This window comes from Hordeum vulgare, chromosome 5H (genome assembly GCF_904849725.1).
Source record: "Hordeum vulgare subsp. vulgare chromosome 5H, MorexV3_pseudomolecules_assembly, whole genome shotgun sequence".
In the NCBI taxonomy this organism is placed as follows: Eukaryota; Viridiplantae; Streptophyta; class Magnoliopsida; order Poales; family Poaceae; genus Hordeum; species Hordeum vulgare.
Genome location: NC_058522.1, coordinates 485,191,842 through 485,262,354, shown reverse-complemented (window position 1 = coordinate 485,262,354; position 70,513 = coordinate 485,191,842). Strand labels below are relative to the sequence as shown.

Below are 70,513 nucleotides of genomic sequence, written 5' to 3'. Positions count from 1 at the left end.
TTTGTTGTAGACCCTGTAGGCGTGAGAGTTTGATCCATAGCCAACAAAAATCCCCTCAGTTGTTTTGGATTGAAATTTTCCTAACCGTTCCCGTTTGTTAAGGATGAAGCATTTGCATCCAAACACACAAAAGTACTTAACATTCGTCTTGTTCCCAGTTAGGAGCTCATATGGAGTTTTCTCCAATATTGATCGGAGGAAGAGCCGGTTTGATGCATGACATGTTGTGTTGACGGCCTCAGCCCAAAAACTATGTGGTGACTTGTATTCATCTAGCATGGACCTTGCCATTTCCACAAGTGTCCGGTTCTTCCTTTCTGCCACACCATTTTGTTGGGGAGTGTAGGGTGCGGAGTACTGATGTTCAATCCCCTCATCACTCAGAAATTCTTCTAGGGTGTAGTTCTTGAACTCAGAGCCATTATCACTTCTTACTGCCTTGATGTCCTTGTCAAACTTTCGCTGGGCTTGTTTGGCAAAATCAATGAAGGTGACCTTTGTCTCATCCTTGGACTTAAGAAAGAACACCCATGTATATCTTGAGTAATCATCAACAATGACTAGGCCATACTTTTTCCCTCCAAGACTTGCCCATGAAGGAGGCCCGAATAGATCCACATGAAGGAGCTCTAACGGCCTCGAAGTGGATACAACGTTCTTGGGTGGATGTCTTGATTGATGTTGCTTCCCAGCTATGCATGCACTGCACACACGATCTTTATTAAAAGATACATTTGTTAGTCCAAGGATGTGATTGTCGTTTAAGAGATTTTGAAGATTTTTCATGCCTACATGGGCGAGACGGCGATGCCACAACCATCCCATGTCGGCCTTGGCCATTAGACAAGTTGTATGGAAGGTGCTCTTTTTTGAGAAATCAACCGTGTAAAGGTTGCCATCCAACTCTCCAACAAAAGCCACTTCAAGAGCATCTCTCTTAAAGACTTTCACATCCGTTAGTCCAAATAGTGTGTCATAACCGACGGAAGCCAATTGGCGAACTGAAAGTAAATGATATTGAAGAGATTGAACAAGCATGACATTTGCAATAGACATGTCGTTAGTGATTGCCACCTTGCCCAATCCAATTACCTGACCTTTCGACCCTCCACCAAATACAATGCTCATGTACGGTCGAATGGCTTGCATGAAGTCATAGAGCAAGTTACTATCTCCGGTCATATGATTGGTGCATCCACTGTCGATCACCCATTTTGCTCCACCGGAGAAAATAGCCTGTAAAGAATTAAGACTTGGTTTGAGGTACCCATTTTGTCATGGGGCCTTTCACATTAGTTACAAGAGTCTTAGGGACCCAAATAGCATAGAATCGAAATGCATTACGGGGACCAACGAATTTAGCATAGACCTCTCCTTCCTTTGATTTGCGTAGTACATAGGATGGCGGCATGAATTCGGTTGTCTTGTTGTGAGCAGATGGACCCCTAGTGACCGATCCACTCACAACCTTACCTTTCTCCGTGTGTCCCTCTGGTACAAATATTTCCTTAAGAGGAGTGGTACACTTCAGAGGAGATGCACTTTTCTTGGCAGTACTTGGGTTGAACCCTAGCCCTTCCTTTGCGACACCTCCATTGTGTCGACTTAAGATCTCATTGAGAGTCTTTTGTCCTTGTGCACATGTCATGAGACCTCTGTCTAGCTGTGACCTTAATGGACAGTTTTCCTCACGGATAGATGCCAGTTCACTACTAGTGTTAGTAGTGTAGGTATAAACATTGATAACAGGTGAGGAGTAGGCCTTAGCTAGGGTGTCAAGATAAGTGACCTTAAGTGCCTCAAAGCTCTTTGTAAGAACAGTGAGTTTCTCTTCTTTGTCTTTGAGAGACAAGGATAGACGCTCACAGTCCTTAGAAAGAGAAGCATGAGAGTTCACAAGTCGGTCTTTATCATTTAGTAGTTCTCTGCACACATCTTCAGCCTTTTTCAAGGAGGCAAGATCATTAGCATGGTTATCAAGGTTTTCACCTACTTTTGAACATAATGCATCATTTTGTGCTTCCTCGTAAAGGACTTTCTGCTCAAGGAGTTCATTTCTCTCCTTCTCCTCGGTGACGAGGGTTTCGAGTTCCTTGATGGTATTGGTGTGCTTACTCACCATTTCCATAAGTATGCGAAACATAGTGAGCTTCTTTCCTTTGAGAGAGCCCATAAATTTGTTCATTTTAGCAAACATGGGATGATCTAAATCGTTATCCTCATAATGATCTTCCGCATCAAGATACTCATCAGAAGGGGTAGAAACTAGACTGAAGAGGTTTAGTCGTGGGGTTACCTTAACCTTATCATGGGAGCTTTGGTCTTCCCCATCTTCCATGGCAGTCTTTGCCATCAGACACTTGTGAGCGTTGCCCTTGTAGTCCTTCATATAGTTGTAGTGAACAACATCACCACTTTTGTTGACTAGCCTCAAGGTACTCTGTGTATCTTGAGCTACTCCGGCAACTCCACCAACATCTTCTGGATCTGATTCTTCTCGAGCAACCATTGCTCTTCCATCTGTCCTTTTGGACTTGGAGTTCATAGGGTTTGGTAACTTCTTCTTTACGAAGGTCTTTTGAAACCTTGGTTTGTCTTCTCTCTTCTCATAAGGGCAATCGTTGGAGAAGTGGTTGGTTTCCTCGCAGTTATAGCATTTCCTTACCTTCTTCTTTGGAAATCTTCCCTTGAACTTCCCTGCACTGAACTTCTTCACAAAAAGGGCAATGTCTTCAAAGGATGGGCTTTCATCAGAGTCAACATCATCACCATCTTGGCAGTCATCATCACCTTCTTCTTCTTCACTTTCTTCTTCATCATACTCATGTCTGGCTTTCAAAGCAAGGTTGATCTTTGATGTTGAAGTGCCATGCATGGCTAGGTGCTTTGTTGCATTTGCCTTTGACTCTTCAAATAGTTGGAAGGTGGATATGATGTCATCCGGAGTCATTTCTTTGAAGGCATGATGTTGTCTCATGTCCCATGCCATTTGATGGTGATATGGAGCAAGTGCGTGAAGTAACTTGTCCACAAGAAATCTCTTGGTCAAGTTGAAACCATCTTAAGTCTTGTCACAGTCACATGACTCAATGTCTGCGGCGAGAGTCATGAGCCGTTCTAGTAGTTGCTTGGGAGATTCACCCTTTTCCATACAGAAATTCTGTAATTGCCCCTTGGCAATTTCAGATTGAGCAAGCCGAAGAGTGGAGGTACCGGTCTTGGTCCTTATGATGCTGTCCCACAATTCCTTGGCACTTGTGATGTGAATGTAAGGTCTTCGTTGCTTGTCATTCATCCCCTTTCTTATGCACATGATTGCAGTGTCATTGAGATGCTTGTCATAAGTTTCTCTGGGCGTGAGGCATCTTGGATCAACAGGATTGTACCGATGCTCGAGGATGTCCAGCATCTCATCATTGGCGTACCTAAGATGATCCTGCATACCAACTCTCCACAAAGCAAAATCGGAATTGTCATCAAGCAAGGGAGGCTTTCCTCCAGGATTGTACTTAGGTTTCTCAATTTGAGATTTAGCATAAAGCCATGGAACACTGGTTTGGTTCCTCTTCGGAGGAGGCTGGCCAAATGAAGTACCGTACACGTGGGGCCCTGAGGCCCTCGGGGACGTGGTTGTCCCGGTGGTTAGTGCAGCTAGTCTCATTTGAATTATGGACTCAAGAGAAGCATCATGCTCCTCTTTTTGCTTGGCAAGGGCTAGTTCCAGGTCCTCAGAGGTGAAAGACTTGACTTCCGTGGAAGTACCGTCCCTCTGCACTGGAGCTGCTGCAGCTGAATCTACGTCCATCTCGCTCTAGGGCGGTTAAGCCACACAAATAGAGCACAAGGCTTTGATACCAATTGAAAAAGATCGAGATGGACCTAGAGGGGGGGTGAATAGGTACAAATCCAAATTTTAACAGTTACTTAGCAATTTTAGGCTAAAGTGCGGAATATAAGTGTAAGCCTAATAATTGCTATGACAAAGAGTAAGCTATGAGGAGTGAAGCAAGGCAAGCGATAAGCAATAAGCAAATACAAGTATGTAATAAGGATTAACACAAGTAGAGAGTTAGGGTTAGGAATAACCGAAACTCCGAGAGAGACAAGGATGTATCCCGATGTTCACTTCCTTGGAGGGAAGCTACGTCACCGTTAGAGGGGCGGATGTTACCACGAAGGCACACCAACGCCACGAAGGCTCACCCTATTCTCCCTTTGAGATAACTCCACGAAGGCGTTTCTCAACCACTAGTGGTAAGCCTTGAGGTGGCTTCCGAACCTTCACAAACTTTTCGGGGGATATCACAATGGTTTGATTCCTCTCCGAAGACTCCTACCGCCTAGGAGTCTCCAACCTCCAAGAGTAACAAGATCACGGGGGTTGCTCAAAACTTGCTCAAATCACAAATCACTTTGGTGGAAAGGAGGAGAGGGAGACGATCTTTCTTTTGATTGGAACAACACTCTAAATGACTCACAAATGCTCTTGGGATCTAGGATTTGGTGTAGACAAGAGTGAGTGAGAGGAAAGGTGTTCTTGGGTGTGTCTTAGCTGTGTTGAACACTCTATCTCGAGGTGGGAGAAGAGTATATATAGTGTGGGATGAAATCCAGCCGTTGGTGGTGCAATAAGTCACACACGGTCCGGACGTCCGGCACTTGTCGGAAGTCCGGGCGTCCGTGAGGGACCGGACGTCCGGAGGACGTCGGACGTCCGAGACCTGTAGGCCTGACTAGAGCCCAACTGAATTCATCAGTGTCCGGACGTCCGGCGGGGGTCTGACGTCCGAAGCCTGTAGATGATCCTGAACTCATTCGAAATATATCAGCAGCCGGACGTCCGGAGGTGGCCCGGAAGTCCGTATTATACAACACAATTTCTTTTGGTGGTCGGACGTCCGGAGGTCGGACGTCCGGAGGTCGGACGTCCAGAGGAGGCCGGAAGTCCGAGATATAGTGCACACAAACTACTGGTGTTGGCCTCTGGGTTTCCGGAGCCTGGCCGGATGTCCGGCCCTCGGACGTCCGGAGGGAGCCGGATTTCCGAGTTATAGTGTTGACAACCTACTGGTGTTGGCCTCCGGATTTCCGGAGCCTGGCCGGATGTCCGGCCCTCGGACGTCCGGAGGGAGCCGGATTTCCGAGTTATAGGACATAAGTTGAATTGTAGAGAGTGGATATTGTGTGACGTTTGATATGAATGTGGAGATGTGGTATGAGCAAGTTTCTCGCAAAGCCTGTGATCCCCTCTTAATAGTGCGGGATCCCTATACTCAATATCAATAAACTTCAATGGACTATTCTACAACATCTCTTCTTAATCCCGAGTCTTCTCGAAATATAACTCACCAATCTTTTCAGACATCCTTTGGCACAGAAATCTTAATCTACTAAAGTACTTGCCGTCCTGAGATACACTCAACAAATACGATTAGTTTCCTATGTATGTGTTGTCATTAACACCAAAAGACAATTAGGGGCATAGCATGCACTTTCACATGTGTCGTCGCCGCCATCTTCCACTGGTCCATCTTTAGATCGGATTGAGGTATCAGCCTTGGCAGGTGCCTCCGCCATCGACGCCATCATGATGCCAAACGACGACCTCCACCTACGCGAGTCCATCTCCAAGCAGGACGGAGATCCATGCTAGGATAGGGTCGCACCACCGCCGTCGCCCACCACCCACAAGCGCCACCCAGCCCCAAGGTTCCAAAGCGGGGCCGACGCCTCCAAGGAGGGGAACGGCCCCCTCAGGCGTCGCCGTCGACGCGGCCGACCATGGCCGACCAGGGATTTCGCCCGAACTAGATCCCCACCACTATCAGCACCTCCTGTACAAAACCGACACTCCAAGGAAGCGCGGCCCGACCAGGCTGGCCCGCACGCCGAACAGGGAAGGAGGGGAGGCGCTAGATCGCGCGCACCGGCCACTGCAAAAGCCGTCGCCGGATGCCAGCGACCACCGGATCCCGCCGCCCGCGCGGCCGAGACGCCGGATCCACCTCCCACACGGCTGCTAACCTGCCGTGCCTCGCCAATGGAGCCGCCGCTCCAGATCCGGGACTCCGCATGCAGAGGCAGGGCAGCCTAGGCCCCGCCGCCACCATCCTTGACGCCCCGGGCTTGCCCGGCGGTTGCCTCAGGCGGCGGCGAGGAAGGGAGGGGGAGGGGGAGGGGGAGGCGGCTAGGGTTGGGAGGGAGGGAGGGAGGAAGACGTGCGTCAGAGAGGAATCAAGTGGTGTTTGTCCCAAGACGAATAGATATGTAGACTAAGCTCCATAGCAAAGGAATTTCGGTAGTACATGCAATGTTTGTGCTCACTGTTGAATAGTCTGCATATAACTAATTATGCGATACTTGAACCACAGGAGCAATTAGTTCTGTATATTTTGCTGGGGATTGTGGCTTGCAGTCAATTTATAAAAGGGTAAGATGTATCACAATATCTTTGACTTGCATTCTCTGTGATGTCAAGTAAGAAAATAGAATATATATAATCTTTAAATTATCTTTTCTTTTTTTTATATCTCTGTCTTATTCTTCATGTGTATGTGTTCGCTGTGTTTACCTGCATCCGATGAAAATTTGCATTTCAACTTTAACATAGATGTTAAGTAAAATCATATAAAAAAATGGTGCACAATGATACATGAATCAGTTTTTTTTTTTTACCGGATGCAACGCACGGGCATTTGTGCTGGTAAAAAGAAAAAGGGAAAAAACGTCTCCTGGCGCTGGCGGGCCCATGCGAGAGTTTCTCAGGGTTTGGTCTCTTTGTCAGCAGGGGCAGGAGGAGAGTCCCGGGGTCACACAATCGCTGGAGTCCCGCATGCGATATCGGGGCCTCCTCCTATATCGCTGGAGTCAAATCCGATCGGGTTTCCAACTCATCAATCAGAAATAAGAGGAAAAAAAAAAAGAAATCACGAACGACCTAGATGCAAATAAATCCCAATAAATAGAGGACTCGAGAGTCAGAGGAGGCATAGCGGAAAAGAGGGGACTTTCCTTTCCGTCTCGACCCATGGGGCTGCTATCGCTCCGCCGTCTTATGATGTCGCCGAAGCAGGATCCTCGTCGCCGACGTAAGTGGCTGCTTCTTCGTCTCTGTTATTTTATCTTCATATGCCCTGGCTTCCCAAATTCATTCAGGCTACTAATGCAACAGATCTGCTTATGTTTCTAAGTTCTGCAGCAACATTTATGTTCCCGTTGTTCATACAAAAAAAAATATAGACTTGGTAGGGAGGCGTGCAAATCCAGTTTGCCCAAGCGTATCCCTCTCAGATCTCACTGTATTGTGTGTGTCGCTGTCATTTTCTATTGGAAATTTTACAAGAAAGCTTTTCCTTCTTAAAATTGCAACTAGTTTTTTCTTTCTTACAATCGCATTGGTGTTCTTGCACAACAGGTCATAATTGTAAAGGCAGTCTACTCCAATGCCTTATGCTGCTTATGTGTGTTGATGTGTTTGTTGTCTTCTTTCGTTCGTTTGCCGTGTCTACTTGCAATAACGATGACCTGCTGCAGATGTATCGGTTGGTCCGTTTGCTAAACGAAAGCGCTCGGAACTGGATGTTTCTCAAGCTGGCAAAGGAATAGGATATTCAGGCACACGCCTTACGGAGGTATGTCAAGAAACCCTGATAACGGAATACTATAACGATAATAGATTTATCACGACACTACCTCAATGTATGAGTGGACTGCAATCGGCTACAATCCTTGGTAGCTGCGACTCTGTTCCAACTTATAAAAGGCTGCTGCGCTTTTAATTCTCCAGCACAAACCTTTGTAAAACTATTTTTCCTGGAACCAGCAGCATCTAGTGTCTCATTTACTCTTATTACTACGGTCGAAATCACCTTTGAAGCCATTGCAGCTACTCGCACACCCAAGGAAAGTGATTTGAACCTGGGTTGCTTGGTACCACGCCCATGTGTTCTACTCCCTCTGTAAACAAATATAAGACGTTTTAGATCACTTACCATTAAGCTATTCCCACAGCTACTAAATATAATATAATTTATATAATGTGTGTGTGTATTTGTGTAGTACATATAATATATTTTTTATATGTTTGTGCTAACTGAAACAAGAAACTCGTCCTATGCTCTGATATTACCAATTTATCATATTTCTGCATCAAAAAAGGTGGGTAATGTTTATACTCGGATGAGCTAGCAGACAATGCTCCACATGAATCATGTAATAAACTTCAATCTAGGATAAGCATCTGAACGTCGCTGGAACGCAGCAACTAGTTCTACAATCCTAGTCTTCTGCAGCGTCTACGACTTCGCTTTGAAGATGCCGACCGATAGGATCTGTCACATTTAGGACACTGCGGTCCCAATCTCAGATATCTTATGCAAGTGTGCTTTAACCATGCGTTGTACTTGCATATGAGTTGCACATTTCCTCCACTTTCTGTAGTTTTATTTTTATAGATATCTATAATGTCCCTGTGACTCCACAAAGGCCTCGTCTGTAGATCATTTGCTGCCACCTGCTAAAACAATAAATGGAGATGGCAAAGGGCCGGGCCAAGGAGATTTTGTCTTTTCTTGTATCTCCTCTCCACCTTTTTCTCCCAAGCACCCTCTTCTCCCATGCATTCAGGATGTAGAGGGAGGTAACTGGAGGAATCAGAGGTCTGAGACAGGAAATCTCAAGCACCTTCAGACCTTTCCTGTGCACAAAATATCTGGTTTTCATCAGAAGGGGCGTTGCGCCTGCGATGACTGTGATTTGCCTGAACGTTTAGTTTGTGTGTTCCACCGAGCAAGGCCATGGGTTTCCTCATGATACGTTTTCATGCTAGATGACATGCTCCTACCCTGTTCCAGCCTTGTCTGAAGCAAAAAATGTTCTTCTTATGTGGAAATGTTTAGCCATGACCTGCACAGTTGCACACCATGCCCGCTGCTGTGTCTCACAGTGCAGAAAGGTTTTGGTCTTATTACCTTTTACTTCGTTTCAAAGTATCTGAGGTTTTTCTTTGTTCCAAGTCAAACATTTTTAAGTTTGACCAAGTTTATTGAAAAATATACCAACATCTACAACACCAAATTAGTTTCATATAAAATATTTGACATATTTGATGTAGTAAAATATTAATATATTTTTCTGTATACATGATCAAATTTAATGAAGTTCGAGTTATGACAGTTCTAGAACTTAAAGTATTTTTCTGTATACATGATCAAATTTAATGAAGTTCGAGTTATGACAGTTCTAGAACTTAAAGTATTTTTGAACCGATAGAGTACTAATAATACTTTTCGCCTCTGCAACTCAAAATGTGAACTTCTGTACTTGTGCATGCAGGATATCTGGTGTCATATATGCTCCTTTTTGCCAATGAAAGATGCTGCGCGTGCTGCGAGTGTGTCTCACTCCTTTAAACGTTTGTGGAGGTGCCGGCCCAACCTCACCTTCAGTAAGAAAACAATGGGCTGCAAGAAAAATGCACATAAACCGAGAAAAACAAGAAGAGATTACAACAGCAGAGTTGACCATATTCTGAAAAACCACTTAGGCACTGGTGTGAAGACACTCAGGCTTGAGTTTTATGGTCCTTACAATATCAACACCAGGAATTCTCTTGAGAGTTGGCTCCAGGTTGCTGTTACACGAGGCATTGAAAAACTCAACCTCATACTTTTACAAAGTGACCATTTATATGACAAGGCACTCTACAACTTTCCATGCTCACTTTTATCTAATGGCAGTGGACACACCATTCGTAAGCTTGACCTTCTAGGTTGCGCCTTCCGCCCCACGGTAGGAATCGGTTGCATGAGAAGCCTGACGAGTCTATGTCTGTATTATGTGAATATTGAGAGTGATGAGTTGGGGTTCCTTCTGTCCAATTCTCTTGCTTTGGAGCGATTGGAACTCGTGGAATGCAGTGAGATAATTTCCATAAAGATACCTTCACTGCTGCAGCGCTTCAGCTACCTGAAGGTGTCCTCCTGTTCCATTCTGCAAGTGATTGAAAGCGAGGCTCCAAATATCTCCGGTTTCTACCTTTTTCATGATGAAGAAGTAGATCAACAAGTACAGCTATTTTTTGGAGAATCACTGCAGATGAAGAAATTTTTCATATCACATTCCTGCGTTCTTCATTATGCTCTCGCCATCCTCCCATCCAGTATGCCGAATCTCAAAACTCTTACTATGCATTCGTATTACGAGGTACATACTCTAAAACTTGAGGTGTCTATGGACATATGCGTATATCTGTGGTTATTATATAGCAAGGGGATTGATGTTTGACATTTTTATGCAGATGGTCAGCATGCCAACGGTAGTAAGCAAATTCCTCCACCTCAAACGTTTGGATATTTCTTTATGGGGATGGAAGTTCCCCACGACATTTCTGCATGGGGACCATGATCTTTTCTTGCTGATTTCTTGTCTCGACGCGTCTCCTTGCTTGGAGACTTTCAACCTAGGTGTAAGTAACTGTTTGCCTGCTGTGAGATATTTCTTATATAGTGACTGCTGTATTGTTTATAGAGCAATAATAAATTCAGGTATGTTGGTTATTCATTCATGTGCAGGCACCAATGAGACGCGGGGAGCATGACTCAATTTTCGAAGACCCCTGCTCACAATTGGGGCGAATTCCAGGACAAAGCTATGCCAATCTTAGGCGTGTGAAGATCACTAAATTCTGCTCCATGAAGCTAGTGGTTAAGCTCACATGTCATATTCTTGACAGCACGCCATCGCTCGAGTGTCTCACACTGGACATAACTGATGGCGGGCCGACTTGTTCCAAGATTGCCAGATGCTTTGTGGACAAAGATACTTTTATGGAAGCCCCTAAAGCGCTTGAGGCAATCCGGACTTACATCGAGGGAAGGGTTCCTTCCACGGCTAAGTTGAATGTCGTGGAGCCTTGCAGCCAATGCCCCCCCCCCCCCCCCCCCCCCCCCCCTTGACTTACGAGGGAGCTAACTTGGATGAAGAATCCGGCGATGAGTGACAAGATCCAGGGCCTAGCTCCCTTGTAAAGGGTGGGTGTCCTTGGAGTAGTAGTATAAGGTTGTGTTGAGAGAGCTAGTAGTTTTACTTAGCCGTGGTGTAGTGGTAGTAGTATGACGCTGAGATATATATATATATATGGTAGTTTTCCCCCTTGCATAAGGTTGTAGTATAAGGTACCGATGACGCTGAGATATTATATATATGCTAGTTTTCCCCCTTGCGTTGGTGTCTTGTTATGGATGTTGAACATGTCTGGTATGGTTTCGTTTTAAATCCCCCGTTGATCGAAAAAAAGAACACATGCTTTTTTTTTCGAACAACAATAGATAGATTTTATTCCATCAACAACGTTTTACAGAGACTAGTGTGAAAGGTCTCGCACTTGACATGACGACAACATCTCTCGCAATGCTAGGTCTTGTGTCTAAGAGAGACATCGGAGTGCTACAGGCCTATTTTTAAGTTTTATCGCTAACTTTGCTTAATGATGCGCTTTAATATCAAGATATGTAATACTCTGGTGTGGATAAAAGATGATGATGCCTGAATAGAAGCAAGAATGGGCCTTATGTTCTAGTGACCCATGCCTATGGATATGGAACTCGCGTGCTGCTGCTGATGCAAGTACGAGACAATCAGTGTAGTATTGTGGTTTCAGGATGTGAAGAGTATCTGCTATATAAGTATTATTTGGCAACTGAAGCTGCTGCTGATGCAAGTACGAGACAGTCAGTGTAGTATTGTGGTTTCAGGATGTGAAGAGTATCTGCTATATAAGTATTATTGGCAACTGAAGTTGGAGCACAGCACAGAGGCTAAAGGCTGCTTGCTGGCTCAACATAATTCCAGTGGTTACTAGAAAGACTTAATCATGCGGGAGGGTTTTAGTGGTTTAATTTTCATTTTTATAGTGTTCACGTACGAGCATGTTTTAACAACGATATATATACTTCTACTTATCAAAATATAAGATGTTTTTTGGCACTATAACAATATCAGAAAACGACTTATATTTTGATAAGGATGAAGTATATATATACTAGTCTATGATGTCCAGCGCGGCCGGGCAACGCAGAAACAAAACCTAAACAGTAGCATCGTCCCCTTTACAAGCTGAACAAGCAAAGCTAATCAACCGATCACATGGTAAGCTAAGCTCCACTTCTCCACGCAAGTTTAGGAGCCGCTCGGGAAAGCTCACCATATGAACAGCTTATAAAAGGCAAAAGTAGAGTTGGTAGAACTAAGAAAATGCACTACATCACTCTAAAACTCCATGATGTCTTTCATATATGTAGTAGTAGTACTATAAACACAACGAAACACGCACACTCCAGTCCCATTGACCACTATCATTACAAAATGATCATCACAACAAAACCTTGGAAATTCCTGTCTTTTCCCTTCTTTTTTCCTTCAGGACATGCAGCAGTAATAAATACGAATGAAACGGCCCTTCTTATTTTCCGCACTGAATAACAAGGGCCACGAATTTTCGGAGAACTCAGCACAAAAACACACCAGTTCACACACCTTATCAAGCTGCCAGTGCCAGCGCCGACGCCACGGCCACGGCGGCGGTCACCCACCCGGCGACCGCGGACGGCGCGGCGCCGTCCTTGTCTGCGGTGGCGTCGTCGGACGAGGAGTCGTCGTCGGGCGAGTCCGCGGCGGAGTCATCGTCGTCGTCGTCCGATGGCGAGGCGGCCGCGGAGGGCTTCTTCTTGGTGGTCTTCTTCTTCTTGGGCCCCTCGGGCGCCGGCGCTGGGGCGAGGTCCTTGTCCTTGGCGACCTTGTACAGCTCCTTGGGCTGCAGGAACTTGGAGATGGCGTAGACGGCGAGCGGGTCGTCGTCCTTGATGGTGTAGGTGACCGACGCTGAGTTCACCTTGGTGTCGAGCTCCGCCGTCTCGCCGTCCTTCTCCACGTCGAAGCTGTAGTCCTTCTTGGCGACGTTGGAGGTGGCGAGCGTGCTCACCTTGCCGCTGTTGGAGGTGAGCAGCTGCAGGGAGTAGTAGTCCGGCACGGCGTGGTACAGCAGGATGGCCGTCCGCCCCTTGGCCGTCAGGTTCTTGTACTTGGGCATGAAGGAGGCGACGGCGGCGTCAACGGGGCAGAAGAGGGTGAGCCCGTTGTCCTTGGTGGCGTTGATGGTGCTGTATGCCTCGGCGTCGGCCGCCAGCAGGCCCGCGAAGCTCTTGCAGTACTTCTTGGAGAGCAGCTCGGTGATGTTGACCGGCGCCGGCGCCGCCACGGGCGCCTCGGCCTCCGGCGAGGCCAGCACCTTGCTGATCTGGAGCACCGCCAGGTCGTAGGGGATCTCCTTGACGGACTTGACGAAGGCCGACGACGGCGCGCTGTCCTCCGCGTCCTCCGCCGTGAACGTCACCTTGCCGCCCCGGTGCTGCGTGATGTTCACGTACCCAGACATGCCGGGGGCCGCGCCGGACTCCTGCACCACGACCACTAATCCATTTGAGCTAACTGCAGCCAACTAAGAAAGGTTTCGTACTAACAAAAAGAGCGTAATTAAGCATTTGCAGCTGAGTTGATGGGAATTCATGTAGTAGCTAGCTGATGCTGCACGGACCAAATGAAGCTCACCTAATTCATGCACAAAGGATTGTACTCCACAGCAATCTTGATGGTGACCTATTCAATTCGGCGTCTAATAACGACCAATTAATTTTGTACTGCCATCATGTCAAATGTGGAGTGATAATTTCAAAATTATTACAAACGTGGAGTACAGTATTTCGGTCTCAAAAAGACAAACGTGAAGCAACCAGTGGTTGGGTTGTTGACTCGACAGCAAGTCGGCAACATACACGCTCTCCACTCCGTTACAAAGAGGCAATCTTATCTATCACTCCAAGGTTTAAACTACTACAGTAGTAGTTTAAAAAAACGCCGAGATCCAGCCTGGGGAGCTCCAGTTCCCATCATTTTCTAATGACCCGCTAGCCGAGGGATTCGATGGGTCGATGATTGACCATAAAATCGGCAGAAAGGCCACTTCATCGACTCAACTCACGGCGACCGTTGTGCACTACGCTACACTACACACACTCGACAGCTTCATAATCACGCAGCTCAATAATTTAGGGCCAACGGGGAGACTGGCCGGCATGTGCATGTGCACCCACATCACATCAGTGCATAAAAATAAAACCATTGCCGGCCCGGCCTAGCTTCGAAAGCGACGCATGTCATGTCAGTATCGGACCAAAATTGGTTAGTGGGTATCCTTCAGCGACGATATTATTTGTAGGCAGTGCAAAGACACCATTAATTCCTCAGCTGGGTGGCCCAGGTTTGCTTGGCACTATGTCTCTAGCTTTAGACTATGATTAGTGGCCTTAGCCAGTGTAGTGTATGGGCAGGGCATCCACCACCATGGATGCAAAGCAAGCTTTCACTATTCTATCCGGAACCCCAGCCACCAACTACTACCACTTAACGAAGAACAACTCCAGCTGAGCGATGCTGCTGCTTCTCTGCAAACTGCAAAGGAGCAGCCGGGAAAATGGACCAGAAATGGATTCGAGATGTGTTTCTAATAAGGAAAAAACAGCATACGATGAATGCTGCTATTTCAAGAATAGACGTTTCTCTTTTCTTTATGCAGAAGAAAATGTTTTACGGGAGGAGCTGTGCAGCTTTTAAAACTGTCCAATGAAATGATGTCAGTACAGTAACTTTAGATTAAGGCTCAGAGCTAAACCAGCCTAAAATGGACGGTGCCGACAAAATAAACTCCTTCATTTGCGCCTCACCGACAGGAGGATAGCTTGGCCCCACCTGTCAGCGTCTCCGTCTCGGAGCTGAGGCGAAGACGGAGCAGCTCGCCGGGCACCGGCGGGGTAGGGCCTGGGTCTATCCGTCGGCGACTCTTCTAGTGAGAGCAGGGACTAGCAGCAGCAGCGGTATGGCTGGCCGGCGGTGAGCGAGGAGGAGGGTGCCGGCCTGGTGGGTATGAGTACATGGCTATGGTCCTATTCCTATGGTGGAGTACTGTACCTGGAACATGGAGGAGCACGCGGTGACGCCGTGCGCGAGCTGGTGGAGCTTCTTGCCGCCGTAGTAGTCGACGAGGACGTGAATCTGGAGCATGTGGCGGATGGTCTGCAGCGTGCGGCCGCCGCCGGCGAGGCTGCCCATGTCGCCGTTGGCCACGACGAGGACGGTGATGGTGCGGCGCTTGTTGATGTCCTGCGCCAGCCGCGTCTGCGTGAGCAGCTTGTTGAACTGCGAGTACTCCGGGTACTCGCCCAGGATCTTGGTGATGTTGTACCCCTCCGCCGCCGCCGCCGCCATGGCCAGCACCGCCAGCGCCACCAGCGCCGCCCGCCGCCGCGCCTCCATCGTCCTCCTCGTCCTCGGTGCGTCGGCGCCTGGAGCTCGGGATGGGGTGGGTCGGGGCGGGGCGGACTGGTGGAGAGCACTGAGCTGGGCAGCACCACTGAAAAAATCACTGATGGTGTAGTGATGGCCCGTTGCCGGGCTATGTAGCTGTAGGTGTGTGTACGTAGCGTCAGCGGGATCTGGCAGGCAGGGACGGGAGTCGGTGGCGCGAATGCCCCGGGAGGTGCGGGGTAATTACGGGGATGCCCCTGGAGGGGTGCCGTCTGTGCTCAGCTCGGCGTACGCGGCTCTGGCGAATCTGGGAGGCGTGTGGGGTTGGAAAGGGACAATATGGGGCTGGAAAAGAAGAGAAAGGCGGAGCGGGGCCTCCAACACGTGGCCGTGACCTGGCTTGCTGGGGTTTGGGTCGTCAACATTGCAGTCGTCGGCTTCGGCCTGCTACCGTTTTTTTTCTCTATGCAGGGTAGTCACTGATGCGTTGCGTTGCAGGGGGTATGGCGGAAGATCCATGGCGCATCTCGAATCGCGTATCATGTTTATGGTCGTACTACTTTAGGGCCTCTTTGATTCGTAGGATTCTTAAAATATAGGAATAGAAAAAACATAGGAATAGAGTGGCATGTTCTTTTCTACACTACAGGATTTGGAAGTGTCTTTGATAGCACAGGAAAAACAAAGGAATTCTAAAAAAGGTTTGAGTGGATGAAAATTTTCCTTCAAAATATAGTACAAACGAATCCTATGAAAAAATTCCAAAGGATTTCAATCCTATGAATCAAACGACCATCGTAGAAAAAAAATCCTAAGGATCCAAATCCTCCAAAAATCCAACGAAATTACTTTGTATCAAAGGAGCCCTTAGTAGTTTCGTTCTAGTGTAGAACGGTGATGGATACTTGGATAGGGGCAGCGCATTGGCAAGTAGATATATTTTTTCTATGGTAAAATTGCCATTCGATTGTTAGATACAAAAAAATTCCATGGCAAAACTTCATCAATAAGTGTTATCATCGTATGTTTCAAATAGATCTATAAATGGTCACACGACAAATTTAGGACATAAAGTTTCCCCAAAACATTGAAAATTTTCATGCAAATTTGTAATGGACACAAGAAAATTTTATGAATTGCACTTTTTTCTCATGTGTAAACCACCTAGCTTTAGCATCTTTTCAGAAGAACAAAATTCATAATTTTGCCATACAAATTTTCACATGTTGAATTATTTTTAGAGCATTTTTTCCTAATTGTTTTACCCAATTTTATCATAGGTACCATGAAAAATTTGCAATTAGACAATGTCAATCTTATTAATTTCATCATGACACTTTCAACTTAGGTAGAATGGTGAAAAAATCATATCATGGCAATTTTATTAATTAGACCATGTTAGTTTTTTGTCGTGGAAATATCACTTTAGGGACCATGGCAAAGACAGTCTATGGACCATGAAAAAATTATTTCTATAGGATGAAAAATTCACTTTTATGGACCATGGCAAATTCCTTTTCTTAACCATAGCAATTTTTATAATTTTCACAAAAATTCCATGTGTTGTAGAAAATAAATTCCCTAAATTTTCCATGTGGCCATTGCAAATACTAATAGGTGTCATGTCAATTTTGTTAATTAGACCAAGGTAGTTTTCTTGTGGGTACAATTGCACTTTTATTATGAGGTAATAGCACTGGGATCCTAGAACTTGCACACAATGTGATGGTTTGATCCTAAAACTAGCAAAGTGCACCTATTTCATCCCATAACTTGCACCTCTTGTGCATTTTTAGTCCTCAGCCAATCACAGCGTGCCAAGTGGACAGGTGGGTCAGCTCTGATCGTTTTGCACATAGCCCCCTGCGTTTAACACTAAGTAATATAGCTCCAGGCAGTCAACAGCCGCGCGGACTCGAGCAGCCGCGCGTTCTCGCGCCGGGACTCGGCGAGCTCCACCTCCGACGACTTCATGCACGCCGTGAACCCGGCCTCCTTGCCCCGGAACGTGGCGAAGGCCTCCTCGGCGTCGGAGCGGAGCCGGGCCACCTCGTCGGACAGCGCGCGGACCTTGTCGTCCTTGCGCTTCAGGGACACGTGAAGCCGGTCGGACTCGAGCCTCGCCGTCTCCGACTCGTGCTGCGCGCGCGCCAGCTGCTGCCGCGTCGCGTGCAGCTCCGCGTTCACCTCCTTGAGCGCCAGCACGAGCTCCTCCATCGCCCGCTTGCTCTTCTCCTCCGCGGCCAGCGCCACCCGCAGCTCGCCGCTGACCCGCTGCAGGTCGCGGTCGAACCGGCCCCTCGGCTTCGCGGCAGCGACGGCGACGGCGACGGCGCTGGCCTCGAGCCGCTGCACCGTGTCCCGCAGCGACGCGATGTCGATCCTGGCCTCCTCCAGCTCCATCTTGGTGATCTCCAGTTGCTTGGTCTGCAGCGACAGCGACTCGAGCATCCGGGACTCGGACTCCCGGGACGCGTCCAGCTCCGCCTCCAGCGTGTCGATGGTGGTGCGGTCGTTGGCCGAGTCCAGCGCCCTCCACTCCGTCACCTCCAGGACGCGGTGGGCGCGGTCGCGCTCCTCCCGCACCTTGCGCAGCTCGCCGCGGAGCTCCGAGACCTGCTGCTCCATGTCCGGCCGGACCGCCTGCATCCGGGCCAAGCCCTTGTTCAAATGCTGCACGACGATCGGGGCAACAACTCTCAGGCCGTAATGGCGCTGCGCTTGGCAACTGCGGGACATCCTGAAGCAGGCCGTCAAGGACACCAAGTTCGTCAAGGAGGCGCTGGAGGAGGCGAGGAGCGAGAACGCCATCCTTAATGATGCTTGGGCGAATCCCTCTGCGGCGAGAAGAGCCGCCGTGGTGAAAGCATGGAGAAGAACCCCGCAGAACCTCGCTGGCGAACCAGCTCGTCTGGCCCGGCGCCCCTTCTCAGGACTGCCACCTCGCGAGCATGTCAACGGACGAGATGAACGACGACGCCCACGCTGTCGCCTGCGAGAGCTGCAGCACCGTGCACTCCATGCTCCCTTCCGCCTCCGCGGACTTCTTCCAGTACGCGCCGGCGGAGGTCACCATCACTCAGCCGTCAAAGATGGCCAAGCTCATTGCTGGAGAGCCGGACTGCAGCTGGCTCTACGACGGTCCAGGCGCTGCCTCGAGCCGCACTGCAGCTGGCTCTACGACGGTCCAGGCGCTGCCTCCACCCACGAGCCGTATTACCTGACGGCGTTCTCCGGCGGCACAGACTTTCCGGACCGGAGCCCGTGGAGCCGCGGGGCAGCGACGCGAGGAGCTTCCTCGGCGCGCACGCCGCAAGGACCCCGACGGCCACCTCGCTCACCGGGTTGTTCCCGTCAGTGACGTGCTCATCAAGACATGGAATGACTCCGAGCTGTACGCTACGGAGCGGCATGCATGCATGTGTGTTGACTGCCTGGAGCTATATTACTTAGTGTTAAACGCAGGGGGCTATGTGCAAAACGATCAGAGCTGACCCACCTGTCCACTTGGCACGTTGTGATTGGTTGAGGACTAAAAATGCACAAGAGGTGCAAGTTATGAGATGAAATAGGTGCATTTTGCTAGTTTTAGGATCAAACCATCACATTGTGTGCAAGTTCTAGGATCCCCAGTGCTATTACCTCTTTTATTATTTAGACCATGTGAATTTTACTATGTAGACATGGCAATTTTATTAATTATAAAATGATAGTTTTATTATAGGTACCATGGCAATTTTAATATTAAGAGCATGACAACTTTACTATTTAGAACATGGCAATTCTATTAATTAGAATGTTGTAGTTTATTGTAGGTACCATGTCATTTTTTACTTTTTAGATCATGGTAGTTTTCGTGGGTCACTTGGTAATGCTAATGTACCATGGAAATTTTATTGATTAGATAATGATAGTTTTATCATAGGCGGGAATGGCAATTTTTTTAGTTCGGATTCAAAGTTTTTTCCATCTCATGTCACTTTTTATAAGAGATAATTCTGAATGAAACTTTTGACATGGCGATTTCCAGAAGTGACAAATCACATGGCACATTCATGATTTTTGTGGGAATTTCCAAATATGAAAATATTAGTTTTTTTTTAAATATGACAAATTTATTGGACCATGGCATTTTGCAGCACGTGATCACTAAATACATTTCAAATTTTGCATGTTTCTAGAGAACAATTGTTCTTTAAGTTTTGCCATGAGAATTGTTTTATTATTATTTTGAAACCTTCGCTTTTGATGGTTTAGGAATTGTGTTTTTTTCATGTGATTAATACAAAAAAAATTCTAGAGAAGAAAAACAATCTAATTTTATATCCAAATAGGTGGCAATTTTATGCTTCATAACACGACAATTAGTTAGTAATTTTTGTTTACCTACATCATGACAAATACTTTTCCTTTTTTACAATTTTCATGTGTGTGGTAGGTAATGGTGATTAGGCTAGAAAAGAGGTATGTCTCGTAAAACATTCGAGCGTGGGGGTCGGGGGGGGGGGGGGGTCGCGATGGGGTTGTTCACCTAGCGGACCTTTCGTCTGCACAGGCCTCCCCGAGATCAAACACTTTATTGAAAGTATGATGCCCGTACGTTGCAACGAGATATAATATATTTTAGTAAGTAGTATGTTAGTTTGTGATTATCCTTATAGTAACATGACTGTGTAAATAAATGTTTATTAAATCATGTCCGTGATTTATCTATATATTAATGAGAAGTTTGATAGGTAAATAAAGTGTAATTGATTCAGAGGGGAAGTAAAATAAGGCGATTAATTGTCATGCAGTGAAAATTGGACGAAGGGGTGGTTGAAAGAAAAGTATTACATGAAACCTTACATTCTTTTTATGTACATTCTCTGTTCACTTTTATTAGACGTTTTAGATAGTTCACTTTTATTAGACGTTTTGGATAGTTCAGATAGCTACCAAAACCATTCAAAGTCAGCTGTCTAAAACGTCTAATAAAAATGACTGAAGGGAGTTTCTTGTGGCTAGCACTATGATCCGGTGTTTGATTATAATTATTGTTTTGTTGCTAAAACTCCTCACAATGCAAATGCTCAAGGGCTGGTTGTAAGGCATTTTTCTTGTTTTGGCTTAAACCCGTATTTTGCAACATTTGGGGCGCGCGTACCATGCCCCCACATTATTGCTATTTATTGATTGATTTCTCAAATTACCACACATACACGAACAATCCAATTGCTGCATCATACTGTAGTGTACAATGGTTGATGTTCACTCTGTGCCTCCGATTTCGACAACGATCTTGCCGGTGGCATGCCCCTCCACGCTCTTAGCCCAGGCCTCCTGCGCTCTGCTCAGCGGGAACCTCGAGTCCACCACCGTCCTGAGCTTCCCCTGCCCCGCCAAGCCCACCAGCCACTCCATCTCCTCCCTCCTCGGCGCCAGCATCAGCGGCGCCAGCCTCTTCTTGGCGAAGGTCGCCTTCTGCAGGATCGACGTGAGCGCAGCGCTGACCCCCGGCGTGACGTCGGCCACCGTGCCGCCCTCGTCGGCCAGCACCGCCTTGAGCGCCGGCCACGGCACCCCCGCCGCGCAGTTCGCCACCGCGTCGTACCTCCTGCCCGACGGGCCCCGCAGCGCCGCGCCCTCGGGCGTCCTGTAGTCGAGCACCTCGTCGGCGCCCAGGCCCCGGACGAAGTCCACGTTGCGCGCGCCGCAGGTGGCCGTGACGTGCAGGCCGGCCAGCTTGGCTAGCTGCACGGCGTAGTGGCCCACGCCGCCCGAGGCCGCGGTCACCAGCGCGTTCTTCGGGCCGGTGGCGCCGGAGGTCCCGTCGAAGCTGACCCCGGCGAGCTTGAGCAGCTGCAGCGCGCTGCTGGCGGCGGCCGGAAGGCAGGCGCCGTCGACGGCGGACACCTCCGGCGGCCTCGCCACCGTGAGCGACGCCGGGGCCACCGCGTACTCGGCGAGCCCACCGCCGCCCTGCATAGGCAAAGGCAACGGCCCTTGAGCGTGTCAGAAACAGAATAGCACCGTGGCGGTGAATGCCTTGTCCTTGCTTACCGGGAAGCTGATTGAGATGACCTTGTCTCCCGGCTTGAAGTTGGTCACGCCGCTGCCCAGCTCCACCACCTCGCCGGCTAGATCGCCCACTGCATGTTTCACCATGACAGGAATTCTTGCATGAGCATTGAGCATACACGAATATACATGTGGAATTTGACGTAGTGCCCATGTAAACCAGATATAAAATGGTCCATCACTCTGCATTCTGATTTTAGAAGCTTTTTTCGTTTCTGTTTCAGCAAATCAGCAGCAGAGAACCAACAGTGGAATCAAAACCAAAGTTGAGTAGAAAGCAGAGCGATTTTATCAGGTATCATGCCGGTCGGTATCACGCGATTTTCATCTCTATTTTGCGATTATTGCCGCAACCAAGACTGAATAGGTCAAGCGATGTCTCAGTCTGAAGCTGAATTACCTGGCGTGAAGGGGAACTTGCCGGGGAGGAAGGGGCGGAGCATGCCCTTCTGGATCTTCCAGTCGATGGGGTTGATGCTGGCGGCCTCCATCTTCAGCAGCACCTCGCCTTTCTTGGGCGACGGCACCGGCACCTCCACATGCTGAAGATGAAATCCACCACAGACTTCGTCAGTTCCATCCATCAGTGGACACATGAAAAGGAGAACGGACGATATTCAGCTCAGGTCTGCACTGCACACACAGAGATCGTACCTTGAGGCCTTCAGCTCCTCCGCCATACTTGTCGTACTGCACGGCTTTCATCGTCCTCGGGGTCGCCATGGCAGCGCCGTGTTGCGTGCTGTTGCGGGGGAAGACAGTAAAGAGAAAGAGAGGGAGAGAGAAACTTGTGGACTGGGGGATGGTGTGGTGTGTAATGCGCTGATGCTGATTTGGTTGGCCCTTGTGGACGGGACGTGTCCGTTCTAGCGGTACCTGCCAACAGCCTGTCCAACGTGTCCGGATGCCGTAGTGGTGACGCTGCCCATGTTTCGCGAGGGTTTTCATTTTTTCTTTTGCTCTATTTTTCCCCGGGAAACGTTTGTTATCTATAGTGATAGAAGTCCAACATCAGACCATTACAATGCCATCCATTCAATTAAAATCTGATGCCTTATAAATTGTGTTGCTTTTGTAAAGAAATAAAACATCGACAGGGAATTAACTGCCCGTAGCCCCGCCGTAAATCTCTCGCTAATCGCTCCGTAACTAATCTTTCCTATATCCTGGAGCGCCTCGCCCAAATTTCCTTCGACCCTGCCTCGCACGCAACTGTTTCCTACTCTCCATGTCGTTGAGCAGCACGGCCGCCTCGCCGGCCAGCTTCGCCCACTGCTTCTCCAAACGACATTGTCTTCTACACCGATGCGACCCACGGGCGACAACGCTGGTGCTCCATCCTGCCATGGATCGATCCTCATCCTCATCTACAATTCTGCTGTGCAATTTTCTTTCTAAGTCGGAGTGGCACTAGACGGGTTACCCCCTCCCCTCCCTCCCCCATGTTAGAGTAGCACCAAATGGCCGAAGAACAAGCAGTGGACTCCGGTGTTCCCCTCTTTGTAGAGTCCCAGATCAGAGTTGAAGGTTAGCGTGTCAATCGCCGATGTAAGAAAATCTCCATTATTTGAAGTATTGTAGTTCATGAGTTCTTTCTTCTCCATCTCTTGGATTTGTTCATCAGAGTTTTTTAACTCCATCACATGCTTATGTACTCTGGTTGTAGGAAGTACATAAGAAGTTAGGAAGAAACATCGTTTATGTAGTCTGGTTGCAGGAAGCACATAAAAAGTTAGGAAGAAGCATCACATATGTCTGCATGGCAACAATGCAAGGGACAAAGGTCGTCGAACTTTTGATTCCAGTACGTGTCAGTGCGGTAGATGGTGGTGTGGAGCTTACTTACCATCACAGAAGAAAATTCTATATTTAGCGGAGACACATGATCATCAACATGGAAGCACTCCCAATGTTATTTGATATAGTTTTTCTTTTTCTTTTTAATGGAAACAAATATATATATATTTGTATGGAAGCAATTTTTCTAGTCTATGAAAATAGTATCATAATGATTTGGAAGCAAAGTATATGTATCTCGAAGCAAGGCATCCGTTTTGTAGCGAGAAAGCAAATTCTGAATTCTTTCTATTCAGATTGAATCCGTACGTGGTCGTTACTCATCCATGTGGACTCTAGGGAGCTTCTGGACATTGGGTGCAACCGCTGGGAGACGGTAACACGGGCTATCTTCAGTCGGTTTGGACGACGAGTTACTAATAGATTAGGTGTATATGCATCGTAGTCTATTTGTTTCTTTTCGTCGGATGTGGCAGTTATTTTCTGCTTGTAAGCGGTTTTTATCCAAGCTTTGATCTGTACTTCAGAACTTAAGAATTTATTTGGTTTCTTGCTCAATAAAATGGCTGCATACATCGATTGATATAGAGGCCGGGGGCCTGATTTTTTTTCAAAAAAAAAAACCCCTATCCAAATGATTCCTTTGAAGCTTTCAATGTTGAGAGCTTAGTTGATTTGGCTAAGTCCTATCCAGATGATTTTGATTCTATCCAGTTGAAGGAACTTGCTCATGAGCTTCCTTTCTATATTGATAATGTGCGAGCAGATAAAAGATTTACGGGCCTTAAAACTATTTCTGAACTTGGTAAACTTATGGTTAGTACAAATAATCATCTTGCATTTCCTTTGGTCTATCAAGTCCTGTCGCCACTACATAGTGGAGCGGTGTTTCTCTAGAATGAAAATAGTGAAGACTGTGCTACGTAATCGCATTGGTGATGATTTCATGAACTATTTGCATCATTTGCTTCTTGGAGCAAAGATTTCTATATTCAACTCCACGTAAGGATGTGATAGACTACTTTTTGAAGATGAAAGAACATAAAGGTCAAGAAAAATAGAAAGGTAACTAGTTTGTAGTCGGAGCTTATTTTTTATGATACATTGGCAACTACTTTTTATACACATGTTACTTAATACAATCTACGCATTTTTGGTCATCTATTATTGCTACTTTGTTTTTTAAGAGGCACATTAGTGCTACTTGTTTATGTTGACCCTATGGCCTATTATCCTGGCTTCACCCCGGTGCCATTCGACTAGCCATTGATCCAGAGCATGTTCTCCCTCGCCCTCCGTGTCCACACCTTCTTCCTCCTCATCGGCGGCACGGCTAAGGCTGCCACCAACTCTCACATCCACGTCGTCGACCCTCCCCGCCAGCTCATGTGCAAGCCGTCATATGCACGCGCATTGCGCTGAAGTTTGTTTCAGTTGGCAGAAAATTGTTCCTAACAAACAAGTTTTCGTCATTTCTGAAATAAAGTCCAGATCAACATCATACTCTGCTCTTCATATCAATATCATACTCTGTTCTTACTACCTTTTTTTTTGCGTGGAAATCTTTGTACGAACTAGCTGGAGTCGCCCGCTCATTATGGGGTGGATAAAATAAAATGCTCCATTACGTGAGTACAAATTATGGCGTGCATAATTTAAACTGTCATCCGAAAAATTAGTACTAGAACTCCCTAATTCAAATTAGTGAGGATGCTCTATGGAGCATATTTTGAACGTGTCCGTTCTCGCGGGTACCTGGACCAGAACCATCAACACCAAACATGTCCAATCTCCAATGTGTCCCGACGCCGAAGAGTGTACCCGCTGCAGTGATGCTCATGTTTCGCCAGGGCTTTTCTTTTCCTTTGCTGTCTGTACGCCCAACTCTTCTGGTAATGCCCTAAAAAGACTCTTCTGGTAAACAGACCTGAACGAGCAGTTTACCTGCCGATTTTCAACCCGTATATCAAACAAGGAACAGTGCGTTGCTTTGAAGTTTGAACTCCGAGGCGGCGGTCGTGCAGGTTGCAGTAACAGGGGATGGTTGTGTTCTGAATAACTGAATTCATGTGCTGCAACCTCTGCTTGGAGGGAATCATGCATGCCGTGGGATTTAGTTTTTGATAGCCGGTTTGTTTGGGTGAATAACTGAACCTGTCAGCCATATGTTCTTGGTTTGACTTTTTTCTTGGAAAAGGGGAATACCCCGGGACATGCAGTTATATATTGCTCTTTCCGTTTCTAAATATAAGTCTTTTTAAAGTTTTTATTAGGGAATATACGAATGTATATATATACATACATTAAAGTATAGATTCATTCATTTTGCTCCGTACGTAGTCCCCTAGTGAAATATGTAGAAAGACTTATATTTAGGAACAGGGAGTATTAAATAACGAGTGCATTTACAATACTTTAAAACTAGTGCAAAACAAAGTCAAGTTTAATTTAAAAATACTTCAAAACTATTTTAATTTTTTAATTAATTATAAAAAAATCTTCATATAGAGTGCATTTACAATCACGGACCAAAGTGTATTTTCCGACTATTTACTAGTATGAATTTACGTATTGTAGTACTGGTATCATCACTAATTCACTAGGTGTCATCGGCGATGCCCATGTCGACGACGACCTTGCCGGTGGCGTGTCCGCTCATGCTCTTGGCCCAGCCCTCGTGCGCCCTGCTCAGCGGGTACCGCGAGTCGATCACCACCCGGAGCTTCCCCTGACTCACCATGCCCAGCAATGCCTCCATGTCCTCCTTCTTGGCAGACGCGATCAGCGGCACCAGCTTCTTCCTGGAGAAGAGCACCCAATGGAGCACTGCGACGGCGACGGACGCGAGGCGCGGGGTGAGGTCCACCACCACGCCGCCGGCGTCGGCCAGCGCGGGCTCGAATGCCGACCACGGGAACCCCTCCCCGCAGTGCACCACCGCTTCGTGCTTCCGGCCGGACGGCCCGCGCAGCGCGGCGCCCTCCGGGGTGCCATAGTCCAGCGCCTCATCGGCCCCCAGGCTCCGGATGAGGTCGAGGTTGCGCGCGCCGCAGGTGGCCGTGACGTGGTGGTGGCCCGCGAGGCTCGCAAGCTGCACGGCGAAGGTGCCGATGCCGCCCGAGGCCGCGGTCACCAGCACGTTCTTGGGAGGGCCATCGCCAGTGCCGAGGCCGATCCCGGCCGTCCTGAGCGCGGCGAGCGCCGTGAAGGCGGCGATCGGCAGGCAGGCGCCCTCCACCGCGGACACCTCTGGCGGCCTCAGCACCGCCTGCGACGCCGACACCACCGCGTACTCGGCCAGCCCGCCGCCGCCCTGGCAAACCAACACAACAGCACCGCACGTACGTCAGGCCACGGTATCAAATTACTTGCATGACAGTTGCAGCTGATTGTATTGACTCTTACTACGCACCGGGAAGTTGACTGAGATGACCTTGTCGCCCGGGCTGAAGCCGCTCACCCCTCCGCCCAGCTCCACGACTTCGCCGGCGAGCTCGCAGACGGGGGTGAAGGGGAACTTGCCGGGCAAGAAGGGCCGCGCCTTGCCGTTCTGGAACTTCCAGTCCACCCGGTTGATGCTGGCCGCCTCCATCCTGAGCAGCAGCTCGCCTTTCTTGGGCGACGGGATCGGCACCTCCACATGCTGAAAATGCACACCCACCCACACGTGAAACAGTCAAGTGAGTACGTGTTTGTACATCAAGTCGATTTTTGCCGTGTACCGGTGTACGTACCTTGAGGCCTTCAGCTCCTCCGCCGTACTTGTCGTACTGCACGGCTCTCATCTTCCTCGAAGAAGAAGAAGCATGCATGGCCGTGAACTTGTCCGCCGCTCGCCGGAGGATTATATTTGGAAGTGTTGTCTCTGCGCCACCACCGAGAGGATAGTGCGTGGAGTTGGCAATGACCCTGAGTGTCTGCGCGGATCATGTTATATATGTGGCCGATCCAAGGTCAATCGCAGCTTGATTTGTTTGACCCGGTGACCGCCGGCTCGTCCAACGCTCGACGGCGCGGCGAAGAAAGCGTATATATTGTACGTGGCCAGGCTCGGCGCCGCACGCCGGTCGCCGGTGCCGTGGTCGGGGTGCGCCAGGAGGCAGCGACAAGTCGGCGTGATGAGAGGCGGCGGATGCGAGGATGCATCTCGGCCCTTGCACCCAAGAAAAATCAACTCCGCTGCCTGGATAACACGTGCGTAAACGCCTTCTTGTGGCCGCGGATACATGACAAGTCGTCTCCGTCGGCGCACGTTCGTCGCACTTCTCCGAAGAGAGCTTCCACCCTCAGGCTTCAGCCGTCATCTCCTACCCTCGTGCATGTACTAGCTGTCACGTGATCATGTCACGGTGGAGGTCAAGTTGGCGCTCTCAAATATCATTTGTCTCAACGACATGTTGCATTGCATATACTTTTTATTTTTGCTTCACTACGGTTTTTTCAGTGACAGAGGCGCTCGGGAGAGGAGCTCTTCCATGGGCCTCTGAGAAGACCCTGCCGCCCTCGGGCAGGGGAGGAGCAACGAGGACGAACATCTGTAGGTAGGGGTTGTAGCAGCGGACGGCGCAGGCGGCGGTGAGCGCGGCGCTGAGCAGCACAGGCGAAGCTGATCTCCAATCCTGCACTAGATGTAATCCTCAACGCCGTGACCGTCAACCCCGCACGCGCTTTGATCTCGTCCTACACCCGGCTCGGCGAAGATAATTGCAGGGCACTACCACATATAGGCACCATGTAATGGATAGGTATCAATAGTCATTTTTTTTTGCGTGTCAGTACCATTTCATAGCCTAATTGTTGCAATACGATCTGACTCGTATAACTCGTATTGACGCTGTATCTGACGTATCGGACCCGCATGTCAGTCGGCACGGTGGCGTACACGTACCGGCTCGGTCACTTGGTCTCGCTCGAACCTGGTCGAACCGGACCAACCCTCTTCTCTCGCTCGAACCCTAGCCTTGCTCTCCCCTTTCCCTCTCCGCGCGGCTCTCCGACGATGGCGACGGCGACTCCCGACGGCGGTGACGTTGCGGCGGCTACGAGGACCTCCCTGGTCTCGGGGTAGATGATCACGTAGGTCTGGCTGTGGACGATGGCGACTCCAGTTCAAACCACTCCTCCAGCGCTGGTTTGGAGAAGGAGGATGTGGAGGAGGAGGTGATGCTGTCCATGAAAGATAGGGTGAAGATGGCACAGATCTGGGTCGCCAACCCTAGCAGTAGCCATCACTGGACCAGTGATGCTGATGGCGGTTTGATGTAAGTCACTGAAAAACCCTAGCCTTAGTAATGCCGAGAAGTACTGAACAATGATTCATGCCCATTAGTAATGACCAAGGAGTACTAAACAATCTGAGAGCACTTTAACAATGACTAAGCCTGAATCTTCAGTAGTAGCTAAGCTCCATGTTTAGCAGTAAACAATCTGAGAGCACTTGCCTATTTGTAATACCTAAGCACAAATGGCCAAGCTCCATCTTTAGTAGTAAACAATCTGAGAGCACTTGTCCATTTGTAATAAACAATGAGAGTGATGGGATCAGGAACAATGACAGTCTGCAGCAGAAGTGTCCAAGACACATTTTAGCCTGCATCTAAAAACAGGAATGTCCAAGGCACACTGTATAACTAAGCTAACATGGATCTAAAGAACCAACAAAAACAATTAGCTAAGCTGCATTTTCAAGATTCTATATTGTTACATCAACAATTAGCTAATCTAACTAAGTTGCATCTAACTAAGCTGCATCTTACCGGCTGAGCACACACTAAAAAATCATGCATGTCTCAAATCCTTTGAATGCTACGCGACGCTCAGGCGGCAGCCCATGCTCCGAGCAAACATCCATGGCAGAACTCTCGATGCCCATGTAGTCTTCGTCGTCGATGCTAGCAGGGATATAAAGAAACAACCAAAAAACAGAGATAAATCCCCCAATGTGAAGAAACAAAAACCCTAAACCTAACCCTAGCTCTACAAATTACCTGGTACATCATGCCGTCGGAGGAAGAGCTGATGTCCAGGCTCGACAGGTCGTTGCTATTCTCATCCTCATAAACCATGGCGCGGCGAAGGTGGTGGCGGCCGACGAGGTTCGGCGACGAGAGGGGCAGAGGCGACGGAGTGCGAGGAGAGAAGAAGGGGGGAAGGAGGCGACTGGCTCTGGGTCCGAGCTAGACACAAAGACAGACCGAACCGGTTCGTGCGAACTGACATGCGGGCCCGGTACGTCATATACAGCGTCAATACGAGTTATACGACTGTCAGATCGTATTGCAACAATTAGGCTATGAAATGGTACTGACACGCAAAAAAAATGACTATTGGTACCTATCCGTCACATGATGCCCAAGTGTGGTAGTCCCCTACAATTTTCTCGGCTCGGCGCCATGCTGCAGGCCAGGAGCACCACGGCCACCACGCGGGTGGTGGAGCTGCGAGTGGGGGCGTGGCAAGTTCGACGGTGGCCATGTTCTGTCGGCCGCGTGCGTGACGAACTAATTGCTTAGGTATGTGTAGTTGTTAATTAGAGCAACTCCAACGGGCCGACTCAAACGGACAACGATTTCGTTCGCTTTTTGTCCATTTGGGTCGGCCAGTCGGACACGAACGTCTGCTTCCGTAAATGGGTCGGCTCGCGCGTCCAACGCTGGCCGGACCCATTTTTTGCGGCAAAAAAAAGCATAAATACGTAATTAAACATTAAAAGTCGGCCACGAAGGCCAGCGATAGTCCACGCATCGCCCGCATTACATTAAATAAAAATAATAATAAACCTAGAACTGCGTGCATGCAGCCCTAGGCGTCAACGTCGTCGTCGTCGGGGTCAGTGAGGTTGACCATCATAGGCGTAGGGACGGCCCAGGGGAACGCCGTGTTCCAGAGCGCAGCGGCCTGCTCCTCCGTCGTCTGCCCCGCCGGCGCGGGTTGTGGTGGTGGCGGTGGCAGCGCAGTAGCACGGAGGCGTTCCTCCTCCGCCTCCCGGCGTTCGTCCTTCGCGTCCTTCTCCAACTGCATTAGCCGTCGGCCTTCTTCACACTCCGCTGCGAGGTGCATCTCCGTCCACTCCTTGAGGTAGCGCTGTTCCAGCTACTGCGTCGCGCCCATCCAGATGGTCGGCGCACTGACCCACTCGCGGACGGCGCCTGTCCACTGGTAGACGTGCGGCCGCAACATGGGCTCGGGTGCCACCACGCAGTCGTCGACAGCCGATAGGGCCATGGCCTCTCCGAGCTGCTGCTGGTACGCCGCCTCGTCGGCGGCCCTGCGCCGCTCTTCCTCCTCGCTGTCGCGGAGGACATCAGCCAGCGTCGCCTGGTAGGCGGCCTCAGCCTCCTGGTTCTCGTCGGCGACGATAGGCGGGGCCGACGGAGGGCCTCCTGGTTGCACTTCGCGCAGGCCACAGCGGCGCTGCTCCTCGTGCTCCACCCGAACCAGAACTCCCTGTTAGGGGAGTCGGTCACATATGTGGGGTCTCGCTGATACGTCTACAACGTATCTATAATTTTTGATGATTTCATGCTATTATCTTGTCAAACTTTGGATGTTTTGCATGCCTTTTATATATTTTCTGGGACTAACTTATTAACTCAGTGCCAAGTGCGAGTTCCTGTTTTTTCCATGTTTTTGACCCCTTTCAGAGGAGATTTTGAAACGGAGTCCAAACGGAAGAAAATCACCGAAAAGATTTTTTCCGTAACGGAAGAAGATCGGGAAGCTTGAGAGCCAAGGCAGGGGAGCCTCAGGGGCCCCACAAGCCCCCACCCCGCGGCCAGGGGGTAGGCCGTGGCCCACAGGCTTGTGGCCCCCCTGGGCGCCCTCTGCCCTAGGGGTTGCGCATATATATTCCCTAAAAATCCCAAAAAAATCAGGAGATCCTCGAAATCACTTTTCCGCCACCGCAAGCTTCTATCTCCGCAAGATCCCATCTGGGGCACGTTTTGGTGCCCTGCGGGAGGGGGGTTTCGAATACGGAGAGCTTCTTCATCAACACAATGACCTCTCAGATGATGTGTGAGTAGTTTACCATAGACCTACGGGTCCATAGCTAATAACTAGATGGCTTCTTCTCTCTCTTGGATCTTCAATACAAAGTTCTCCATGATCTTCATGGAGATCTATCCGATGTAATCTTCTTTTGCGGTGTGTTTGTCGAGATCTGATGAATTGTGAATTTATAATCAGATTATCTATGAATCTTATTTGAGTTTCTTCTGATCTCTCTTATGCATGATTTCATATCCTTGTAATTCTTTTCGAGTTGTGGGTTTTGTCTAGCCAACTAGATCTATGATTCTTGCAATGGGAGAAGTGCTTGGTTTTGGGTTCGTACCGTGCGGTGACCTCATCCAGTGACAGAAGGGGTAGCGAGGCACGCATCGTGTTGTTGCCATCAAGGATAAAATGATGGGGATTTCACCATTTGACAGGATACGTACGCGTGGACAGAGCTCGACACGTTCATCAAAGATCTAGCGGAATTTTAGTTTCATGAAATGCACATTCTTTATTTATTTTTACTCCCAAAGAGCTCACACATAGTATGTGTCCTCCTCCAAAACATGGGATCAAAAATTGACAGGAATACATGTAAACCAGTGGGTGCAAATCACACTGAATGCAAGTGGGAAGTAAGGTGCCTTAGAATTTTCATGAAATCTTTTTAGTGTGCACGCATTATTTGATGATTGCGAGCCGCCGCTCTATGTAGACATGTATGTTTGTATTTTTTGTCTACTAGCACATATTTTTTAGGCATTTAATATATTGTTATATTCACACCGATCACATCACTTGAAAAAAAATAGATCCCACATGCATTTATTTTGGGTTTTTTTTAAAGACACATTTTTCAATCCGTGCTTTGAAATTCAGATCTATCTTCATCATTGGATTCTTCACGACGAGAACTTTGGAACTAGATCACACATGGGTATGTTTCGACGATTTTTATACCAACTTTGATGCTATATATATGATGCAACTTTAGTAGTGCATTGTTCAACTTTAGTATTACGTTGTGCAGGTTTTTTCAAAACCAGCTTTTGGAGCTGCTTGATCTAACTTCATATGAGCTTGCCACCTAGCAACCATGACAACTTGATGTGCAGCTAGTCTATTGCCCCGACCAACTATCTAATAGTCAATGTGCAACCCTTGTCCCTACTCATGGATGTATAGCATTTTTTTATAGTTGACACACCATGTCCACCTCCCCTACCAGCGATATGTGCAACTTAGTCTGTTGTTCAAGACAACAACCTATTACTCGATGTGCAACTCCTTTCCCTCCCTACTTGTGATTATAGTTTTAGTTGGTGGGAGGGAACAAATGAAGTTGCACAAAGTCTACTAAGCAGTTGGCCGGAGCAACATATGAAGTTTCACATCTTCCATCGAGAGATTAGTTGGATGGTGAAAATTCCAATTTCATGGGGCAGTGAAAAGTTATATATTCATGAGGATAGTAAAAACTTGCATATAAACAGAATGCTAAAGATGCATATCCCACCGGAGGGGTGGTCTTGACAAAGTGCTAGTAGGAAAATTACACATTCACGAGTTATGAGAGAAAGTTGCACGTCACTGATAGACAGTTGGTTGTGGCAGTATCCGAAGTTACACATCCACCGCTAGATAATTGGTCAGTGCAACAAACAATGAAAGCACAACCACGGACAAGAGAAAAGTTGCAAATCAACTGCTAGGCAGTTGGCATGGGTAACACACAAATTTGCACATCTCACTAAAAGAGGTAGTTTAGGGGTGAAGGTGAAATCAATGAAAGCTAAACATCTACAAGGTAGGCGAAAAGTTGCACATTCACTGTCACGTAGTTGCACATTGAAGACAGTTGTATAAAACGGAGACTAAATTGCACACATAATAATTTATCGAAATATACCCATACGAGGTCTAGTTTCTTAGAGCACGTCACGAGGGTTTCAAGGGTGAAAATAGATCTTAAGTTTGATGTGGTTTGCAAGTTACGAGTTTAAAAAAATTTGAAAGCCTGAATTAAGTGCGTTCATACTTGTTCACGTGGATGGTTTTGCATTTACTTGTTATTTTTCCTGTTTAGACATGTGTACACGTATTCACGTTTCACAATATGAATTTACGGGATAAACTGTTTCCATTACTAAATTGTTAAGTGGACAAAATATTTATTTGTATATATTAAAAACAGAAATTTCCTTTTTACGTCCGGCTACTCCGGAGCACTCGGAGTAGCCGGCCGCTCCCTATATCTATCATTTTTTTTGTGAAAAGCTAAAATACCTCGTACAGTATGAACATTCCTCTAGTTAGGTTTGAAAAATAAATCATCCAAACTAGAAATGTTCTTCTCCATGTGCCGGGATGGGGGGGGGGGGGACTGGATGTCTTTTTCATAGAAAACATGAATCGATAAATCATTTTTTGGAGTGCCCTTTAGCTAGATGCATTTGGAACATGATGAGTTGAAGTCTATGCATAACATATGGTAGGGACATTTTATCAGTTATTCCCTCCTCTCCACCATGCAGAGAGCATGTCACATCCCAAATTTTCAAATTCAAGATATGAACAATAGAGCATGTGCATATCATGGTTTCATTGCATATTGGCTATTTTATAAACCCCAAAAATAAAATTTGAGTTTATTCTGTAGACATATGAATTACCTTAGCATAAAAATGTACTTTCAGAATTGCATATGGGCGGGGAATGAACCTTTCGGAGATTTATATTTTTGCTTGTTTTATTTGTTTATTTTGTGTCCAAAGAATATGAAATTATTTAAATTTGTACCAATTCAAACTCATTCAAATTCTAGGTTTAAATAAGAAAAACAAGACCCGGGCCGACTAATCCAGCCTAGCAAGCCCCCTTCTCACATAAGCGATCCGGTATGACGGGATCTAATCGCGGTCATCCGTGCTTAATCCAACGACAGCCACCACACACGTTATCACTCTCCCACTAATGCATGGGCCCCGCTTGTCAACTCCACCTCCCACCTCTCACACGAAGGACCAAAGCCGCAACATGTGGCGTCGACATCCCCATAACATGCACGGACCTCCCTAACACCCTACAAATCCTCCTCGACCTCCTCTTTCTTTTCCCAAGCTCGCTCGGACTGATATGCTGCCATCCTACTCGAAAACATCCAACGAGCTATTCCGCCGCTGTTGGTGAGCTTTCGTCTATTTTGTCACCAACCGACGTGCACGTCTCTCTTCTACCCACTGACCCATTTGCTTGTCTAGGGGAGCACCAGGGCGTCGATTTCGTACAACTCCGTGATGCACCCAAGGACCACCGCAACTCCAGCAAGCCACCATCAATGTAGGACGACGAGCCCAACGGCATCAAGACCACCCATGAGTTCACCACAACAAGCTGCACCTCAACAAGCGCTTCCTCGGCATCGAAGACCACCGGAAACGTTGCAACTATCAAACCCAAGCCCCACCGTTGTTGATGTTCTCCATCTTCGGCAACCTAGCTGCCTAGTGAGCACCGCCTTCTATTCTGGCATGCTAGATCTGTATCCAACGTCTCACGTTAGTCCACTTAAGTGAAGCGGTACAATTTAATTTGAGACACATCATTGAACCTAAAATCCAATGGTCACGTTTTTATTCCCACACAAAGTGGCACCGACCTACCACATAGTGCCATGTGTCCTTGTTTAAAATGAAAAAAGAATTCAGCTGGAAATTAGGATGTGTAACTTTTGAACAAAAGCCCATGTGCACCAAAAATATCACAACTTGTATTCTGCTAATCCAATTGGCGCGAAACTTTTTGCAATTAAACCTTAGAGAGAAAAAAAATCCACTCAAAGAATAAAATTTCCATTTTAAATACTTTAAATCAAATTTAAAAATTAATATTTTAAAACTTAAATAGGGACTAAAATGCAATCTATAAATTCATTTTAATTTCATTCTTTTTGCAAAGTGATCGTAATTAGTTGAAGCTTCAAATAAACTCACTAGGATTCAAATTTTAACAAGTTAAAATTTAAATTTAAATGAATTTGAATAGAAACCTTAATTCAAAAACATATAATTAAATAATTTATATCCTTCAAACCATGGAATAATTATTAATAATGATTTTTGCACTTTAATTCCAAAAGTTAAAACTAAACTTTAGGAATACATTTTTTGAAGATATTAACCATATGAACTACAAACCTGATTTGGATTTAAGTCAAGACTAAATGGGATTTATGAACCAATTCAATAACTCAAATTAAATGGAGACCTTTGCAAATGAATTCATGAACCAACTATGAACTAAATGGAATTGAACCCAACCTTTAAATACTTAATTCAAAACAATTCAAACACTTTTGAATACTATTTACATGTCAGATTGAATTTTATATCAATCATCAGATACGAATTCAAGTAAACATTTGTATTATTAAACCTCACTTTAACTATTTGAATCCAATTCTATATTCAAATTTCAAATATGACATTGAATTTGAAACATAACCAGGTTATAGTATGATTCATTTTGAATCCAAAATTCAAACTTAGAAATGAATTTTAAATTGAAACCAAACTAAGTGAAGTTATAAATGAAACCCATTTCAAACCAAAACCTAACACATAGACCCAAGGATGTTGAGCCAAATGCACAAGAACCAAATCATATCATAAGTCAACAACTTTGCTAGTGTGCGTCCTTAGTTCTTATTTGCCATTCATGCAAGTATTCCCTTTGCATGGATTATGTTCTTATGTATGTTCTATGTGTTTGTTCAACTTTTAATTGCAAGGAGTGCAACCCTTGTGAGTGTGAACAATGCACAAGTGACATCAATAACCAAGGCAAGTTTCACTTTGATTATGATTCCCCTACTTTGATTATGCATTGTAGTATGCCACGATAGGTATGTGAATTTAGGCTTAATATTGCATTGATACCCAGTACCAAAAACTTAGGTTCCATTACCCTGCTCCTTGTAACTAACATGTCGAGAGTGATTAGCTTGCTATAATATAATGCGGTTGGAGTCACATCAGAAGACATTGTTGGAAATATGCCCTAGAGGCAATAATAAAATGGTTATTATCATATTTCCTTGTTCATGATAATCGTCTATTGTTCATGCTATAATTGTATTAACAGGAAACAGTAATACATGTGTGAATAAATAGATCACAATGTGTCCCTAGCAAGCCTCTAGTTGGCTAGCTCGTTGGTCAATAGATGATCATGGTTTCCTGATCATGGGCATTAGATGTCATTGATAACATGATCACATCATTGGGAGAATGATGTGATGGACAAGACCCAATCCTAAGCATAGCACTAGATCGTATTGTTCATATGCTAAAGCTTTTCAAATGTCAAGTGTCTTTTCCTTCGACCCTGAGATTGTGCAACTCCCGGATACCGTAGGAGTGCTTTGGGTGTATCAAACGTCACAACGTAATTGGGTGACTATAAAGGTGCACTACGGGTACCTCTGAAAGTGTCTGTTTGGTTGGCACGAATCGAGATCGGGATTTGTCACTCCGTGTGACGGAGAGGTATCTCTGGGCCCACTCCGTAGAACATCATCATGAGTTCAATGTGACTAGGGAGTTAGTCACACGATGACGTCCTACGGAACAAGTAAAGAGACTTACCGGTAACGAGATTGAACAAGGTATGAGTATACCGACGATCGAATCTCGGGCAAGTTCTATACCGACAGACAAAGGGAATCGTATACGGGATTGATTGAATCCTTGACATCGTGGTTCATACGATGAGATCATCGTGGAGAAAGTGGGAGCCACCATGGGTATCCATACCCCGCTGATGGTTATTGGCCGGAGAGGTGTCTCGGTCATGTCTGCCTGTCTCCCGAACCCGTAGGGTCTACACACTTAAGGTTCGATGACGCTAGGGTTATAGGGAATTGGTATACAAGTTACCAAAAGTTGTTCGGAGTCCCGGATGAGATCTCGGACATCACAAGGAGCTCCGGAATGGTCCGGAGGTAAAGATTGATATACAGGACGGATGGTTTCGGACACCAGAAGTGTTTCGGGCATCACCGGTAACGTACCGGGACCACCGGGACCACCGGAGGTGGCCCCGGGGGTCCACCGAAGAGGGGAAACGACCCCGGGAGGTAAGATGGGCCAAGTGGGGGAGGGAACCAGCCCCTAGGTGGGCTGGTGCGCCTCCCCACTCAGCCCAATGCGCACGGGAGAGGGAAGGAGGGCAAACCCTAAGCCTGGTGGGCCTAAGGCCCACCAGGGGTGCGCACCACCCCTCCTCCCTGCCCTGGCCGCCGCCCCCTCTCCCATCTGGGGCTGCCGCACCCTTTGGGGGTGGGAACCCTAAGGGCTGCGCTCCCTCCCCCTCCCCCTATATATAGTTGAGGTTTCGGGGATGTTTTGGACATGGTTTCCTCTCTCTCGGCGCAGCCCTGCCCTTCTTCCTCCTCCTCTCTGCCGGTGCTTGGCGAAGCCCTGCCGGGAGACCTCGTCTCTCCATCGACACCACGCTGTCGTGCTGTTGGAGTTCTCCCCCAACCTCTCCCTCCTCCTTGCTGGATCAAGGTGCGGGAGACGTCACCGGGCTGCACGTGTGTTGAACGTGGAGGTGCCGTAGTTCGGCACTAGATCGGAATCGCTGCGAGTACAACTCCATCAACCGCGTTCTAGCAACGCTTCCGCTTAGCGATCTTCAAGGTATGAAGATGCTCTTACCCCTCTCTCGTTGCTGGTCTCTCCATAGGAAGATCTGAATATGCGTAGGAAAATTTTGAATTTATGCTACGTTTCCCAACAGTGGCATCCGAGCCAGGTTTTCTATGGGTAGATTCTATGCACGAGTAGAACACAAAAGTTGTGGGCGATGATTTGTCAATTTGCTTGCCACTACTAGTCTTATTCTTTTCCGGCGGTATTGTGGGATGAAGCGGCGCGGACCGACTTTACACGTACGCTTACGTGAGACTGGTTCCACCGACAGACATGCACACCGTGCATAAAGGTGGCTAGCGGGTGTCTGTCTCTCCTACTCTAGTCGGATTGGATTTGATGAAAAGGGTCCTTATGAAGGGTAAATAGCTTTGACATATCATCGTTGTGGCTGTCACGTAGGTAAGAAGGCGTTCTTGCTAGAAACCCAAGTCAGCCACGTAAAACTTGCAACAACAATTAGAGGACGTCTAACTTGTTTTTGCAGGGTTTGACATGTGATGTGATATGACCAAAGTTGTGATGTTGCATGTATGATGTATGAGATGATCATGTTATTGTAATAGGTTTCACGACTTGCATGTCGATGAGTATGACAACCGACAGGAGCCATATGAGTTGTCTTAATTTATTGTATGAGATGCAACGCCATGAGATTACTACTTTTACTTCATTGCTAACGGTTAGCTATAGTAGTAGTGATAGTAGTAGTTGGCGTGACGACTTCACGGAGACACGATGATGGAGATCATGGTGTCACGCCGGTGACGATGATGATCATGCGATGCCTGAAGATGGAGATCGAAAGAGCAAAGATGATAATGGCCATATCATGTCACTATATGATTGCATTGTGATGTTTATCATGTTTTACATCTTATTACTTAGAACGACAGTAGCATAATAAGATGATCCCTCTTAAAATTTCGAGAACGTATTCCCCTAAGTGTGCACCGTTGTGAAGGATCGTTGTCTCGAAGCACCACGTGATGATCGGGTGTGATAGATTCTAACGTTCGCATACAACGGGTGTAAGCCAGATTTACACACGCGAAACACCTAGGTTGACTCGACGAGCTTAGCATGTACATACATGACCTGGAATACAAGAGACCGAAAGGTCGGACATGAGTCGTATGGTTGAATACGATCAGCATGAAGCTGCTCACCATGGTGACTAGTCCGTCTCACGTGATGATCGGACACGGGTTAGTCAACATGGATCATGTATCACTTAGATGACTAGAGGGATGTCGATTTAAGTGGGAGTTCATACTTAATTTTATTAAATGAACTTAATTGTCATGAACTTAGTCTAAAAGTTGTATTTATAAATATTGTAGATGGCCAACATCAACCTCAATTTCAACGCATTCCTAGAGAAAAACAAACTGAAAGATGATGGTAGCAACTATGCGGACTGGGTTCGCAACTTGAAGCTCATCCTTGAAGCAGCTAAAAAGGCTTATGTCCTTGATGCACCGCTAGGTGACCCTCCCGCTCCCGCAGCAGCCCAGGACATTAACGTTTGGCAAACGCGGAGTGATGACTACTCTCTGGTTAGGTGTGGCATGTTATACAGTTTAGAAACGGGGCTCCAAAGGCGTTTTGAGCAACACGGTGCATATGAGATGTTCCAAGAGCTGAAGCTAGTTTTTCAAGCTCATGCCTGTGTCGAAAGATATGAAGTCTCCGACAAGTTCTTTAGCTGTAAGATGGAGGAGAACAGTTCTGTCAGTGAGCACATAATGTCTAGGTTACACGGTCGTCTGACTTCACTTGGAGTCGAACTTTCGGATGATGCTATAATTGACAGAACCCTCCAGTCTCTCCCACCAAGCTAGAAAGGCTTTGTGCTTAACTATAACATGCAAGGGATGAAGAAGACCATTCCCGAGTTGTACTCGATGCTCAAGTCCGCAGAAGTAGAAATCAAGAAAGAGCATCAAGTGTTGATGGTCAACAAGACCACTAGTTTCAAGAAGGGCAAGGGTAAGAAGAACTTCAAGAAAGACGGCAAAGCTGTTGCCGCGCCCGGTAAGCCAGATGCCGGGAAGAAGAAAAAGAATGGACCCAAGCCCGAGACCGAGTGCTTCTATTGCAAGGGAAAGGGTCACTCGAAGCGGAACTGCCCCAAGTACTTAGCGGACAAGAAGGCCGGCAACGTTAAAGGTATATGTGATATACATGTTATTGATGTGTACCTTACTAGCGCTCGTAGTAGCTCCTGGGTATTTGATACCGGTGTTGTTGCTCACATTTGCAACTCAAAGCAGGAACTGCGGAATAAGCGGAGACTAGCCAAGGACGAGGTGATGATGCGCGTCGGGAATGGTTCCAAGGTCGATGTGATTGCCGTCGGCACGCTACCTCTACATCTACCATAGGGATTAGTTTTAAACCTTAATAATTGTTATTTATTACCAGCTTTAAGCATGAACATTGTATCAGGGTCTTGCTTAATGCAAGACGGCTACTCATTTAAGTCAAAGAATAATGGTTGTTCTATTTATATGAGTGATATGTTTTATGGTCATGCTCCGCTGGTGAATGGTTTATTCTTGATGAATCTCGATCGTGATGTTACACATATTCACAGTGTGAGTACCAAAAGATGTAAAGTTGATAATGATAGTCCTACATACTTGTGGCACTGCCGCCTTGGTCATATCGGCGTTAAGCGCATGAAGAAGCTCCATACTGATGGACTATTAGAGTCTCTTGACTTTGAATCATTTGACACATGCGAACCGTGCCTCATGGGCAAGATGACTAAGACTCCATTCTCAGGAATAATGGAGAGAGCAACCGACTTATTGGAAATAATACATACTGATGTGTGTGGTCCAATGAACGTTGAAGCTCGCGGTGGCTATTGTTATGTTCTCACTCTCACCGATGATTTGAGTAGGTATGGGTATATCTACTTGATGAAGCACAAATCTGAGACATTTGAAAAGTTCAAGGAATTTCTAAGTGAGGTCGAGAATCAACGTGACAGAAAAATTAAATGTCTACGATCTGATCGTGGAGGAGAATATTTGAGTCACGAGTTTGACACACACCTAAGGAAGTGTGGAATCGTTTCACAACTCACGCTGCCTGGCACACCGCAACACAACGAAGTGTCTGAACATCGTAATCGCACTTTATTAGATATGGTACGATCTATGATGTCTCTTACCGACTTACCGCTATCATTTTGGGGATACACATTAGAAATTGCAGCATTCACTTTAAATAAGGCACCGTCTAAATCCGTTGAGACGACACCGTATGAACTTTGGTTTGGCAAGAAACCTAAGTTGTCATTTATAAAAGTTTGGGGTTGCGATGCTTATGTGAAGAAACTTCAACCAGAAAAGCTCGAACCCAAAGCGGAGAAATGCGTATTCATAGGATACCCTAAGGAAACTATTGGGTATACCTTCTATCTTAGATCCGAAGGTAAAACCTTTGTTGCCAAGAACGGATCCTTTCTAGAGAAAGAGTTTCTCTCGAAAGAAGTAAGTGGGAGGAAGGTAGAACTTGATGAGGTAATTACACCCCCTCTCGAACAGGATAGTCGCGCAGCGCGGGAAGTTGTTCCTGTGGCGCCTACACCAACTGAAGAGGAAGTTAATGATGATGATCATGAAGCTTCGGATCAAGTTACTACTCAACCGCGAAGGTCCACAAGGGCATGCTCCGCACCAGAGTGGTACGGCAACCCTGTGATGGAAATCATGTTGTTGGACAACGGTGAACCTTTGAACTATGAAGAAGCAATGGCGGGCCCGGATTCCAACAAATGGCTTGAAGCTATGAAATCCGAGATAGGATCCCTGTATGAGGACAAAGTATGGACTTTGGTGGACTTGCCCGATGACCGGCGAGCCATAGAAAATAAATGGATCTTCAAGAAGAAGACTGATGCAAACGGTAATGTAACCGTTTATAAAGCTCGACTTGTCGCAAAGGGTTTTTGACAAATTCAAGGAGTTGACTACGAAGAGACTTTCTCTGCCGTAGCGAAGCTGAAATCGGTCCGAATCATGTTAGCAATTGCCGCCTTTTATGATTATGAAATTTGGCAAATGGACGTCAAAACAGCGTTCCTTAACGGGAACCTTAAGGAAGAGTTGTATATGATGCAACCAGAAGGTTTTGTCGACCCTAAGGGTGCTAACAAAGTGTGCAAGCTCTAGCGCTCCATCTATGGGCTGGTCCAAGCATCTCGGAGTTGGAACATTCGCTTTAATGAGGTGATTAAAGCGTTTGGGTTCATACAGGTTTACGGAGAAGCCTGTCTGTACAAGAAAGTAAGTGGGAGCTCTGTAGCTTTCCTCATACTGTATGTGGATGACATATTATTAATCGGGAATAATATAGAGATGTTGGAGAGCATAAAGGCCTGTTTGAACAAGAGTTTTTCAATGAAGGACCTTGGAGAAGCTGCATGCATATTAGGCATCAAGCTCTATAGAGATAGATCAAGACGCCTCATAGGTCTTTCGCAAAGGACATACCTTGACAAGATATTGAAGAAGTTCAATATGGAAAACTCAAAGAAAGGGTTCTTGCCAATTTTGCAAGGTATGAGATTGAGTAAGACTCAGTCACCGACCACGGCAGCAGATAGAGAGAAGATGAGTTCTGTCCCCTACGCTTTAGCCGTGGCTCTCTTATGTATGCCATGCTATGTACCAGAGCTGATATAAACCTTGCCATAAGTTTGGTAGGAAGGTACCAAAGTGATCCCGGTATGGAACACTGGACAACGGTCAAGAATATCCTTAAGTACCTGAAAAGGACTAAGGAAATGTTTCTCGTTTATGGAGGTGACGAAGAGCTCGTCATAAAGGGTTACGCCGATGCCAGCTTCGGCACAGATCTGGATGACTCTAAGTTACAGACCGGATACATATATGTTTTGAATGGTGGGGCAGTGAGCTGGTGCAGCAGCAAGCAAGAAGTCATGGCAGCATCTACATGTTAAGCGGAGTACATAGCTGCTTCAGAAGCGGCTCATGAAGGAATTTGGATGAAGGAGCTCATCACCGACCTTGGAGTGGTTCCAAGCGCGTCGGGTCCAATGACACTGTTATGTGATAACACTGGGGCCATTGCCATAGCCAAGGAGCCCAGGTTTCACCGGAAGACGAAGCACATCAAACGCCGCTACAACTCCATCCACGACCATGTCAGAGTGGAGTAATAGATATTTGTAAAGTACACACGGATTTGAATATTGCAGACCCGTTGACTAAACCTCTTCCACGAGCAAAACATGATCAACACCATAATGCTATGGGTGTTCGATACATCACAATGTAACTAGATTATTGACTCTAGTGCAAGTGGGAGACTGTTGGAAATATGCCCTATAGGCAATAATAAAATGGTTATTATCATATTTCCTTGTTCATGATAATCGTCTATTGTTCATGCTATAATTGTATTAACAGGAAACAGTAATACATGTGTGAATAAATAGATCACAATGTGTCCCTAGCAAGCCTCTAGTTGGCTAGCTCGTTGGTCAATAGATGATCATGGTTTCCTGATCATGAGCATTAGATGTCATTGATAACGGGATCACATCATTGGGAGAATGATGTGATGGACAAGACCCAATCCTCAGCATAGCACTAGATCGTATTGTTCATATGCTAAAGCTTTTCTAATGTCAAGTGTCTTTTCCTTCGACCGTGAGATTGTGCAACTCCCGGATACCATAGGAGTGCTTTGGGTGTATCAAACGTCACAACGTAACTGGGTGACTATAAAGGTGCACTACGGGTACCTGTGAAAGTGTCTGTTGGGTTGGCACGAATCGAGATCGGGATTTGTCACTCCGTGTGACGGAGAGGTATCTCTGGGCCCACTCGGTAGAACATCATCATGAGCTCAATGTGACTAAGGAGTTAGTCACACGATGACGTCCTACGGAACGAGTAAAGAGACTTACCGGTAACGAGATTGAACAAGGAATGGGTATACCGACGATCGAATCTCGGGCAAGTTCTATACCGACAGACAAAGGGAATCGTATACGGGATTGATTGAATCCTTGACATCGTGGTTCATCCGATGAGATCATCGTGGAGCAAGTGGGAGCCACCATGGGTATCCAGACCCCGCTGATGGTTATTGGCCGGAGAGGTGTCTCGGTCATGTCTGCCTGTCTCCCGAACCCGTAGGGTCTACACACTTAAGGTTCGATGACGCTAGGGTTATAGGGAATTGTTATACGAGGTTACTGAAAGTTGTTCGGAGTCCCGGATGAGATCCCGGACGTCAGAGGAGCTCCGGAATGGTCCGGAGGTAAAGATTGATATATAGGACGGATTGTTCCGGACACCGGAAGTGTTTCGGGCATCACCGGTAACGTACCGGGACCACCGGGACCACCGGAGGTGGCCCCAGGGGTCCACCGGAGGGGGGCAGCGACCCCGGGAGGTAAGATGGGCCAAGTGGGGGAGGGAACCAGCCCCTAGGTGGGCTGGTGCGCCTCCCCACTCAGCCCAATGTGCAGGGGAGAGGGAAGGGGGGCAAACCCTAAGCCAGGTGGGCCTAAGGCCCACGAGGGGTGCGCACCACCCCTCCTCCCTGCCCTGGCCGCCGCCCCCTCTCCCATCTGGGGCTGCCGCACCCCTTGGGGGTGGGAACCCTAAGGGTTGCGCCCCCTCCCCCTCCCCCTATATATAGTTGAGGTTTCAGGGCTGTTTTGGACACGGTTTCCTCTCTCTCTCGGCGCAGCCCTGCCCTTCTTCCTCCTCCTCTCTGCCGGTGCTTGGCGAAGCCCTGCCGGGAGACCTCGTCTCTCCATCGACACTAGGCCGTCGTGCTGCTGGAGTTCTTCCCCAACCTCTCCCTCCTCCTTGCTGGATCAAGGTGCGGGAGACGTCACCGGGCTGCACGTGTGTTGAACGCGGAGGTGTCGTAGTTCGGCACTAGATTGGAATCGCTGCGTGTACGACTCCATCAACCGCGTTCTAGCAACGCTTCCGCTTAGCGATCTTCAAGGTATGGAGATGCTCTTACCCCTCTCTCGTTGCTGGTCTCTCCCAAGGAAGATCTGAATATGCATAGGAAAATTTTGAATTTATGCTACGTTACCCAACAGACATGTCATTGTATATCGATTGACTACTTAGTGAAAACTTAATTAATCAATCATCTAGGTGGATTGATTTTGATTGGGTTATCTGGAGGTGTTATTTTGGTGGGGACTGCTGACCATGTTCAAAGGGATTGTACAAGTTTCAAGTTAAGTAGCTTCCATGTGTAAGCGTGAGTCATATGGTTCTGGATTGACCAAGTAAGTTGTGGGAACATTCCGAGTGGACCAACAGATGTAGGTGCGTATGTTGTTCTGAGTCTAGATGGTGGAGCACACAACCGCTTCATAAAAGTCTTGTCTCTATAGTTGAGTTTAGTAGTAGAAGGATGCGACAAGGTCGCCCGAGGAAAATACACAAACCTCTACAGAGATTTATAAACTGATCGTCATTGGCTATGGACAACAATGAGCAACATGGCCGAAAACTATATGGAAGATCTCATCATCACCTCTTCGATAACTAAAACTTGGTGGGTTGAACAATGGGTTAGGTTTCTTCTTGGTGACACTAATAGTATGATACTATTGGGCGTACCAGTGGGCTAAAGGTCTAAGGTTGCCGTGAGATGTAGTGGACCCAAGTATGCTACAGATTGTTGTGAGATGCAATATGTCCTATCTATAGAGTAGATCAACTTATATGCAAAGATTTTACAAAACTACCGCTTTACGCAAACGAAGCAAATTTTCCATTTATCCCAAAAGGATGTAGGTGAGATAGGATAGTTATAATTCTTGTGGAACTTGCCAATACATTCAATGTATTGATGCCTAGCGGCTGCAACATATCATGTTGCATGTGATTACTTTGAGGAGTAACTTATTGACTATGTACATCCCCTCAACATGGTTCCTAGTCGTGTGGATGGAGCTCTCCCAAAAGCTACTTCATTAAGATTTGCTAATGTTTCCATAGTCGTGAACTCTTTATGTTCGTAGGATTATTTTGTTGGCTAACCTCTGATAATGGCCTCCTAGATGCATATCAATGTTCGTGGTGGGACGGCCATCGATGACTCCGTTGATGCTTGGGTCCCGTCGGTTGGCTCAAGGACAACACCTTTGATGGTCTCTCGAGTATCTCGAAGCAGGGCGACGACCCTGGTGGTGGGAGCTGCTAGCTCGTGGGTGGAGCTCATGGCTCGGGTGCTCACAGGCTTGTTGTCATGGCTGCATGGGTGGCAGGGGGTGGGCCTTCGACGATCTATGGTGGTGGTGCGACCGGCGATCTCCTGTCGTGTCGTACCACAACCGGAGCCAGAGGGTGGTGGACGAGATGAAAATCTCGTCTCGTTCAGACCAGACCGATGGCGGTGGAGTCCATGCATCGTTCCCTTCCTAGAGGCTCCATCTCAGTAGCCCTGTGTCCACTACTAGGAAAAACACTACTAGTAGCGTTGGGTTTTAGCCTACCAGTAGCGCCCCCCCCCCCCCGCTACTGCTAGGGCACTACACCTAAATTTTAGCAGTAGCGCGTGTTTTACCCTGCGCTACTGCTTGATGTGATAGCAATAGTGTGGGTTGTAGACGCGCTACTGCTAAATAGCAGTAGCGCCTACTCTATTCCCGCGCTACTACTATTAATTTCAAAAACAAAAGAAAATCTCGATCCCGTGCATGCTGTCAATGGCAGGAATGATTCGATCCAGCGACGCAGGGGTCGCCGGCAGCATGGACTGGCAACGATAGACCAGATCTGACGACGGCTGCTGGAGAGGGCCCGAATCGAGGGCAGAGCAAGACGGTGGTGTGGGGCTACTCTTCGCGGCCAAGGTAAAGAGCTCCTGGTCATCCATGGCGACGACCTACACGAGCATGGACATGGGAGGGTGAGTCAAACCGGAGGGAGAGATAGATAAGGAGAAACGAGGTAGAGAGGAAGGAGATGGAGGGAGCATCGGGGCTGGTCGCCGATGGTGAGGTGCTCCAGTGTGGTGGCATGGAGACGCGGGGGAAGACCGACGAGCTCCTGGATGCGGGTGATGCGAGGCGGCTGCCTCTTTCGGCACCATGGAGGAGGAGGCGCGAATGGGCAGGAGCCCCGTGAGAGAGCCTATGGAGAGAGGGGGGAGAGTGACATGAGAGGGGAGGGATTTGGGGGAGGAGATGGGGATTTTATACCCCGCGCAATGAATACCACTTGGTAGTAGCGTGGTTTTATACCCCGCGCTACTACTATCAACTTAGCGGTAGCGCGAGTTTTATACCCTACGCTACTTGTATGGCTTGTCCCGAGGGGCACAATGAAGACCTCTTAGTAGTAGCGTGGGTTTATACCCCGCGCTATTACTATCAACTTAGCAGTAGCGCGAGTTTTATACCCCATGCTACTAGTATGGCTTGTCCCAGAGGCACAGTGAAGACCACTTTGTAGTAGCGTGGGTTTATACCCCGTGCTACTACTATCAACTTAGCAGTAGCGCGGGTTTTATACTCCACGCTACTAGTATGGCTTGTCCTGAGAGGCACAATGAAGACCACTTAGTAGTAGCGCGGGTTTATACCCCGCGCTACTACTATCAACTTAGCAGTAGCGCGGGTTTTATTCCCCATGCTACTACTAATTAGCAGTAGCGCGACCCATATTCCCACACTACTGCTAAGCATCTATCTATAAGGTATTTCCTTTTAGTGGTCCTTCGCAGTACTCCGGGTGAAACTTCGATTCAGTGGATCGGGCAGTGGCGGCTCTCCGGTATGTTTATTACTTGGAAGCACCGCTTTGGAGTTTCCTGGGTCGTTGAGTCTCAGCTTCGTCTCCTCGCGCGACTCGTTCTCGGTGGAGCGCTCCTTCGTCCCTTAACGCTGTCCTTATATCTATTAGTTGTTTGCTTTCGTGTTTTGGAGTAGTATTGCTGATCTACAGTCTCTTGTATCTGTCTTGGGTGTGTGTGGTGTCGGGTTGTCTGTTTTCTGTATGTCGATTGTTGCTTTATATATAATAAAGCGGGGCGAAAGACTTTTTTGTAAGATTTATGTTAATTCTAGATTATTGCGATGTAATGGGACAATACATTTATGTTTGATTCCTCCGTCCCAAAATTCTTGTCTTAGGTTTATCTAGAAATGGATGTATCTAAATACTATAACATGACTAGATACATTCATATTTAAACAAATCTAAGACAAGAATTTTGGGACGGAGGGAGTATTAAATCGGTATGCCGGCCATTCGATGCAGGGGCTGGCATGATAAGCACAGGGAGCACAATATAGCATCCATGTGAGTGAGCTGAGCCCTTCCCTTCCCACTTTCTTTGTTCCAAATGGCCGCCTGAGAGAGATCAGAAGTTCATACTGACGCTGACCAGGACGTGTTTGTTGCTCCATCAGTCCGGAACTCACTCTACGATCATAGCCGGGCGTGTTTGTTTCTCTATATGAAAAGGTTTCACTCAACACCAAAATAAATCTGAAACTTGGGTGATATTTCAGGCAACAGAAATCTGAAACTAGGACGACATATACCAGTCCCATTAACCCAATCGAGAACCGATCAGCAAACACATTAGAGAAATTTAACCAGGGTGCATATTGATCTTAGGTTACGATCAAAACAACAAGCACGGAATTTGTTAATGAACAACATTGGTTCACCATGCATGTGGTAGGTTCCTACTATGCCTTTCTGTCGCCTGCTTTCAGATCTGATGCGCAGACTTGACCAGCTCTTCGCTGAATTCCCAGAGTTGCTTCGCCAAGATGTCGCTCTTCGCCAATTCGCTTGTCTTCTCCTCGTTGCAGTCGGCAAAGTATTTGCCTGTAACTCCCTTGAGCTCATGGCTGAGCCCTACATAGCAAGTGGTTGCTGCTCCCTGGAAATGAAACGGCAATGCATCCTCTATTAGTCAAAGTTAAATTCAGAAGTAACCACACAATTCAATATTCGTTACTCGAAGATAGGAGTGGAGAAGAACCTGGGGTACATTCTTCCAGATCAAGCAAGTGGCAAGTTGAATTGCCTCTGCAAGTTAAAAGAAAAATTCATAACGTGGTGGGGACATAAAGGCATTTACCAGAAAATGGGGCATAGCTAAAACATGACATTTGACAAATACATTCAAAACAACAGAAAAATGAGTCTGGGAGCGTACTCATGACAGCATAGGAGTGCCTCATCAAATTGGTCATGATTACTCCAGGATGAAGGGAATTAACCGTGATGTTAGCTCCTTCCTCCTGTTTCAGTAACATACAGTTTATGGTGTGTCAGAATAGTTTGAATTTTTTCAAGATACCCCCAATTAGTATGAGCCCTGAATTTCGCGTATTTCATCTTTCTTAGGCTATGAATAAAAAAATAGTCAATTAGACGTTCCATTTTTAACATACAAAACCCCTACCAGTATAATCGAAATAATATGAAAGATAATTCAAAAAAATATGAAAGGTGACCATGATAAACAAAGTGTTCCATTCCCCTGGATAATAAGTAAAGTAAAAAGGTGAAAATTTGGAGAAAAACAATACCTTGAGCCGTCTAGAGAGCTCTTTAGCGTGTAGTATGTTCGCAAGCTTTGATTGTCCATAGGCCGACCTTCTATCGAATCTGCCAATGCAAAAAACATCAGTAACAGTTCAATTGACAATCGATCTCCTCCAATTCCAAAGAACCATAAGGAACCCATACGTTTTCTTGTCATTGAGTTTATCAAACTGAATCCCCTTGGGATATGTATGCTCGTGGGCGATCGATGATAGGTTCACGATGCGGCCCTCGATACCCGTAGACTCAGCAGTGGCTTTCATGTTATCAAGCAGCAGGTTGGTCAGCAGAAAGTGGCCTGGTTGAGCATAACATGTGAGACAAGACAAATATTAGTATTAGATATTTTCTTATGGTTGGTGTTGAGTACTGCTGAGACAATACCTAGGTGATTGGTGGCAAACTGCATCTCGACCCCATCTTCGGAGAGCTGGAAGGGACAGAACATCACACCTGCATTGTTTCTGCAGAGCAACAAGGGTTTTGGACGGCTTTGATTATTCAGAGCAGCGTACACATGGAAGAAGAAACCGGAGTATCAAGATGTGAGGTTGGTTAGTTACATCAAGATGTTGAGAGGGAGGTTCATGGAGTTGAACTGCTCGGCGAAGGCCCTGACGGACTTGAGGGAGCTGAGGTCGAGCTTCAGGACATCGACGCGGGCGGTCGGGTTCGCCTCCGTTATGCTCTTCTTCGCCTCCGACGCGGCCTCCGTGTTCCTCGCCGCGATGATGACATTGGCTCCTCTCAGGGCGAACACCCTCGACGTCTCTAGGCCAATGCCACTAGGTCCTCCTGTGAATGAATAAAACACGAGTTTCAGAGTTTCCTCGCCCTGAATGGATCCTTCGAACATGCTACAAAAGGGTTTTGATTGTGACAGAACTTGAAGTTTACTCCAACAAATCCATGGTTGGTGTCAGTGTGTTGTTGGCTGTTACCTGTGATGATGACGGTGAGGTTCGAGGCGTCGACGCCGTCGGTGACCTGCTCCGCCGTGGACGCCGACCCGAACCCGCTGGCGCCCGGCCGGCCGGTGATGAGCGACAGGAGACCCATCTGATGATTCTCAGCTCCCAACACCAACAAGCTCGTGATGTGGTAGGAGTAACATATGCGGCATGCACATTTAACAGCATAAGCCTGGAACAGGTCAAAAACACTGCTATAACAGAACAAGGAGACAAAAACAAAATTTGAGCCCCCAAGAACAAGAGGTGGTCGATGCGCATCATTCTGGGCATCATCGAGCCTCATCCGCTGGACGGATTGATCGATGGAAAGATTAGTTTTGTCTGCGGATTGGCTAATCCTTCTCGGTCCACCTGGAGAAAAGCCGTCCGATCGTGTTAGTTTATAAGATTTTTTTGTGAGCAAATGTTACTTTATAGGAACTAGTTAGCATACAAATCGGACAATTTATAAATTGCTTGTTATATTAAATTTTTAACGTATATATATATATATATATATATATATATATATATATATACACACACACACACACACACACACACACACACACACACACACACATAAGACAAGGAGAAACATTTGACTCACTTGAAGGTTGCAGCAAGGTGGAATGAATCCTAACTTCTTCACTCGACGCATCATATCTAGCTTCGATGTCTGAAAAAAATGGCTTAAAATACAGATAATCTGACGTTAGAACAGGACACAACCTGGTATTTCAAAGGAAATATATACAACCTGAGATCTTTCGGCACTTGCATATGAAGGTTGAGGTATCGCATGCAGAAACTCCAAAAAATCAAACAGAAATCCGTGAGTAACTGCAAATCACAAAAAATATCAATAGTCCCAACATATATAATCAGTGAATGGAAACCGTAGTGTAAAATCATAATAATAGGTAGGTCCTTTGCTGAGCAGAACTCATAATAATCGGTTGACGTGAAATTAAAGCTTCTAGAGCTACCTCACACGTGAAGAATTGTGGCTTCTTAATAGGGCATGCCGGTCTGCTATGTCGTTTGCCTGGCGCGATGAGAAAAAAAAGGTACCAACAAATGTAATCGAAGTGATGCTGAAAGTCACCGAAGAAGATCATGTTTATCTACCTCTCAGTTCTATCGATGCAGTATGTTCCTGAGCAAGAGAATACATTTCCGGAACCCACTCGAGGTTCCTACCAGGCTAGAGCAAACTCTTCGCTTCGCAAGTTCCTAATAAGCGTCACGTCGAGAGTTGAGCTCCTGCATATTTTGAGTTTGCAGCTGCCAAAAGTGCCGTACCGATGCCCGAGCCGTCTTTGGTGTGCTCGACGACAATGTGCTCCATGTCCCGGGGACCGAGCAACTCCGCCATAGCCTCAACCATATACGACTTGTATTGAGGGTAATTCTCGTAAAGTCCGCCGTACATCGCTACCGCTGTTCTTCTCCCTAAGATCAGTTCCTTGGAATCATTCTCCATCTTCTGAAGAATGCCAGCAATGCCGGCACCAGCCAACCGCCCGCCTCTCTTGATGACACAATCAGAAACTTCTAAAATGAACCTCCATGCCGCTAAAGAAGATTGGTTGACCTGAAACCATGTTTATGGGAGAAAACTTCTTTTTCAGGTACTGGTCAGCTCCCTAAATGCCCATGTACGCCTGAAACAAGTGTAGAATCTTACGCCCATGATGTCGTGCAAAATTGATTCAACTTCTCCAAGATGATCGGAGTTATCTTGTTGCATAGCGCACAAATGCGGAGTTCTGTAGTTATGATAGTGGTTCAGCTTAGACTGGCTAGACAATTTGAAAACAAGAGGATAATTTGGATTCTGGGAGCTGGAACATGAAGAACTTGCCTTAGAACAAATGGCTCAGCTAGTTTATGAGAGAATGAGTGACCAAACAGATCAGACTCTTGAGCCATCTTGGCCAGCACCCTCCGAACAATTTCTCCAAGGTACATCCCGGAAATCGTCTTCTCGAATATCTGCAGGCATTGAAATGCCATCAAAATAAGCATATGAAGGGATAAGCGAGCAAAACATGCTTTACCTGTTCACCAGGATTTATGCTCTCGGCATCCATGTCCCTGTCAAATTCAGTTAGTGGACGACCATCTGAAAAAGCTCCCCATTCAGTGTTGATAATCTGCATTTTATAAACTTTAACCAACTCAGTGTGCTCGCATATATTCAGTGCTGACACATTTTACTAAAAATTTATGGCTATGTGGATCGATTGCTGCCTCCTTTTCCAAAAAAAAGATAGACTTCATTCTGCTCCAGTGACCCTCCCATTTTTTTTGGCAAAGCAACATTGGAATGTCATGCATCCAATTTCAGTTCAGAAAGAAGTAAATAAAATATGTGATCTTGTTGCAGCATACCGTGTTTCCTGTTCCAAGCCCGAGGTGCTGGAGCTTTGGGATAGACTCTGTTCGCTCAATGTAGCAAGCATCTGTGCCGGTGCCCAAAATCACCGCAACCATCACATCCTCGTCCCAATAGTGCCAGCTAAGGCTCCAACGGTATCATTTACCTGTTAAGTGTGATTCAATTACTTGAAAAAATATCATATACCTTGGAATGTGAAATGATGTCATTTCAGACACATTTCAGCCCGTAACAAAGCAGAGCAGAGGCAAAAAACAGAGTTCAGTATCCACTATGGGTAATTGGGCATCCCATTTGCTTTGCCAACCATGAAGGTTGTTGTGGCTATGTGCATTTTACCATACAGAATCCAGAAGGCCGCGATAAAATCGAACAACTCCTGTTCAACCACAACAATCGCAACGTCACATGTCAGACATGCTCTCCCCATATGCAACGAAGTATATGCTAATTTTCTATCTAAAAACAGAGCCAGTTAGCTTATATATAAGAACCGGCTACCTCGGTTGTACCATGCATGATTTCTTTGGGGATCGACACTTGCTCGGACTCGGTGTCGACGACGCGCCTATCTTTTCCACCCAGCTGCACCCTCAGCACTCTGAAGTTGGTGCCGCCCAGATCCAGAGCATAGAACATCCCTGTTTCACTCCTTGAGCACAACAATGGTGAGGCAACATCAATTCATAACCAGATCAAATCTCACAACGCTCACTAAGTCCAATTTACAAGAACTAATTGGTGTACTGAATGACTGAAGAACTCATCTATTTACTGTACCAACCAGAGTCACTGAATGTCTGAATCACTGGGTGGTTGGTAGGTGAGTTACCCAGTGGGGAGCGAGTAGACGTAGCTGGGGATCATCTTGAGCTCGCCGGCGCCGTCTACGGCGAGCCCAGCGCGCATGCCGGCGGCCATGGCGCCCGCCACGTGTCGCAGCAGGGGGAGCGGCGTCGCGCACCGATACGTCCATTTTGCATCCTGCTTTCATGTTGATGTTTATTGCTTTATGGGCTGTAATATTACTTTGTGGTACCATATTTATGCCTTTTCTCTTTTATTTTACAAGGTTTATTTGAAGAGGGAGAATTCAGGCAGTTGAAATTCTGGACTAGAAAAGGAGCAAATCTTAGTCCACTATTTCGCACATCTCCAAATGCCCTGAAAATTTACGTGAAATTTTTTGGGATTATATAAAAAATACTAGTCGAAAGAAGTACCAGAGGGGAGCTACCAGGGCGCGACAAGCCTGGTAGCCGCCACCCCCTGGTGGCGGCTAGCAAGCTTGTGGGCTCCCTGACGGCCCACTGGCCCCCCACTTTTGCTATATAAAGGGTTTCGTTTCAGAAAAAATCAATCGGGAGCTTTCTCGTGGTTTCCTCGCCGCCACGAGGCGGAACTTGAGCAGATCCAATCTAGAGCTCCGGCAGGACGATCCTGCCGGGGAAACTTCCCTTCCGGAGGGGGAAATCGTCGCCATCGTCATCACCAACACTCCTCTCGTCGGAGGGGAGGCATCTTCATCAACATCTTCATCAGCACCATCTCCTCTCCAATCCCTAGTTCATCTCTTGTAACCAATCTCCGTCTCACGACTCCGATTGGTACTTGTAAGGTTGCTAGTAGTGTTGATTACTCTTTGTAGTTGATGCTAGTTGGATTACTTGGTGGAAGAGTTTATGTTCAGATCCTTGATGCTATTCATTACACCTCTGATCATGATTATGATTATGCTTTGTGAGTAGTTACTTTTGTTCCTGAGGACATGAGATAAGTCATGTTAATAATAGTCATGTGAATTTGGTATTCGTTCGGTATTTTGATATGTTGTATGTTGTCTTTTCCTCTAGTGGTGTTATGTGAACGTCGACTACATAACACTTCACATATTTGTGCCTAGAGGAAGGCATTGGGGAGTAGTAAGTAGATGATGGGTTGCTGGAGTGACAGAAGCTTAAACCCCAGTCTATGCATTGCTTCGTAAGGGGCTGATTTGGATCCACTAGTTTAATGCTATGGTTAGACGTTGTCTTAATTCTTCTTTCGTAGTTGCGGATGCTTGCGAGAGGGGTTAATCATAAGTGGGATGCTTGTCCAAGTAAGGCCAGTACCCTAGCGCCGGTCCACCCACATATCAAACTATCAAAGCAACGAACGCGAATCATATGAACATGATGAAACTAGCATGACAGAAATTCCCGTGTGTCCTTGGGAGCGTTTTTCCTCCTATAAGACTTTGTTCAGGCTTGTTTCTTGGTGCAAAAGGGATTGGGACACTTGCTGCACCATTGCTACTACTTGTTACTTGTTACTTTTCGCTTGCTACGTTTCACCTCACTACACCATCACTTGTTACCGCTAATTTCAGTGCTTGCAGTTATTACCTTGCTGAAAACCGTTTATCAGAGCCTTCTGCTCCTCGTTGGGTTCGACACTCTTACTTATCGAAAGGATTACGATTGATCCCCTATACTTGTGGGTCATCACACACTACAGCCTCAGGTCGTCCAGGACGGGCGCGACCAAGGCCGCGGCCGCCTTGGAGCACCGGAGCGTGACGGCGCCGGCGCCCCCCGTCCGGCGGCGATGCGTCACGGGGGTGGGCCGTAACGGGGGTGGGCCGGAACGGCGACCCGACGGCGGCGGACATGTCGAGGCTGGCGGGGAGCAGCTAATCGAGTAGACGGACCCTGCCGCCGCCGAGGCAGGCCGATCCTGCTCCTTCCAGTGCCATCGCCACTTCTCGATCGAGGAGTGGAACCTCGTTGCCGCTTATGAAGGCCGAGCCTGCCCATCTTGCACTGCTACCACTACTTGATCGAGGAGTGGAGCCTCGCCGCCGCCTATGAAGGCCGAGCCCATCTTGCGGCGGCATGTGGCGGCAGCGAGGAGGAGGAGAGAGGAGGGAGATGGAAGTGGGGAGCGGGCGCCACCGCGTCGCGAGCTCGAGCTCCTTCGATGGTGGTCGTCCCACGCTCGAGGGAGGGGTGAGATCTGGTGGGAGGTGCGATAAGATGTTAGGGAAAAGTTAGTGTTAATTTTGGAATGGGATTAGGTGCTGCAGGATGGGGGGTGGAGGTCGAGCACGGTCAGTCATAGGAATTTGCTAAGTGCACACAATAGATGTATTAGATAAATGTTGGCTGTTGGATTAGGAATTGTGGGACTAATTGTGTGGTGTTGATTGATGCGTGCATTTTGTTGTACTAATTGCTTGATGCACGTAAAAAAGTTTTTGTTTGCTTGTTTAATAGTAGTATAGAAAAGTCAATACAAACCTTAAATTTACAGGAGAAAGCTAAACAAAATCTTAAACTCCCAATCCCAAAAATCAGGACATCAAACTATGTGATCCCGATCTATTTTGACAATTCAGTCGGTATTCGTTGAATTAGGCCGACCCATTAGTGCAGTACCTCTCGCTGGTATGCTTTTCTTTGTTTTTTCTTTGTTTTCTCCTTTCTATACTTTGTTTTTCACTGTTTTTTTTTCTTTGTTACTTTATGCTTCTTATGTCTTTTTTGATTTTCTTCATATTGTTTTCCTTCGTCATATTGTTTCTTTCACAAGGTACTATTTTTTTAATACACGTTTTACATTTCTTAGCAATAATAAACATTTTATTAAACTACACAAACATTTTTTACATTGTTACACATCTTTAAAACAGTATATACCTTTTTTCAACACATGTCACGTATATCCTTTTAAGGGTATGGCAGATTCTTTTTAATCATGCAAACTTTTTTTAAATTGTATATACTTCTTTCCGAATATGTCACAAGCCTATTTTTTGAAACTAGTGAACATTCTTGAAATGTTACACTTTTCAGAATGGATGAAACATTTCTTTGAATCACACGAGTACTATATACATTTTACATAGATTCTTTCTGAAATGCCACGCATATTTTTCTAAACTCTCGGTATTTTTAGATGTCACAAACATTTCTTTACACATTTTTTTCAGGTTTCTATTTTTTGCCATTTTTAAAATATTCAAAAAGTGCACTTTAAAATTTCTGTTCCGCTCTAAAAAAATATATGTTTAAAAAGTGTTCTATTTTTCAAAATTGATTGTTTTTCAAAAAATAGTTATTTTTAAGTATTCAGAATTACTAAAAAGTGCTCACACTTTATAAAATGTGCGTATATTTCCAAAATTGTTTACATTTTAAATATTTGTTTGGCCCCCAAAAAATTTGAAGTTCAGGCGTTTTAGAAAATACAAGTAATTTACAAAATTGCAAGAACATTATTTAAAAAATGTGACACAATTTTTACAAATCCAAATCATTTTTCATAACATGTAAAAAATTGTTAGAATTCTATTTTTTTTGGACAAATGTGATTTTTCTGAAATCATAGAGTTTTTAAAAAATGTGAATATAATTTCAAAATTCGAAACATTTGTTTTAAAAAATAAAAGTAAATTGAATTTATGCCAAAAATAGAAAACAAGAACATTTTTTAACTTCTGAACAAAATTGAAAAATGCACGAACATTTTTTAAACTTCATGAATTCTTGTTGTGCTATAGTGGGCTGGCCCAAATTCTTGTTGTGCTCTAGTATTTGCAGTGTGTCAAACATGTCTAGGCTCTAAAATAGACCGGGACTACAAGTTCAGAGTGCCAATTTCAGGGATTCAAAGTTCAAAGTTTGATTTATCTTTTGTCTACAACTTTAAGGTTTGTTTTGAACCTTTTCCTACTTTATAAGTACATTTAGTTAGTTATGTCAGCGTGGGCACTCGTCAGAAGACTGGGATATTTTCTGCTAGCAGGCGGAGGATTTTCGACCACGACACAATATACAGATGCATGCACCCGAACCATGGTTAGCAGCAAAAGTTTACATATGGTTTGAATTCGAACAATTTTTCCTTCCTATTTTTGTGGGATAACCTCAAAAGATCCACCTCCTCCGCAACCGTTAGATATGGTCCACCCAACGGCCTAGCCCCCTTCTCATTATTGGAACAAAATTAGTGTTGCAGAACCATTTGCAACAAAGGTAATATTGCATAAACATTCAACAAAGACTATGTTGCAGACTTTTTTGGGTCTTCACTTTTTTGCAAGATATATAATGTTGTGGGAGGAATTTTGCCACATGGATGATGTTGCAAAAATTAGAGGTACAACATCATGTAGAACGGGGACTTGGGAGAAGCACGGGAGGCGACTGCCCTCGAGGGATCTAGATCGAGATCCTGCAACATACGAGTTGTTGCAATGGGCAGACTGCAACAAGGGCTCAGTTGCAAAACCGCAAGAGATAATGCTAGGTAAGACAAGGAAACGCGTCACACAGACGAGGCGGCGAACTTGAGATCCGCCGACTTGAAGCCAAGAGATAATCCTCATTCTGGGCATCATCGAGCCTCATCCGCTGGACGGATTGATCGATGGAAAGATTAGTTTTGTCTGCGGATTTGCTAATCCTTCTAGGTCCACCTGGAGAAAAGCCGTCCGATCGTGTTAGTTTATAAGTTTTCTTTTGAGCAAATGCTAGTTTATAGGAAAAAAATTTCAATACAAACCTTAAATTTACAGGAAAAAGCTAAATCAAATCTTAAACTCCCAATTCCCGAAATCAGCACATCAAACTCTAGATCCCACTCTATTTTCAGAATTTAGTCGGTATTTGCTGAATTAGGCCGCCCATTAGAGCAGTATCTCGCGCTCGTATGCTTTTCTTTGTTTTCTTTGTTTTTTTCTTTGGTTTTCTCCTTTATTATACTTTGTTTTTTCACTGGTATTATCTGGTTTTTCTTTCTTCGTATACTTTTAGTTTCGTTTATTTTTTTTTGATTTTCTTCATATTGTTTTCCTTCGTCAATTTGTTTCTTTCACACGGTAATATCTTTTTAAACATACCTTTTACATTTCTTAGCGATAATAAACATTTTATTAGACTATACAAACATTTTTTACATTGTTACACATTTTTAAAATTGTATATTCTTTTTTCCACCAAATGTCACGTATATCCTTTTAAGGGTATGACATATTCTTTTTTACATCATGCAATTTTTATTACATTGTATACATTATTTCTTAATATGTCACAAGCCCATTTTTTGAAACTAGTGAACATTCTTCAAATGTTACACTTTTCTGAATGAACGAAACATTTGTTTGAATCACATGAATATTATATACATTTTGCATACATTTTTTCTGAAATGCCACGCACATTTTTCTAAACTCATGGTATTTTTAGATGTCAAACACATTTCTTTACACATTTTTTCAGGTTCTAATTTTTCCCCATATTTAAAATATTCAAAAGTGCACTTTATTTTTTTTGTTCCAGTTTATAAAATATATGTTTAAAAAGTGTTTGCTATTTCGAAATTGTTTTTTTTTTCAAAAAATAATTGTTTTCTAAGTATTCAGAATTATTAAAAAGTGCTCACTCTTTATAAAATGTGCATAAATTTCTGAAATTGTTTAAATTTTCAAAATTTGTTGGCCCCAATTTTTTTTGAAGTTGGGGTGTTTTCAAAAACAAAAATAATTTACAAAATTGGAAAAACATTATTTGAAAAATGTGACAGAATTTTTACAAATATGAATCATTTTTCATAGCATGAAAAAATTGTTGGAACTCTAAATTTTTGACAAATGTGATTTTTTTAAATCACAGAGAGTTTTTTTAGAAAAATGTGAATATAAATTCAAAATTCCAAACATTTTAAAAAATGAAAGTAAATTAAATTTATGGCAAAAATAGAAAACACGAACATTTTTTAACTTCTAAATAGTTTTAAAAATGCACAAACATTTTTAACTTCACGAATTCTTGTTGTGTTATAGTGGGCTGACCCAAATTCTCGTCCATGAGAGTAGCAGATTATCCCCACCGGGATTGTAGTATTCATGGTGTGCCAAATACGTCTAGGCTCTAAAATAGACGGGACTACAAGTTAATAGTGCCAATTTCAGGAATTCAAATTTCAGAGTTTGATTTATCTTTCATCTACAACATTAAGGTTTGTTTTGAACCTTTTCGTAGTTTATAAGTACATTTCGTTACTTCTGCGAGCGCGGACACGGGTGAGAAGAGCGGGATATTTTCTGCCAGCAGGCGAAGGGTTTTCGGCGGTGGCACAACATACATATGCATGCACCCGAACCATGGTTAGCAGCAAAAATTTACATATGGTTTGAATTTGAACCATTTTTCCTTCCTAGTTTGTCGGGATAACCTGAAAAGATCCACCACCGCAGCAGCCGTTAGATATGGTCCATCCAACGGCCTAGCCCCCTCCTCATTATTGCAATAAAATCAGTGTTGCGGAACCTTTTGCAACAAAGCTAATATTGCAGAAACATTCAACAAAGATTATGTTGCACACTTATTTTGGTCTTCCCTTTTTTGCAAGCTATATAGTGTTGTGGGAGGACTTTTGCAACATGGACGATGTTGCACAAATTAGAGGTACAACATCATGTAGACCGAGAACTTGGGAGAAGCACGGAGGCGACTGCCCTCGAGGGATCTAGGTCGAGATCCTGCAACATACGAGTTGTTGCAATGGACAGACTCCAACAAGGGCTGAGTTGCAAAACCGCAAAAGATAATGCTAGGTAAGGTAAGGACATGCATCACACAGATGAGGTGACGAACGCCCGCGTGAGATCCACCGACTGAAGCCAAGTGTTTCCCAAGAAAACGTTATTTATCTCACGGGTCGCGCACTAGGCATCCAATATACCTCTTGGGTTCGATTTGATACCCGATTTAGGCATATCCGATGCATTTGAGCGATTCAAATGAGATTGAGTACGAGGGGAGGGGTAAATCAAGCTTACTTCCTTTCAAAACCATCTCAACAAGTACTACAACAAAACTGCGCGCGAGCCTAGATGAGATTGGAGCGGCGGAGGCCCTCGGACTTGTAGTCATCCACTTCTATGGGCACTGTACGACCGTCTAGCTCCCGCGTGCTAACCACCATCTCCATCACTTCAGAATTGCGAGGGTCCTCTGAGTCGACCGCAACATCCATCGCCCCCTTCCTCGTCCTATAGAACGATGGTGGCCAGCGCAAATGCGACGGTCGATTGTCCATGGGGAGCCCTGACAAACATGTACTTGGCCTATCCGACCCAGCCTTTGGCTGGGTCATATATTAGCGTCTTCAACTCCTCCTACGACGCCTTCAACACCATAATGCCAACCTCTTGATGCATGCCGTCAATGCTCGTGAACCAAGAGTGGATCTTCGCGAACATGGTGCGGTCACTGAGCAAGCAACCAAGGAGCAATGCCCTTCATCCAGTGTTGTTGGGGAAGGGGTTGGGGATGTTAAGACAGAGATAGAGAGATAGAATTGTGGAAGAGGAGATAGAGAGGTGGTGAGATAGAGAGACAGAATTGTGGAAGAGGAGATAGTGAAGACATACAAAGATAGAGATGTCTCGAAGAGATAGTGGAGTGCGGTGATATATAAATAGGGGATTTGGAGTAGGTGGTTGAGATGAATTACTATTGATCTTTGATCAATAGCTGTGGTATTGTGGCAAACAAATATGCATACCTTATTGATCTTGCTCATATTTGTGTTGCATTTGTCCCTTTGTTGACCATCATTCATGTTGTTCATGGTGCATATTGACTAGGTTACTTTGGGAAACTCAAAGGGTAAGGAGGTGGTTGTGACCGACAAAAAGGGCAAGACGGTGGTAGAGCTCGACATTGCCCCTAGAGGACGGAAGACTATAGTCATTTCCATGAGGAGGCTGGCTCAACCCACTTCTGCAAGGTCATTCTTGCACCCAAGATGGAGTGCATGCCGATGCCACTAGGGTTCACAAATCACTTTTTTGCCGTACCAAAGGAATTCAAACTAAAGATGAGCATCGGCTGTGCTTGGAGGGTGATGGTACGGATATTCAACGACATGCTCACCCTTGATAAGGGTTGGCCCCCCTTTGTCGTTGTTCACTAGATCAGGATCTGGTACCTCGTAACCTTCAAGCTGGTGACTCCCGACACCCTGAAGGTGATCATATTCAATGACGAGGGTGTAGAGGGGTGACCAAGTACAATAAGCACGACAAGGCCTTTGCCATGGATGCCTAGGAATTTTCACACTTTGCAGCGACTGTTTAAGGTTTGACTATGTGCTTAAGACTCGGGTTTAAGGGTTGATGGTATGTGTGTTTATCTATTATGTGTTCATGAGTGTGCTGGTAGTCTCACTAATGCAACATGTGTTTCATCTAACCAAACACCACATAGTGTGCATCTTCCTAGAACAATCCCACAACCAAACATCATGTGTGCATTTCTTCGCAGTCGGGCTAGGGAGTATGTAGGCGACAAAACTATATGCACAACATGGTCTTTAGCCTGCATTCATTCAACCAGGACTAACTGAGTCACATATGCAAGGTGGCAAAAATCAGTGTAGGCTACGAAACACGTCTGTAGCGTACGGTAATCATTTTCTCCGAGAAATAAAGCATGCTCAAGGAGCCTAGGCACCCGGGGCATCCAGTTCACGGTACATGAAGAAGGCACACGGTTTCTCAACTCGCAATAGTCTAACAACTCATCATCCAATACGTCGACGACCTTGAGCACACACCTTGCGGAGCCGGGGGGCTCCCCGATGACGGTGTAGTGAGAACCAGGGACTCATATACCTTCTAGGCATGGGGTCTTGAACGCATAGTGTTGTTGCAAGGCCGCCCCGGCAATGAGCCGATCTTGCCGGCAAGCAACACGCCTAGCAAGCACTGCATCGACAAAAGCAAGACCAAGAGCTCACTCGAGAGGATATTTCCCTCAGGGGCACACATTCCCGGACCTGTACACAAACGACAACAACCTCTTGACTGGCAAGCCTTCCCGGAAAGCTGCTGCGCTAAAGGCACCGGCAAGCTCCAAGCTACTTGCCGGCAAAGTGAAGGCCCGAAAAGCTCCTTGTGAACAGGCTCCCACTACCATGCAACCGCTCCACCTCATGAGGCGAGTTGTCAGTTGTCGATGAGCTGTCGAGCGAGCAGTTGATTAGGTAGAGCCTCTCGAGGTTGGTGGCAATACCAGAGGATTAACCCAAGTTTATCGACACCCATACCTGTATGTGTCGTCACCAGCATTCACCCCATATAATTACCATTTTTGCCACTGTGGTGACCCCTTAGACTATAAATGGAGGCCCATGACGACCTTTACAAGGGTCGAAACCCTGCTCAATTGCATGTGTAGTAGCACTCTCGAGCTTCTTGTCGGGTTGTTACGCTCCTTGTAACATAAGCAGACAAATAAGCCACAAGAACACATGATGTAAGGTTCTACGCCTTAGGGCGGCCCGAACGTGACTAAACCTGGTGTGCTTTGGCTCGTTTTGCTCTTCGTGTGCATAGATCCCCGCAGACAAACCGCAAAGGGGCCTTTTCTTTCCCATAGATGGTCGTATCTCGACATCTTTGGCGCGCTAGGTAGGCGGATCGCATGCGCGAACCCGAATCAACAATCCACACGCGATCTTCTTCATCGCCACTATGCGGAGCTAAGTTGTAGTACTTTTGTTACTTTGTGCTGCTTAGTTTTTATCCGTAAATGACATGTTTTGCACATAACTTATGAGCGAAGCAACGCTCCCGAAACATCCCTCGCTCCTCGTTCTTCTAGGTCCACCCGGTGACACTTGTGCAACTGTGTTTGTTTCTGTATCATTAAGTTCCCACGGATGTGATGTTCTCGATAGACTGCTAACAAGGACCCGGTACTAAGCGTCATCGACTAGAACATGTGCAACTGGGCAGCATTCCAGGAAGCATAAGGAACAATTGAGCAAAAATGCAGTCGTTTAAGATGAAGTTGCACATAAGTAAGTCTACAGCAGATGCTAACTGACTTGTTGCGCTGAAACACTACTGCAGGATTGTATGCCCAGATCAGTGTTGCAGGTGTATAGGTATAAGTTTTTCTCACGATGACACTTGCGTTATCACTCCCAAGAGGCGGCATGTGCCCTAAATCCTTGCCAGCGTAGAGGCCTTTGCATCAGTTCTTCGCCGGCAAGCCGGCATTGAGAACCTTCGAGTTCTCTACCGCCCTAAAGCATTGCCAACATCGAGGGATTTGCATAAGTTCTTCGTCGGCAAGCCGGCATTGAGAACCTTTGAGTTTTCTACTGCCCTAAAGCCTTGCCTGTTGGAAATATGCCCTAGAGGCAATAATAAAATGGTTATTATCATATTTCCTTGTTCATGATAATCGTCTATTGTTCATGCTATAATTGTATTAACAGGAAACAGTAATACATGTGTGAATAAATAGATCACAATGTGTCCCTAGCAAGCCTCTAGTTGGCTAGCTCGTTAGTCAATAGATGATCATGGTTTCCTGTTCATGGGCATTAGATGTCATTGATAACGAGATCACATCATTGGGAAAATGATGTGATGGACAAGACCCAATCCTAAGCGTAGCACTAGATCGTATTGTTCGTATGCTAAAGCTTTTATAATGTCAAGTGTTTTTCCTTCGACCGTGAGATTGTGCAACTCCCGAATACCGTAGGAGTGCTTTGGGTGTAGCAAACGTCACAACGTAATTGGATGACTATAAAGGTGCACTACGGGTACCTCTGAAAGTGTCTGTTGGGTTGGTACGAATCGAGATCAGGATTTGTCACTCCGCGTGACGGAGTTAGTCACACGATGACGTGCTACGAAACGAGTAAAGAGACTTACCGGTAACGAGATTGAACAAGGTATAGGTATACCCACGATCGAATCTCGGGCAAGTTCTATACCGATAGACAAAGGGAATTGTATACGGGATTGATTGAATCCTTGACATCGTGGTTCATCTGATGAGATCATCGTGGAGCAAGTGGGAACCACCATGGGTATCCAGACCCCGCTGATGGTTATTGGCTGGAGAGGTGTCTCGGTCATGTCTGCCTGTCTCCCGAACCTGTAGGGTCTACACACTTAAGGTTCGATGACGCTAGGGTTATAGGGAATTGTTATACGAGGTTGTCGAAAGTTGTTCGGAGCTCCGGAATGGTCCGGAGGTAAAGATTGATATATAGGACGGATGGTTTCGGACACCGGAAGTGTTTCGGGCGTCACCGGTAACGTACCCGGACCACCGGGACCACCGGAGGTGGCCCCGGGGGTCCACCGGAAGGGGGCAACGACCCCGGGAGGCTAGATGGGCCAAGTGCGGGAGGGAACCAGCCCCTAGGTGGGCTGGTGCGCCCCCCACACTCAGCCCAAGGCGCAGGAGGTGGAGAGGGGGGAAACCCTAGGCGCAGGTGGGCCTAAGGCCCACCTAGGCGTGCGCCACCCCTCCCCGTGCCCTGGCCGCCGCACCTCCCATCTGGGGGCTGACGCACCACCTAGGGTGGGAACCCTAGGTGTGGCACCCCCCCTCCCCTCCTCCTATATATAGTGGGCACTTTTGGGCTTTTGGAGACACCGTTTTGCCTCTCCCTCGGCGCAGCCCTGCTCTTCTTTCTCCTCCTCTCTGCCGGTGCTTGGCGAAGCCCTGTCGGGAGACCTCGTCTCTCCATCGACACCACACCGTCGTGCTGCTGGAGAGCTTCCCCAACCTCTCCCTCCTCCTTGCTGGATCAAGGTGCGGGAGACGTCACCGGGCTGCACGTGTGTTGAACGCGGAGGTGCCGTAGTTCGGCACTAGATCAGAGTCACACCGCGATCTGAATCGCTGCGAGTACGACTCCATCAACCGCGTTCTAGCAATGCTTCCGCTTAGCCATCTTCAAAGGTATGAAGATGCACTCATCCCTCTCTTGTTGCTGGTCTCTCCATAGGAAGATCTGAATATGCGTAGGAATGTTTTTGAATTTATGCTACGTTACCCAACAGTGGCATCCGAGCCAGGTTTTCTATGCGTAGATTCTATGCACGAGTAGAACACAAAAGGTTGTGGGCGGTGATTTGTCAATTGCTTGCCGCTACTAGTATTATTCTTTTCCGGCGGTATTGTGGGATGAAGCGGCCCGGACCGACATTACACGTACGCTTACGTGAGACTGGTTCCACCGACAGACATGCACACCGTGCATAAAGGTGGCTAGCGGGTGTCTGTCTCTCCCACTCTAGTCGGATTGGATTTGATAAAAGGGTCCTTATGAAGGGTAAATAGCTTTGGCATATCATCGTTGTGGCTGTCACGTAGGTAAGAAAGCGTTCTTGCTAGAAACCCAAATCAGCCACGTAAAACTTGCAACAACAATTAGAGGACGTCTAACTTGTTTTTGCAGGGTTTGACATGTGATGTGATATGGCCAAAGTTGTGATGTTGCATGTATGATGTATGAGATGATCATGTTATTGTAATAGGTTTCACGACTTGCATGTCGATGAGTATGACAACCGGCAGGAGCCATAGGAGTTGTCCTAATTTATTGTATGAGATGCAACGCCATGTGCTTACTACTTTTACTTCATTGCTAACGGTTAGCTATAGTAGTAGTGATAGTGGTAGTTGGCGTGACGACTTCACGGAGACACGATGATGGAGATCATGGTGTCACGCCGGTGACAATGATGATCATGTGATGCCTGAAGATGGAGATCAAAAGAGCAAAGATGATAATGGCCATATCATGTCACTATATGATTGCATTGTGATGTTTATCATGTTTTTCATCTTATTGTTTAGAACGACGGTAGCATAATAAGATGATCCCTCTTAAAATTTCGAGAACGTATTCCCCTAAGTGTGCACCGTTGCGAAGGATCGTTGTCTCGAAGCACCACGTGATGATCGGGTGTGATAGATTCTAACGTTCGCATGCAACGGGTGTAAGCCAGATTTACACACGCGAAACACCTAGGTTGACTCGACGAGCTTAGCATGTACAGACATGACCTCGAATACAAGAGACCGAAAGGTCGAACATGAGTCGTATGGTTGAATACGATCAGCATGAAGTTGCTCACCATGGTGACTAGTCCGTCTCACGTGATGATCGGACACGGGTTAGTCAACATGGATCATGTATCACTTAGATGACTAGAGGGATGTCGATTTAAGTGGGAGTTCATACTTAATTTGATTAAATGAACTTAATTGTCATGAACTTAGTCTAAAAGTTATCTTTATAAATATTGTAGATGGCCAACGTCAACCTCAATTTCAACGCATTCCTAAATTAAAACAAGCTGAAAGATGATGGTAGCAACTATGCGGACTGGGTTCGCAACTTGAAGCTCATCCTTGAAGCAGCTAAAAAGGCTTATGTCCTTGATGCGCCGCTAGGTGACCCTCCCGCTCCCGCAGCAGCCCAGGACATTCTGAACGGCTGGCAAACGCGGAGTGATGACTACTCTCTGGTTAGGTGTGGCATGTTATACAGTTTAGAAACGGGGCTCCAAAAACATTTTGAGCAACACAGTGCATATGATATGTTCCAAGAGCTGAAGCTAGTTTTTCAAGCTCATGCCCGTGTCAAGAGATATGAAGTCCCTGACAAGTTCTTTAGCTGTAAGATGGAGGAGAACAGTTCTGTCAGTGAGCACATACTCAAAATGTCTGGGTTACACGGTCGTCTGACTTCACTTGGAGTCAAACTTCCGGATGATGCTATAATTGACAGAATCCTCCAGTCTCTCCCACCAAGCTACAAAGGCTTTGTGCTTAACTACAACATGCAATGGAGAATACCATTCCCGAGTTGTACTCGATGCTCAAGTCTGCAGAAGTAGAAATCAAGAAAGAGCATCAAGTGTTGATGGTCAACAAGACCACTAGTTTCAAGAAGGGCAAGGGTAAGAAGAAATTCAAGAAAGACGGCAAAGCCGTTGCCATGCCCGGTAAGCCAGATGCCGGGAAGAAGAAAAATAATGGACCCAAGCCTGAGACTGAGTGCTTCTATTGCAAGGGAAAGGGTCACTGGAAGTGGAACTGCCCCAAATACTTAGCGGACAAGAAGGCCGGCAACGTTAAAGGTATATGTGATATACATGTTATTGATGTGTACCTTACCAGCACTCGTAGTAGCTCCTCGGTATTTGATACCGGTGTTGTTGCTCACATTTGCAACTCAAAGCAGGAACTGCGGAATAAGCGAAGACTAGCCAAGGACGAGGTGACGATGCGCGTCGGGAATGGCTCCAAGGTCGATGTGATCGCCGTCGGCACGCTACCTCTACATCTACCGTCGGGATTAGTTTTAAACCTTAATAATTTTTATTTAGTACCAGCTTTGAGCATGAATATTGTATCAGGGTCTTGCTTAATGCGAGACGGCTACTCATTTAAGTCAGAGAATAATGGTTGTTCTATTTATATGAGTGATATGTTTTATGGTCATGCTCCGCTGGTGAATGGTTTATTCTTGATGAATCTCGATCATGATGTTACGCATATTCATAGTGTGAGCATCAAAAGATGTAAAGTTGATAATGATAGTCCCACATACTTGTGGCACTGCCGCCTTGGTCATATCGGCGTTAAGCGCATGAAGAAGCTCCATACTGATGGACTATTAGAGTCTCTTGACTTCGAATCATTTGACACATGCGAACCGTGCCTCATGGGCAAGATGACTAAGACTCCATTCTTAGGAATAATGGAGAGAGCAACCAACTTATTGGAAATAATACATACTGATGTGTGTGGTCCAATGAACGTTGAAGCTCGCAGTGGCTATCATTATGTTCTCACTCTCACCGATGATTTGAGTAGGTATGGGTATATCTACTTGATGAAGCACAAATCTGAGACGTTTGAAAAGTTCAAGGAATTTCAGAGTGAGGTCGAGAGTCAACGTGACAGAAAAATTAAGTGTCTACGATCTGATCGTGAAGGAGAATATTTGAGTCACGAGTTTGACACACACCTAAGGAAGTGTGGAATCGTTTCACAACTGACGCCGCCTGGCACACCGCAACACAACGGAGTGTATGAACGTCGTAATCGCACTTTATTAGATATGGTACGATATATGATGTCTCTTACCGACTTACCGCTATCATTTTGGGGATACGCATTAGAAACTGCAGCATTCACTTTAAATAGGGCACCGTCTAAATCCGTTGAGACGACACCGTATGAACTATGGTTTGGCAAGAAACCTAAGTTGTCGTTTCTTAAAGTTTGTGGCTGCGATGCTTATGTGAAGAAACTTCAACCAGAAAAGCTCGAACCCAAAGCGGAGAAATGCGTATTCATAGGATACCCTAAGGAAACTATTGGGTATACCTTCTATCTTAGATCCGAAGGTAAAACCTTTGTTGCCAAGAACGGATCCTTTCTAGAGAAAGAGTTTCTCTCGAAAGAAGTAAGTGGGAGGAAGGTAGAACTTGATGAGGTAATTACACCCCTCTCGAACAGGATAGTAGCGCAACGCGGGAAGTTGTTCCTGTGGCGCCTACACCAACTGAAGAGGAAGTTAATGATAATGATCATGAAGCTTCGGATCAAGTTACTACTGAACCTCGAAGGTCCACAAGGGTACGCTCCGCACCAGAGTGGTACGACAACCCTGTAATGGAAATCATGTTGTTAGACGACAGTGAACCTTCGAACTATGAAGAAGCGATGGCGGGCCCGGATTCCAACAAATGGCTTGAAGCTATGAAATCCGAGATAGGATCCATGTATGAGAACAAAGTATGGACTTTGGTGGACTTGCCCGATGACCGGCGAGTCATAGAAAATAAATGGATCTTCAAGAAGAAGACTGATGCAAACGGTATTGTAACCGTTTATAAAGCTCGACTTGTTGCAAAGGGTTTTCGACAAATTCAAGGGATTGACTACGAAGAGACTTTCTCTCCCGTAGCGAAGCTGAAATCAGTCCGAATCATGTTAGCAATTGCCGCCTTTTATGATTATGAAATTTGGCAAATGGACGTCAAAACAGCGTTCTTAAGGAAGAATTGTATATGATGCAACCATAATGTTTTGTCGACCCTAAGGGTGCTAACAAAGTGTGCAAGCTCTAGCTCTCCATCTATGGGCTGGTGCAAGCATCTCGGAGTTGGAACATTCACTTTAATGAGGTGATTAAAGCGTTTGGTTTCATACAGGTTTATGGAGAAGCCTGTCTGTACAAGAAAGTGAGTGGGAGCTCTGTAGCTTTCCTCATACTGTATGTGGATGACATATTATTGATGGAGAATAATATAGAGATGTTGGAGAGCATAAATGCCTATTTGAACAAGAGTTTTTCAATGAAGGACCTTGGAGAAGCTGCATACATATTAGGCATCAAGATCTATAGAGATGGATCGAGATGCCTCATAGGTCTTTCGCAAAGTACATACCTTGACAAGATATTGAAGAAGTTCAATATCGAAAACTCAAAGAAAGGGTTCTTGCCAGTTTTGCATGGTATGAGATTGAGTAAGACTCAGTCGCCGACCACGGCAGCAGATAGAGAGAAGATGAGTTATGTCCCCTACGCTTCAGCCGTAGGCTCTCTTATGTATGTCATGCTGTATACCAGACCTGATATAAACCTTGCCATAAGTTTGGTAGGGAGGTACCAAAGTGATCCCGGTATGGAACATTGGACAACAGTCAAGAATATCCTTAAGTATCCGAAAAGGACTAAGGAAATGTTTCTCATTTATGGAGGTGATGAAGAGCTCGTCGTAAAGGGTTACGTGGACGCTAGCTTCGACACAGA

At 46.2% G+C, this 70,513-nt stretch overlaps 5 protein-coding genes and 1 pseudogene across 5 annotated transcripts; all 6 read right to left on the bottom strand.

Annotated features, from left to right (window-relative positions):
• Positions 1-12,262: 12,262 nt before the first annotated feature.
• On the bottom strand, positions 12,263-15,565 carry LOC123399691 (fasciclin-like arabinogalactan protein 2). The gene is made up of 2 exons (XM_045094085.1): positions 15,022-15,565; positions 12,263-13,453 (listed from the first exon to the last, which is right to left on the bottom strand). The coding sequence occupies exons 1-2, from the start codon at positions 15,364-15,366 to the stop codon at positions 12,539-12,541; spliced, it is 1,260 nt and encodes a 419-aa protein (XP_044950020.1). The 5' UTR covers positions 15,367-15,565; the 3' UTR covers positions 12,263-12,538.
• A 1,515-nt stretch (positions 15,566-17,080) lies between these two features.
• On the bottom strand, positions 17,081-18,006 carry LOC123399570 (calcium-binding and coiled-coil domain-containing protein 1-like). The gene has a single exon (XM_045093973.1). The coding sequence runs from the start codon at positions 18,004-18,006 to the stop codon at positions 17,233-17,235; it is 774 nt and encodes a 257-aa protein (XP_044949908.1). The 3' UTR covers positions 17,081-17,232.
• A 2,471-nt stretch (positions 18,007-20,477) lies between these two features.
• LOC123399690 (chloroplast envelope quinone oxidoreductase homolog) lies at positions 20,478-22,430 on the bottom strand. Its single transcript, XM_045094084.1, has 4 exons — positions 22,072-22,430; positions 21,818-21,959; positions 21,400-21,488; positions 20,478-21,318 (listed from the first exon to the last, which is right to left on the bottom strand). The coding sequence occupies exons 1-4, from the start codon at positions 22,363-22,365 to the stop codon at positions 20,608-20,610; spliced, it is 1,236 nt and encodes a 411-aa protein (XP_044950019.1). The 5' UTR covers positions 22,366-22,430; the 3' UTR covers positions 20,478-20,607.
• Positions 22,431-25,738: 3,308 nt separating this feature from the next.
• Positions 25,739-27,080, bottom strand: LOC123398964 (quinone-oxidoreductase QR1, chloroplastic-like). The gene is made up of 3 exons (XM_045093401.1): positions 26,949-27,080; positions 26,627-26,857; positions 25,739-26,527 (listed from the first exon to the last, which is right to left on the bottom strand). The coding sequence occupies exons 1-3, from the start codon at positions 27,024-27,026 to the stop codon at positions 25,814-25,816; spliced, it is 1,023 nt and encodes a 340-aa protein (XP_044949336.1). The 5' UTR covers positions 27,027-27,080; the 3' UTR covers positions 25,739-25,813.
• A 21,397-nt stretch (positions 27,081-48,477) lies between these two features.
• Positions 48,478-51,145, bottom strand: LOC123396478 (short-chain dehydrogenase TIC 32 B, chloroplastic-like). Its single transcript, XM_045091403.1, has 9 exons — positions 51,080-51,145; positions 50,458-50,841; positions 50,080-50,311; positions 49,901-49,980; positions 49,661-49,814; positions 49,501-49,579; positions 49,125-49,209; positions 48,948-48,994; positions 48,478-48,845 (listed from the first exon to the last, which is right to left on the bottom strand). Exons 2-9 carry the CDS (start codon positions 50,771-50,773, stop codon positions 48,672-48,674), a joined length of 1,167 nt encoding a protein of 388 aa, XP_044947338.1. The 5' UTR covers positions 50,774-50,841; positions 51,080-51,145; the 3' UTR covers positions 48,478-48,671.
• Positions 51,146-51,700: 555 nt separating this feature from the next.
• On the bottom strand, positions 51,701-55,526 carry LOC123396962 (annotated as a pseudogene).
• Between the last annotated feature and the right edge of the window lie 14,987 nt (positions 55,527-70,513).

What these genes read in the sequence shown, in the direction of transcription:
- LOC123399691 (XM_045094085.1), bottom strand. Translation starts at nt 15,366, where the DNA reads ATGGAGGCGCGGCGGCGGGCGGCGCTGGTGGCGCTGGCGGTGCTGGCC. An exon ending in CGTGCTCCTCCATGTTCCAG is followed by an intron (nt 13,454 to 15,021) that starts GTACAGTACTCC and finishes GTCGTGGTGCAG; the next exon opens with GAGTCCGGCGCGGCCCCCGG.
- LOC123399570 (XM_045093973.1), bottom strand. Translation starts at nt 18,006, where the DNA reads ATGCAGGCGGTCCGGCCGGACATGGAGCAGCAGGTCTCGGAGCTCCGC.
- LOC123399690 (XM_045094084.1), bottom strand. Translation starts at nt 22,365, where the DNA reads ATGAAAACCCTCGCGAAACATGGGCAGCGTCACCACTACGGCATCCGG. An exon ending in GAGGAGCTGAAGGCCTCAAG is followed by an intron (nt 21,960 to 22,071) that starts GTACGATCTCTG and finishes TTTCATCTTCAG; the next exon opens with CATGTGGAGGTGCCGGTGCC. An exon ending in TCATCTCAATCAGCTTCCCG is followed by an intron (nt 21,319 to 21,399) that starts GTAAGCAAGGAC and finishes TTGCCTATGCAG; the next exon opens with GGCGGCGGTGGGCTCGCCGA.
- LOC123398964 (XM_045093401.1), bottom strand. Translation starts at nt 27,026, where the DNA reads ATGCATGCTTCTTCTTCTTCGAGGAAGATGAGAGCCGTGCAGTACGAC. An exon ending in GAGGAGCTGAAGGCCTCAAG is followed by an intron (nt 26,858 to 26,948) that starts GTACGTACACCG and finishes GTGCATTTTCAG; the next exon opens with CATGTGGAGGTGCCGATCCC. An exon ending in TCATCTCAGTCAACTTCCCG is followed by an intron (nt 26,528 to 26,626) that starts GTGCGTAGTAAG and finishes TTGGTTTGCCAG; the next exon opens with GGCGGCGGCGGGCTGGCCGA.
- LOC123396478 (XM_045091403.1), bottom strand. Translation starts at nt 50,773, where the DNA reads ATGAGGCTCGATGATGCCCAGAATGATGCGCATCGACCACCTCTTGTT. An exon ending in CCTCACCGTCATCATCACAG is followed by an intron (nt 50,312 to 50,457) that starts GTAACAGCCAAC and finishes ATTCATTCACAG; the next exon opens with GAGGACCTAGTGGCATTGGC. An exon ending in CTCCCTCTCAACATCTTGAT is followed by an intron (nt 49,981 to 50,079) that starts GTAACTAACCAA and finishes GTTGCTCTGCAG; the next exon opens with AAACAATGCAGGTGTGATGT.